The following is a 72,089-nucleotide window of genomic DNA, read 5'->3' as shown; positions in this document are numbered from 1 at the left end:
GTTACTACTGGTCCTAATTCACCAGACTGCTATGGATGGTGCGTCTTATGATACTGATGCACCAGACAGGCTTGAATGCGGAATCTGAGCCATAGGTTTCGGATGCTGGAGGAGGTTAAGGTTTTTAGAGCTGGTTAAAGTTTTTGAAACAGGTGCCCTCTGATGATTATATCTTAGTTATTGCTTGTCCTAACTTCACCAGACTTCAATGGATGGTGCGTCTTATGATACTGATGCACCTGACAGGCTTGAATGCTGAGTCTGAGCCATAGGTTTCAGATGCTGGATATGGTTAAGTTTTTTGAAACAGGTCACATGTTTAATAGATGATAGTACTATTTCAACTTGCATAGCTGACTAAACTGTAATATGAATGAATCACAGAGGAAGCTTCAGATGCAGAGCTTGATCTCCATTATCAAGGATGCTAAAAAATATATCTTAGTTATTACAGGTCCTAACTTCACCAAACTTGAATTGATGGTGTGGCTTATGATACAGATGCACCTGACAGGCATGGATGTTGAATCTGAGCCATAGGTTGCGGATGCTGGAGCAGGTTAAGTTTTAATTGCTAGTGCCCTCTGATGATGATATCTTAGTTATTACTGGTCTGAACTTCACCAAACTTGCATGGAGATGCGTCTTATGTATACTGATGCACCTGACAGGCTTGAATGCTGAATCTGAGCCAAGGGTTTCGGATGCTGGATGAGGTTTAGATTTTTTTGAACAGGTCACATGTTTTATAGATGATAGCTTGCATAGTTGATTTAACTATATTATAAATGAAACGCAGAGGTTGCTTCAGATGCAGAGCCTGATCTCCATTATCAAGGATGCTAAAGAAATCTCCTACCTCACTTAAACCTGCTTGATAGAAAGATGAGGTTGTTTTTAAATGATATAACATGATTCCTATGATAAAGTATTGTATGATATGAAACACTTTTGTTTAATATGATACAATATAATATCATATGTTATATTGTAAAAAGTTATATGATACGATATGATATTGTATCAATTTTTTTGATATTTTATGATATGATATTGTATCATGATATTGTTTTGTATAGTATTGTATATTATGATCCATTGGCAATATTATATTGTATCATACAGTATTGTATAATATGATATTGGTTTCTGTAATTTACAATTATATCACGCGAAACTGTATTATATGATATTGTAATATTATATATTATCGTATCATACGATATTGTATAATATGATATTGGTTTATATGATAAATTATTGTATCATATGATACAATATGTATGTATGATATTGTATTATATGATATTTTACTTTATCACATAATATTGTATCATTTGATATGATACAATGTTATATCAAATTATATTGTATCATATAATACAATATCATATTATGTATCAAATATTATACAATATCATACAATACAATATATCATACTATATTATACAATATAATATCATATGTTTCAATGTTATGATGTATTATGTAATATGATATTGTATCATATAATACAATATTGTATTAAATGTTGTATTATGTGATCAAATACAATAAGGTTTAACACAATACAATGTCATTTCATATTTACAATATCATCTTTGTTTATTGCAGTATTTTATTGTATTATATGATATATATTGTTAGTATGATAGGATGCAATATTTAATTTTATATTATTATATTGATTAATATATGAACATATGATTATCATACAATTTTTTAACAGATGATATCTGATTTTGTGTCAAAACAGAATCCATGAATATCCAAGATCATAAAGTATGATTTTCATATAATATGATAAAGGTGGTCTCATAGGGGTGATGCCTCGTCTCGGTGAGCTTTGTAATCTGTGATTACCTATGTTTATTTATACAGGGTCTACATGTAAACTACATTTTCCAGATAGTTTCCATATGACTCCATTAAGCTGACTTATCATACCTATTGTTGCTCAGGTGAGCGATGTGGCCCATGGGCCTCTTGTTTGGATGTTTTAAGGCAGGTCTTGCATAAATTATCTAGCACACTTTTTGCACAGTACAGTTTGTTTTGTGAACAGACGGTTCACTTTGTGAATTGTACGGTTCGCTTTGTGAACGGTAAGGTTTGTTTCTTGCACAAACGGTACATTTTAGAGGTGTAGTAGCACGTTTCAGGGTCTGTAGTACATTTAACTTTTGTTTTGAAAAATAAGGCAAGCCCCAGATAAAGGGCCTATCGGATGCTAAGTAAACCTTGTCCTTCCTCACTCAAACTTGCTTGATAGATGTGATTGCTGATTACGATATATTATATTTTATCATATCCTATTTTTAATTGTAATGAATAACGTGATATAGTATTTTATCAGATATGATATTGTATCATAAGATATGATATTGTAAAATATTATATGATAGTGTAACAATATGATTTTTGATTTATTTTGTATCAAATCATATAATATATATTGTATAATATGATATGATATTGTATAATATCATTGCTGTTTTTGAGGTCAATAAGATGATTTTGCTACCTGAGAAGTGCAATATTCACCGAGCCCAAAGGACGAGGTGAATATTGCACTTTGAGGGTAGCAAAATCATCATATTGACCAAAAAACAGCAATAATTGTTAACCGGGTTTTCCAACGGAAAAAAACGGTTATTAAAATGGTGAAAATGGCGGGCGGGCAGGTGGGTGGCTGCCAAAAGGGTACCCTCATTGTACGGATAACTCCCAGTGTTTTCCCCAGAAAATTTTTGAAGCATAGGGGGGGGTGTGTCAGAGTAAGTGCGCGGTGCGGCATCAAAGTGCCTAAACCGGCGCGAAATTACTCTGCGTAATAATAATATAACCATTTGATGAAACGTACTAAATGATATGTACTATAATTGATGCATTTTCATGAAATCTACATCAACAAGGATCATTTCAATTTAGGCCTATAATTATATTTTGATATCTGTAACTATATTTAATATACAATTTTTCTGGTTTTTTCTGGCAAAACTAATAACATTTTTTTTTCAAAATCAGTTTTTTAAGAGGTTGGTCCTCACAAGTTTTCACAAAAAAACAAGAAATATAGATTCACATTGCAGTTAAACATCAGCTTCTGCCCCACTCCTTCTTCTACATATTATATAGAGGAGATTTTTTAGGGGGGTGTTGAACAAGAAATAGGCAGAAGTCCATACAATTACAGCAAACTTGATTCAACTTATTCTGGGCAGATAATATTTCTTGTTTAAATTGGGGGTTTATATGAAAGTTTCTGTGATATCTTGACACCAGTCCCCTTCCCCGTTTACATGTATGTACACAGTCAATCATTTCATAGGCATATGATGTTTCTAGTCATGTGACTGCAAATAACTGTAGTTTTTGTTTTCTTTATTATGTACATTTTCTCAAGTTTTCAATATCCTTGCGGCAAATAAAGAGAATATCGAATCCAAGCTAACACCATCGAGTGAACATGTGCTCTTTTTAGATCTTGGAAAATCCACAACATTCGATAATGATGGAGATGACGAAAAATGCATATTATATTAAAACAAGAAGTAATCACGTCTCTATTTATGCATTAATCACCAATTTATAAAATCAGTTTTAATATATTTCAATCATAAGCTATTAGTCCTTTAACAGTAAACCACGTGTGCACCCTTACTGAGATCGATGTCCAAGTTAACTGCGCTCACTGCGGGTGCAAGTGGTTTTCTGAGGCACTGTGTGATGCATGGCGGGGGAAATTCACTGCATGGCGGTACCGCCGTACCGCCATGCAAAATCACTGACTCCTCCTACAGTTTTCAAGATAGGAAGTTGTTCTTTTGCAGATCAATTGTACATATATCAGAGGTGTGCATATTGCTAAGATTTTGATTTCTGTCAATTTATGAAAAAAATACCAGCTTTTGAACTTAATCATCTTTTGGCAAAATATTGCATATAGGGTACCCTTATAGTACGGATAACTCCTACAGTTTTCAAGATAGGAAATTGTTCTTTTGCAGATCAATTGTACATATATCAGAGGTATGCATATTGCTAGGATTTTGATTGCCGATAATTTATGAAAAAAATACCAGCTTTTGAACTTTAAATAGTCATTTTTTTGGCAAAATATTGCATATAGGGTACCCACATTGTACGGATAACTCCTCCTACAGTTTTCAAGATAGGAAGTTGTTCTTTTGCAGATTTATTGTACATATATCAGAGGTGTGCATATTGCTAGGATATTGATTTCTGATGATTTATGAAAAAAGTACCGGCTTTTTTTGTCAAAATATTGCATATAGGTTACTCCATTTCACTGGATTCGGGTTGACATGGATTATGGATACAGTTCACATAAAAGAAAACCCGGTTTGCTGTCACATTGACAGCTTTTCACTTGTTTTATTGTATGATTCCATGAGTAAATCAAACTACTCAAAACACTATTAAAGTCATTGTCCAACAAATCAGTCAAAACATGGTCATACTAAGAATTTCATGACACCTTCAGTTCCACTTCTGACACATCAAAATTAGTGCTGAAATTTTCGGGTAATTGGTCTCCTTCCTTTACCTCTTTCACACAAGTTTCAGCACGGAGCGTTTTTGATATTTTATCTGACATCCTGCGTTTAATCTCGGGCTCAGTCTGAACAGAGTAGGTTTTAAGACTGGACTCTGCTCGGTGCCCCGTGATGCACATAATGTGTCGACCTGCAAACAGACCTGTTGAGTCCAGGGTGTGTACCAGTGTTGAATGATTAGTGTACCTATGCGATAAGCCTGCTTTTTCAGGTATCCTTGACTTCATGTTTCCGAGAGTATTGTGTCCCAGAGGTATGTTATAGTACCAAATATGTGAATTTACATTAAATGTTCTTTGTGGCCTTTGAAAAAATCTATCACACTTTGGATTTAAATGCCTTTTGTACTTCATGAACTATTTCACTGTATCATCATCTATAAAATATCATGTAAATTTTGAGAACTTTTAGAAGACATTGAATATTTTATGTATAATGTATAAGGAGTACTACCATAATAAGTCATAAATATGGCCTAAATGTATATATAAATGACCAAATTCTGATACATAATTAACTTTTATTCATCTGTAGGTTCTTATATCTAGAAAAATGTTATTATAAATAGCTTACAAACCTGGCATTGCGTACATTCTTCCTTCAGCTGTCTTTTCAATAGTAGGGTAATGTGAAATTCTCCCTTCCTGTTTAGTTTTGATTCTTTGGTTGCAGCCTTAAAAGCGAGTTGAGATTTTTATACCCCAGTTCCGAAGGAGAAGGGGGTAAACTGTTTTACCCTTTTGTGTCTGACTGTCCGTCTGTCTGTCTGTAACAAACATTTCTGTCGCATTTATCTCAGCAACTGTTTATCGCATATGCTTGAAGTTCTAACAAACTTTTTGATTTAGGCATGCCATATCTTGGGATATATTTTTGTACCAATCGGACATCAACTTCCTGTTAAATGACAGATTTTTTGTTTTAGCCAAAATTTTTAAACAAATTTTCGTTAAAGATTTCTCCAACTATTTATAGCAGATGCTTGAAATTTTAAAACACTATTTGTTTAGGCATGCCATATTGTGGGATATATTTTTGTACCAATAAAATGTCAACTTCCTGTTAAATATGACTTTGTTTATTTCTAGCCAGAATTATTAAACCATTTTCGTTAAAGATTTCTCAGCAACTATTTATCGCAGATGCTTGACATTTTAACACACTATTTTTTTACGCATTTCATATCGTGGTATATATTTTATTACCAATCGGACGTCAACTTCCTGTTAAATAGGACTTTGTTATAGCCCCCGCAAACAAAGTTTGGGGGGGTATATTGGAATCACCTTGTCCGTCCGTCTGTCTGTGCAGAATTCATGTCCGGCCCATATCTTTCAGCTGATAGATGTGCATTATATTTTCCAGTGAAGTGGACATGCAAAACAATCATAAAGACACGTCTGTCCACCTCTATAAAGAGAATTTTTCATTCTATCAGTAGGTCGAAGTACAAAGATAGGCATTATACCCACATATCTGCACTGATCATATTTCGATTTATCTTGCGAAATTACAAGATAATGGATTAAAACATTTGCAACCTAGCTTTTGCGTAATTTTTCGTAGATAACCTGCGATCATGTTTTCATTTAAAGTTGCATTGCGATTTTGATTGATACCCTTCACGTTTATATAATTGATATTAATTTTGCTCTTGTGCATTTCTTTAAATTAGCTGTTATATTTTCTTGCACTTTCCCATAATTTGTTTCCTATAGATGGCACGTATATGAAGTACAACTCAATTATATAAAGGGCACTGTGATAAATGATAAAAGTAATAAAGGTACTAAAAGTAAATCAAACAACATGAAACTACAAAAAGTGTGTTTAAGCAGTCTCATCAAAGGCTTGAAGGAAACAAGTATGTGTTATTTCAAACCGAAAACAAATTCTTATTTCGATGAAATCTATATAATAATATAGCACTGAGCTCTAACTTCAACACTGTCATTCCTCTTAACCTTGTAATATCTATTTAATACAATGAATCTGTTTTGTTGAGAAATTCAAATGATTAAACATCATACATGGCAGACACAGCTGCCTAAATTATAACTTCGCATTGTTTTAACTGCCAATTTTGTTGCCTTTTGATTATAGTCGGCATCTTTATTGGTAAGAAGTATATCGAATTGTTCTTCATCAAGTGATGCAAATTGTGCCATTTTGTTTCGCCTGCAAATGATCCAACTGAATGCAGTGAGAAACATGAAATTTCATTGGATCATAGAATAACGATAACGAATCATATCAGTTTGGAAATCACCGATCTATTTTTAGTCCTATGTAGCAAAAATCAAATGTTATATTGACCTCCTCACGTGCAGGTGAACATAACATTCTGTTTTTTCTACATTGTTTGGTATGAGCCAATCAGAGAGCTAGGAATTAATCAATCATATAATAACATATAATACATCATAGCATATGATCTGTTGATTTGATATTGTATTATATTGGGATAAAAAAGTCATTAACTATGATTTTCATAATTCATGTTTTATGATCAAGTTGTTCTTAGAAAGATGATGCATATCTTGGTGAGCTTTGTAATCTATGATTACCTATGTTTTTTGTTTTTTTGTTTTTTTTTTTTTGGGGGGGGGGGGGGGTTCTATCAAAGTTTTAATTTAGATAAAAATCTTGAAAGTGAGACAGATATAACGAAGTATAACGAAGTAAATCCTTTGCTCCCTAGGACTCTGTAATAACTGAACCGAGTTTTACTGTTAACTTTAAAACTATTTAGTACAACAGTAACAGAGGTTGAAGAATGTTGAAGTAATGATGTCATGGTCTATGTATGATTGTATAACACCCTTGAAATGAAGTCTACTTGGTACTATAAGTTTACTTTTTACACAATTGTATATTGTAGATGCGATTACAATCATTCAAACCAGTCCAGTCCAGTCCATACAGTATTGATAAAGGTAAGGTGTAGATTTTTGCACTGTCATGATTTGAGATATATTGGTCAAAAACTATATATTGAGTAGAAAATATAGATTTCATTTAAAAATGATATTTTTGGTGATTCATGCTGGAATGAAGTTAGTTTGCATTGCAGAAAAAATACATAACCTGCATTCGAAAGTTATCTAAATATTTTCTGCGATGATTCTTTCTAGAGCCTGCATGAATCTCCAAAAGTAGCTTTATTAGGTCACCCAAAATGACTCCGGTGACCTATTGCAATTGGTTTTCGTCCGTCATTATGCGCTCAGATTTTACATTGTGTGTTAACTTTTAAATTTTAACTCCTTCAAATCTAGATGTCCAATATTTAAAAATGTGGAATGATGCATGTATCCCCAAAGAAACTTAAGGGGCAGGGCAATAGCCTATAGGGTATTAATGTATAAATGTTGTAATCCTCTCAAAGGATAAATCCTATAGCCTAGGGTACTCATGTGTAACTATTACTAATGTGTAACTATTATGATCCTCTTAGTGGACTTTATCTATAGCCCATGCAATGTCCTAATGTGTAATTGTTATAATCCTCTCAGAAGACACTAATAGTATTCAGGGCACTTAAAGGTGTAAAGGTTAGTACTAATGAGTAACTGTTCCAATTATCACAGAGGACTTTATCATTTGCTTACTTTACAAATGTGTAACTATTGTGATATTGTCAGGGGACTTTATCAACAGCGAAGGGTACTAATGTGAACTTATTGTGATCATCTCGGGAGTCTGACCCATATAAACCTCTTGGTAGACAATGTCAATAGCCAAGAATACTAATGTGTAACTGTTGTGAATCTCTCAGGGGAGAGTATCAATTATACCTAAGTTACTAAAATGTAAACATTGTGTGTTTTTTAATCAGAGTACACAATATGGCACAATTTTGTTTAAATAATTAAAATAATAACTTGTAGAAATATTTTTAATCGGGATTCAGAAGAATTTACTTCCCGCATTTCATAGAAATGAACAGAATATTTTCTTTCTATGTTTAATTTTAATTTTGTTCAAATTAATGATGAATAATCTATCATTGAAATTGTTTGCATCATCAAATACTGATTCCGACTACCTTGAAGTCATTAAATTTCTATTGGCTATTGACAAAAAAGAGACGCGTGACCATCCAATGAAAACGAATACACAGAGTTTGATTGACAGGTTCAGCCAGGTGCAGGTCTTACCCGATGTCAGAGGTTATGTGAACTGGTTGTACACAGCCAAATAGTCTCAGTAACTAGTCTTCTTTCAATACGCGTACTTTTCTTTTGTTTGTTAAAAATTAATTCAATTTTGTAAAAAGATAAGTATATATAATTTCTTATAGATTTTTTTCACGAGAATATCTCAAAGGAGTTCTGCCAATCAGTTTAAAGTAATGTTTAACACGAGCGCTATTTTGTAACAATTAAATTATCAGAGAGTTCCGAATGAAATCTGAGGAACGTTTCACACGGTTCTCGCACGCTTTGCCCGAAACGATTTACATGCTTTGCCCGAAATGCTGCACGCTTTGCCCGAAACGCTAAACGGTTTACACGAAACGCTTCACGATTCACACGAAACGCTGAACGGTTTACACGAAACGCTTAACGGTTTACACGAAAATGTTTCTCGCACGAAAGTCGAACGCTTTTTTGGTGTAGTAGTACGTTTCAGGGTCTGTACTGATGCACCAGACAGACTTGAATGCTGAATCTGAGCTATAGGTTTTGGATGCTGGAGGTGGTTTTAAGAGCTGGTTAAAGTTTTTGTTGCAGGTGCCCTCTGATGATAATATCTTAGTTACTCTTGGTCCTTACTTCACCAAACTTGCATGGATGGTGCGTCTTATGATACTGATGCACCTGACAGGCTTGAATGCTGAGTCTGAGGCATAGGTTGCGGATGCTGGAGGAGGTTAAGGTTTTTGGAGCTGGTTAATATTTTTTAAACAGGTGCCCTCTAATGATTATATCTTAGGTACTCCTGGTCCAAACTTTATCAAACTTGTGTGGATGGTGCGTCTTATTATACTGATGCACCTGAACGGCTTGAATACTGAATCTGAGCCATAGGTTTTGGATGCTGGAGGAGGTTAAGGTTTTAAGAGCTGGTTAAAGTTTTTGAAACAGGTGCCCTCTGATGATGATATCTTAGTTATTACGTGTCCTAACTTCACCAGACTTCCATGGATGGTGCGTTTTATGATACTGATGCATCTGACAGGCTTGAATGCTGAGTCTGAGGCAGACTAGGTTTCGGATGCTTGATGAGGTTCAGTTTTTTTTAACAGGTCACATGTTACATAGATAATAGTACTATTTCAAACTTGCATAGTTGATTAAACTGTAATATGAATGAATCGCAGAGGAAGCTTCAGACGCAGAGCTTGATCTCCATTATCAAGGATGCTAAAAAATATATCTTAGTTATTACAGGTCCTAACTTCACTAAACTCGCATGGGTGATGCGTCTTATGATACTGATGCACCTGACAGGCTTGAATGCTGAATCTGAGCCATAAGTTATGGATGCTGGATGAGGTTTAGTTTTTTGGAACAGGTCACATTTTAAAAATAATAGCTTGAATAGTTGATTTCACTATAATCTACCGTAATGTCTCGTGTATAACACGCACTTTTTTTCACCCCAAATTTACTCAAAAGTGGGGGGTGCGTGTTATACATAGGACCTAATTTCTACCCCGTTTTTTTCAGGACATATTCAGCTATCCCCAGCTACACTAAGACAACCCATATCATGTCATGTACTGTGATCTACTGTTTACAAAATGATCGGGTCGATTAAAACATCTTATTATCGATCGGGTCGATTAAAACATCTTATTAACGATCGGGTCGATTAAAACATCTTATTAACGAATATTTACAAATCCTTTAAAAAAACGTACATTAAAAAATAAATTTAGCAAACTTTGTTGTTTATTGTGTTCCTGTGTTATGTTCAAGATCACCATTTTGACAAAGCACCTGATGCGTGATCAATAGTTACGCAACAATTTCCAGTAGCATATTTTGTGTCTCATGCCCGACGATATAATGTAGTATAGTGATATTACATGAACTTTGGTAAGTAAGGTAAAAGAAGTTTTAAAATAAAATTGTGTTTCCCATTTTATGTTCGATTTCTTTTAAGTTTAGTTATTGAATAATGAATTCAACTTAAAACAGGGTATTATTTGAACTCGGAATAATTATTTAACTCGGAATTCAATAAAATTCTGATTTTAGCTTTAGTTGCTATAGTTATACAATAGTTTTGCAATAATGATGATGCATGGTGTAGAAGAGAGCATATGAGGGTTACATTTATTGACACACCTTATATAGTATTTTTAAAATTATCATTTCTAATTTTAAAGTCTACATGTGTATACATATACAACTATAATCATTTCAATAAAATGTGTATGTACGAGTCATGTACTTTTATATTTATTTTTTTAATTTATTTATTGGTTTTATTATTTATTTATTCATCATCTGTTGTGTTTTTCTTTATTTACAGATTGGGGGGGGGGGGGGGGGGGGGTTAGTTATTTTTGTGCTCTAATGTTTGTTGAGACATGCGCAGAAGGGTTAGTCCATGCCTGGCATGGACTAACCCTTCTGCGCATGCCTCAAATTTGCTCTTCGATCTCTTTTCTACCTGAAGTCGTAAACAATTTACTTCAGGCCAATAAAATCCAATATTGTATCCGAAAACCGACGCAGAATTAAACATACGACTACAATAGGTACGGTGATAGACTTCCTTTAGCGTAATCTACAACATGTACACAGCAGACATAACGTTATGCACGTAATCACCTATTGATAAAATTCCATAATCTCCCGAGTACCGTCACCTGTACTTGCACCCACGTTGTACAACAAACTATCTCCGGTGTCGATCGCGACCATTTTATCCACAGCAGAAAATAATCACGTTAAAATCTCTTCTTAACGCCATATACACACAGCCATTCTCCCCGACATGTAAGACGCAGACTACAGGAATGCTATCGTCACTTTTAACTGTCTGACGTCACGCTCACACATTTTCCCGAACTTTTTTTTCACCAGCGATTTTAGTCTATAACACAGTGCTGCTACATGCAGTGTCAACTATTGAATTTATATGCATTGTGCATTCAGTTTAGCGTTGTTGTCCCCCACCCACCCCCCGGTTTAAAAAAATTTCCTATTTGGGAATATTCCCTCTTCTTTTTATTGCATGAAAAGATATTTGGATGAGCACACCCCCCCCCCCCCCCCACCGCACACTTTCAGAAGCTATGGTACGTGCCTGCGTATGATAATGAAAAGAGTAATTATAGGCGCGTATTCTTGATATATAGCCGATCTTCATTCATTGATGTAAAATATTTACTATAGACATTTATATAAAAAAAACACCCGGCATATATAACGTTATAATATACTGCAGTAAAAATCAATATTCAACGTTACATTAATATTTTAACATTTGTATAAATGTTATTTATCTTATTTGTCAATACATGTCCATATTTTTTAAATTCAATTTCTATTTATTGCAGTAAAAACAATATTTTTCCTTGGTCATGTAATTTCAACCCCCTTTGGGTGTAGTAACCCGCATTTTCAGTCTGAAAATCCTTTACTATGGCTACTTCTCGAAAAATTTGTCCTCCTTTATTTATTCCTCTACCAGTGTTAATGATGCATTCATGACTTTTCTTCAAATTACGAAAGACTATTGAAAGGAAAGGACTAAAAGTTTTAAAATTTCAAGATCCGCCCATATAATTCCACTCCCTTTAAAGGCACCTATTTTCATGTGCAAGCATGACAAAATCACTCTCAAAATGACGTTACATTTACTATGACGTCATTCTAGAGTTGATCACTCTAGCTGAGAAGAATATTTTACATGATATCCCCGAAGCAAACTGAAAAGGGGGGGGGGGGGGGTTCTTAAAAAATGATGGTATAGGCCTACTTTAGTTATTTCCCGTTACTGGATCATGTGTATTATACCACTATTTCCATGCACGCCTTGTACATGTAGCATTGATGTATGCAATAATGTCTGCTTTCTGATTGCACCTTGCACTTCGCTTTGTTTTTATAATTTTGCCTGTAAAGCCTGTCCTTGTTGTAGATTAAATATACTCTCCTTCAGCCTATAGAAATGCATGTTTAATCACGTTTGCTTCTGTAGTATATGCACCCTCTGATCCTTAAACACCCTCTGTAGTATGCTAGCTAGCTTTGTAACATAACTGCATGGTGTACGCCTTTGTGCATATGCGTATGGGTCACTAACCAGCTAATCCAAGCACTATGGACACTGGGGGTTCTAGCTTGTGCTATTGAATCAAACATCACCTGTATTTAACACCGAAATAGAGTTCCTTTTACGGTTTTTAATTCCGTACTAAAATTCGTAGAAAAAAAAAGATAATTTTAACTTTCAATTTCTATTTGATAAGATCTATGACATTGTGTAAGTCACGGTATATAAAGCGTATACGGTCATAAGTTATGTTTTATCGTATTAGCTTATCGTAGGTCAAAATTAAATTCATTCTTAAGCTAGGTTAATCGATACACCAGTACATATTTGTTTGATCGACCAAAACAACAAAAAACAACAACCACAAAACATTTTGAAAAATTATTTTATAAAAAATGAGGATGATAAATTAATTTGATTTTTTTTTTGTATTTTTTAATGAAAACCGGAAACATCATTACGGCTGCAAACAGGATAAAAATTTGTTATAGAGCAATTTTAAAACGATTATGATCGAGATCAGTTTTTCGTTTTCATTACTTTGTTCAAGTGTGTTAAAATTGCAATTTTTCTTAAATTTTGCCTTTTGTTTTCAATTTTTTTGTAAAATATTTATGTTTGATAAGTGCTTTATGTGATTTTTGCTAATTATTTTGTTTGATACATAGTTTCAAAAGACATAAAGGAATAACCTTTGGTATGTGTTTATTAATATATTACACATCATGATCATACACATCAATTACTACCAAGTTTTAGCTCTAAAATACCCAATTCGGGAGAGACTGATACAATTAAGGCAAAACATTGTCCGATGACTTCAGAGAATCAATCGTCACAAGTCTGAAATCAACAGATCAAGTGGAGCCATTGTTGAAACGGGGTTTATTCCCAAAGTAAAATAATTCAAATTCCGATTTAATAAATCAAATTTATAACCATATATTTTTTCCTAATGTAAATGCATACGAATAGATATGCGCATTCATTGTTGATCTAGCTATACACTTACAGAAAAAAATCACATATCGACATTTTTAAAGATTTCTGAGGTAAGTAAATATTTATAAAAATCCCGTTTCTGATATTAAAACCGCAGAACATTATACATTAATATACAATGTAGTTTTTAATGTTAACTTCACTCAAATTTAAATATAATGAATGTATTTTAGTATAATTATGAGTAAAGTATAATTCTTCTTCAAGAACAACTTACAAGATATTATCAAAACGGATTTTGGTATGCTTTTTTACCGATAGCGTCACGATCCACTTTGTCAGTTACGTCACGCATAAACAATACACACCGCCGGTATTAAAACTTTATGATTGGTCAGCTCCTTTTCTTAGCCGGAGTTATAGATATATGCACGCTTACGCAATTCCAGAGCTTATGGATTTCACAGAACAGTTCATTTTTTCTCCAACATAGACTTTCCCCTTTTATTTAAATTATATGCAAAACTCACATACATGTTGACCCTGGTTTGCGACAATGGCGTTAAACAAAAAACAAAAATTAATTTGTATGTACCGGTACTCCGCGTTAACTTCATGTACATTGAATAAATGTATAATGTACATGTATTACCTACTTACTTACCAATCGAAATAATAGACATGAATTTTTCTATTTCTACACCTTTCCATCGGCAATCAACAGTCAATAAACCAAGTAAACGATGATATGAAAGAAGCTGATACGCAAGTGGAAAGTGCAAAGGGGGTATACCGCTACGTACATACATGTATGTGTACGTAGAACTAAGCCATCTTCGCTAGGCAAGTGTCAGACTCGTTTATTCTCTTTTTACATTCTGTGTATATAATCAATACTAAAATATCCTCATACATTTTACCGCAAATGTCATTTCTTCACTTGTCGCTGAAATTCTTTTAAACGCCATCATCAGTCCCAGATACAGTGGCGTGGTTTGTTTACATATAAAATGACAACTCTTGGTCCGCTTTCCGGGTTCGATAAGCCAAAGATTGTTTATTAGGAGAAAGTTTGGGGCAACTAAAGTGACAACTATGAACAGAACACCCTTGCGAATGTTATTGTCATTTAAATTTTAGACCAAGTGGTTTTATTTGACCCTTTCTGTTTCGCAGTAAAAATTGTGACTAGTGTTTGTAGTCTATTTTAGAGAATCTAGGTACTTGTAGTCAAATATAAATTCTAGAGGTTTATTGATTTTAAACTTTATCTTCATTAATTGGTGGATAAAATGTGTTCTAGAAATAAACAAGACAATACAAAAAATAGTTTTTTTCTGCTGTTGCGACAATTAACATGCGTAGTAGAGATCCCCTCTAAGAATTAATTTTCGATCCGCGCCTGACCTAGTAATAATATCAATAGTGAAACAGACTGTGCTATTTTATGCAGAATCTTCTTTGAAAATGGCTCGATACACTAAGTTTTTATGCAAAACATTCACCCATTAATTTTCTTAAAAATTGGTATTGCACACCACAAGCATCAAACATGGCTATGATTTTATTAAGCAACCTAATGTTTATATTATCAACCACTCTACACGTGGTTGAACACGAACGATAACTCTGTTCTGAATATCATCGTTTAATTCAAAAAAACCGCTAGATGGTGAAATAAGACGTACATCTTAAAAGATGTTGATGTTTTAACATAAATCAAAGTAGAATGTGAAATGAAAATCGACCAGTACTTACGTATTTTGAGAATAATATCCGAACACTTATACTTCCGCTCGAAATTGCACAGGAACTGAACAAATCTCGGTGAAGTCTCGTGAACATTCATTCGAGCACCTCTTGATTTATTACATACTTAGCAACGATAAAGAAAACATTCCGAACACATTCGCAGGGGTGCAGAAGGAAGTTCTAAATGGATTATATGCACTGATTGTGGTATGATATACCGGTATAATGTTACTTTGTTCAAAACTAGCGTATTTTTTTGTGCCGTAAATTGCAAGTTTTTCGTAAGTATCGTATGCCCTGTAGCTACATGTATATATATAGTCTAAGCCATTTTTTCTTCGTAGAGCTATGTATACTGTATGTATGTTTGCCACAAGTATACACTTTCGAAAAATACCCCAATTCCGACAGTCACGAGTAACACAGTGAATTTTTCATTCTCTGATAAGTTGTTCTATCCGTGCATAATTTAGTTTGCACCAGCAGCTAATCGGCGGTAAGGTGATAAAGAAGCGAGTATTGTTTATGCATGACGTAGCTTACAGAGTTGAACGTGACGCTATCGGAAAAAGCACACCAAATCCGTTTTGATAATAATATTGATTGGATATCTTTAGCTAGACGACCGGCAGTTTAAAGAAAATTCACCAACATTGCACAGCGATCTGAAGTTATAAAAATTTATATCGGAATAACCAATACTTTCATATTTTCGGTTCTTTATTACAGTTTCAATCCAATGTTTTCCCGCATCAATTTTTTGTCCCCGCCCATTTCAAATGCTTTGACTGGAACAGGTGAAACTGACGTAAGCTGTATATTTCCTAGCTGCAGATCTGTAGCTCTCTGGTTGAAAAAATTCGGATAGACAAACCTGGTTTGTCTATCCGAATTTTTTCAACCAGAGAGCTACAGATCTGCAGCTATATATTTCCGATCTTGTTAACTGTTAATGTTTCGCGGTCTTATGAAGATTTTTCACATTTACATTCACAATTAATGAAAATTTTATATGGGATGTAATTAAAATAAGCAACTGAGCAAATGAGCAAGAATTTTCACGTACCTGTGTGTTTGAACGGTTTAGTTCGCAAATTTTAAAATAACCATACCTATTCCCTCTTTTTTTGACTTGTCAAGATTTCTGATAAGTCTACCCCCCCCCCCCCCCCCCCCCCCATTACCCATTTCCAACTTGCTTCCGACGCCACTAAATGAAACTGAAAATAAGGAATTCTAATTGAAGTGAAGTGAAAAGTAAAGGTCACCAAATCATGTTTCATCAAAGTTACATGTACAGTATAATAGTAGTGTTATATGAAAACACGCTTAAAAAAGTTATGACTTCGCAACTACTGCTGCATGAAATAAAAAAGATGCGCAAATTTATGCGCATGCACTCAGACTGGTTTTTTTTTTTATCTCTCGCCGCCAATGAACACGCCTGTGAAAAAATAATAAAAGCACGTGACATTCGCTGTATTTTATGATTGGATCAAAAATATATAAAGTACCGCCTCGATTACGTCAGCAGCTTGCTAAATACAATAGCTAGACGATCTGCCAGCATCAAAGACTGGCCGCCTTCACAACACCACGCAGAGTTGCCAAGACGCTATTACCGTGCAAAACTCACTGTTCAATTATAACTTTATTTTGGACTTTACTTTTAAAATTTAACATCTGTTTTGTAATATTTTCTCAGTTTATTTCTTACAAAGTTACTTATTTACATGTAATTAGTGATTGACACTTTTCGGAGTCTGAGTGATTTCAAAGAGACAGAGTGTCATGTCTCAAGAACTGCTAATCTCTTAAAACAATATTGTGCAATTATCCATTTTTCATGTCTTGAACATCACAGACTCATTGACTTTATTTAATTATTCTATATCTGTGAACCTTTCACTCAGGTTTCGACGTTTTATTATTAGGTTTGTCATGTTATAAATTTCATATTTACTGCCACCAAGTGAATTCAAAATTTATACAACATGACAGGTTTAACGACGAAACCATTACTCTTCAAAACAATTAATACAAAACACATTTAACTTCTTAAGTCAGTCACATGGGATATTTAATTACATGTCAAAAGTTAAATGAAAGATGGAAAAACAGAGCGGCCAAATTACCGCCCCCGATAGAAAACACTCCAACATATAAAAAAAAAATAATATGCAAAAAAGCACAAAAAATTGGACAGAAATCAGTCATCTGGTTTAATTTTCTTCAAGATCTGCCGGACTCTGTCTTCCAGTTTTCTTTTAGTAGATGTTACAAGGGACTTGATGCTGTTGTGGTTTATCAAGTCCTGGTGAGTCCTTGATGTTAAGTTGATGTCAACTGATATATCTACAGACTCCATGGCCCGATGTTCTTTGGCGGCATCACAAAACTTTACGAACTCTGTAGGAACACATCGTCTATTGATGTTAAAATCTATTAAGGAAATATCAATTATTATATAAATTCATTATACACTATGATTGAACGCTCATTGAAAAAAATACGGATAAAATACATATACAAATAGAAAACATATATACACTCAACAAAACTTCTAAGTGTTCACCCTAATAGATAGAATAAAAATGAAATTACGAAATAAAATGATGTGATATTTTCAACAATTCGTAACTGATATGTCTGATTATCAATAGCACAGATAAAATAAATGTGCATGATGACACTAAAGTAATACTCATATAATACATACAATCTTACCCAGGTAATCATCTACCATGTGAACATATGGCTCGTAGGTCTCTTCCGCTTCTTCCCATGTGGAACATTGCGTTTTTTCCAAGAAGACTTCTTTCAGAATAGTCCTTTTTTTCTCAGTTTTGAGATTGTTCGTAATTTTTTTCAAGTCGGGCCGTACTTCAACTCGTCGAAGATACTGGCACCGAACTTCTTCTTCCATCCCCATCAAAGCTTTAAACAACTGAAATATTATTGGAAGATTAATGAATTTTATTACCACTATATAAATAGTGTCTGTTTTGGAGGATAACAGTTGAAATTGACACCCCGAGAAAACCATTGTCAACCAACGCCAAACTGACACCCCGAGAAAACCATTCAATGTCAACCTCCGCTTCGCATCGGTTGACAATGGTTTTCGGGGGGTGTCAATTTCAACTGTTATCTTCCAAAACAGGCACTATTCAATTTATTATATTGAATGTCTTATAATTTCAAAGAAAACTTAATAGCTTTTATATTGAAATGACCTGAATTCCGATGCGAACCGTACGCGCATTTAACAATTCGTTGTGTTACCCGTTGCCAAGCGCGTTGCAAACCCTGAGGGTAATAGAACGGATTATTAACTACGTCTTAACCAATCAGATATCAGTATCCAACATAAATGTATAATAAAATTAACTAATACTGAGGAATATTTTAAGAAAAAGGCTGTGTATGATATCAGGTCAAAATGTAATTCTTTCAGCAAAATCATAGCACGGGTACTTTTAAATTAGATGAAATTCATTGACCATGAAATTTCTCACAAAACTCTGCTTTTTGCCTTTACACTTTAAAACACATGAGACATGGTAATCTGCTGATTTTAAGAATAAAAAAGTTGAACATTTTTTGTTGTTTCCATTTTTAACTTACATGTTGGGGAACTTCAACGCTTTCCCAAAGGTTGAAAATACGCTCAGCCTCTGTATACGCCTCAGTGCCATAGGCAGCCACACTAAACACCACCCAAAGACTGTCTTTGGAACACTTCTGTAGAAACGATGCATCAAGAATAGAAAAAAAATTGAATATTAATAATTAATTCGTAAGAAGCACATTTTGATTGGCTGAGCCCACGGATAAAAAATTAATTTATTTTGTATAACCTGGTTAGCTATGTAGCAACCCCACATCCATGCGCGCGTTACAGTTTTTATGTAAATTCAAATCTTATGCAAAAATAATTATTTCTAACATTATTAATTTAATCTTTTATCTAATTACATGTACAAGGAATATTTCGGTTCGCGGATTATAAAGCGTGCACTGCCTCAAACCAGGTTATATCGGATAATCTGGGCAAAAAATCAAAACATTCCTTAATTACATACTAGTATGTAGATAAATCATAATTAATTGTGCTTTAATATATTTTTCAAAACGAAAACACGTGCATCAATATGTCTATATTCATCTGACTTTGCTAATATTCATTTGTTAGTCGGTGTTGTTAAATGATAATGTTCATGACCTCTTTAATATACCAATCAATTTGCTTATTATCGAATAACTTGTTTTGCCTATCAATTACCTTCTGCTGGATATGGGAAAGAACAACTGTCGCTGTGTCTTTCCATTTATCCCCCGTTTCATCTCTTATGTAAATTGATCGGGCCTGGCGCACCAAATCCTGCAAAAAAGTCTCTGTGTATATATATGCCAGATATGTGTTATTTATTACTTGTGAATATTGCACCAAGTAATATATTTACCTGGAAAAGAATACTTTTGGAAGAGGTGGCCCTATTATGTACGTTGCCCACAAGCTTTGCTTCTTCGGGGGTCAGACCAACGTATAATTCAATGTTGACATGCCTTTAAAAAAAATTCTGTTGTTGAAACTCTGTGTATGTATGCACATAACTAATTTCTTCTTTTTTCAGTTTCTTTTTTTACCTACCGATAATATGAAAAAATTTCATTGTCAGGCTCCTCAAGCAAAAGCTGCCTACATGCTGACGTTAGATGGTTACCACCTAACAGAAACATTTTTATGTTGACATCCTTAACAGTTTCTGCTTTAAATTCTGAAGGATCTGCAATCTAAAAAAATGACAGATGATTGAAAAAAGGGGGAAAAATTTAAAAAAAAAAAAAAACTAGAGCTGTAACTTATTAAAAATATTGTTAAACTCATGCATATAAAACAAATATTTACCACTGAGGGGTCAAGCAAGGCTGGCAACGTCGTGATAATGGACCCGGGAGCATTTCTAATACTGTTTTTGATCTCCGATGCCCATTTAGTGTCAACATCTCTGCATCTATTGAAAATAAACATTAAAATGGAGAGAGAGAGAGAGAGAGAGAGAGAGAGAGAGAGAGAGAGAGAGAGGAGGGAGGGAGGGGAGGGGGAGAGAGAGATGTGTACCTGAATTCTTGTGGAGCCATGCTTAACCTTTCTAAGCTTACGTTGAATTCCCCTACAAAAAGAATGTTTTCTTAAATTTTGTATCACAAATGATTTTTTTTTAGGCCTGAAGCTTAAATTCAATTGGCTTTTTTTGATAATCACATCTATATTTGAAAAACTTGAGATGAGATCATGCTATAAATTATATAGATTTGTTAAAGTAATATAACATAAACTTAGCTAAATAAAGATAAATATATATATACCGGTACATGTAGCTATATAGATTAACTTCACGCGCGAGCATTACCTCTGCTAAATTATTTACAGAATTCATTGTGATGATTTACATTTACCGATTAATTAAATGACTTACCAACTTTTTTATCTGCCACAATAACTTGCTCAGGCGACAGTGTTGTCTCTGAAGGCAAGGGGACGTTGTTTGGTACTGGTAGCTGGGGTTGTGATTTTCTTTTCTTGGCAGTGGGCCCGGGGCTTCGTTTAGGGCCAATGTTTGCAGTGCTGTTTTTTAGCACATTTAAAAATTCAGCATTGCTGCTAACGGAGTCCAGCTCCTGAAGCTCCTCGCAACATGACCGAAACCTGCTTCTAAGCAGGCGTCGGCCTGTTTTGGTTCCATGAAACCGAAGCTGTCAAATTATATAAATAAAAGATCATATCTTGCAACATCTGCCGAAAACATTAAAACATTAATATTCCCTCATGCAATGAGTTCTTTTTAAAAAATTTAATGTTTTATTTATACTATAAAGCATATTACAAAAATGCTCTTATATTTTCATAACGTTTTAAGGCACGTACATAAAAATGGAGGGGGGGGGGGGGGGGTTGATGACCCCTCCCCTTCCCACTTGATCACGCAGCAAACATTTGTCTAAAACCGACATTTATAATAATGATAAATTATGGCTCCCATGTACCCCTCTCCCAAATTTGGAAGGAACTGAAAATTTGACTTTAAAATAAGATTTGATGTCTTTATGATTACTCACCCAGAGCTCATCTGCTGTCCTCCCATGGTCAAGGAATTCGACGGCACCAAACTCCTCTCCAGTGTTGATATCTCTCGCCCTTCTTCCGTTTAGAAGTACATAAACCTCCGAATCTCTCAAATCCAGCCCCCACGACATTTTTTTTATCAGGACTGTCGTTTGGTATATGATGTAATCTTCATATTGTGACGTCATATTTCTATTCCTCCCTTTATGAACTTTGAACTTTTAATGTGCTAAGCACATACGCCTATGTATTTTATATTAAGGGACAAAGGCAAAGACAAAGTACCAAGGCTTAGGGGTGGGGTGTTAGTCACCAACTTCTTTTGGCAAGTGAGTTGCCTATTGTTAATCCTGGAAAAATAATCTAAGAACTGAGTAAATACTTTTAAATGTTTGAAATTTACTATGCATAGTGGTAAATACCCCCCCCCCCCCCCCCCCCCTTTTCAATATACTATTGTAACTATGTTCAGTTCTTTTTCTCATTTAGCTGTAAATTTTGGTGCTTTTTGGGTTGTATAATAATGTGACACCTGTCGATATAAATTAATGTGGATAAAAGAACATTATGATTAAAACATGACTTTCCAAATAATGAGTTTTTTAAAAATAAATACTAATTATATATAAACCAACTGTGTAAGTGCATAATTTAATTTGAAGCTGTATCTTATTCGTTTTAATTTTAAATGCCCTTTAAAGTATTTGTCACTGTGTATTGAAGGTGCTTTATAAATGTAGCCACTCATCTCATCCTTACATTTTGCACCCTTTCTTGCTTTGGTAGTATACATGTATATGCTTAACACCCTCCCCCCCCCCCCCCCCCCCCCCCTTCTGCTGTGTGCTAGCTAGCTTGTAATACAACTGCATGGTACAGTATGAAATAATCACAGCTATGGCAATGTATGTAATGTAACGCCAATAAACAGCAACTACTACTACTGAAAATACATGTAGGTCTCGGACACTCCCCCTCCCGGCAAGCAAATTTATATTGATCCTCGCAACCCCCCCCCCCCCCCCCCACCCCTTCTCCAAGAACAGCAAGTAAGCGCACGTAAATAATTCATCCATATTATTATATATATTCTCTCTCTCTCTCTCTCTCTCTCTGCGTGGGTGTTTGTGACGGCGGCTAGCCTTTGATGCTGGCAGATCGGCTGGCAACTTGTGGCGTGGTGTTGTGACGACGGCTAGCCTTTGATGCTGGCATATCGTCTGGGTACTTGCATTTTTATCAAGCTGCTGACGTAACCGAGGCGGTACTCTATATTTTTTTTTATCCAATCATAAAAATTCAATGAAGATCACATGCTATTTTGATAGGTGTATTCATAGCTGAGAGCCCGAGTACAGTACGAGTGCGCATGACACCGCACTTTTTTTTCTCATTTCAATGCATCTGTAGATGCCAGTTCATAACTGTATTTCATAGTGTGTTTTTAAACAAAGGTAGTACGAAACACCCGAAAAATTATGTATTTCAAATATATAGTGGGGGGAAGGGTTGACCGAACATCCGAAATCTTGCCAAAATCGGGGGTGGGGGTGTATATCTATAGCTTCAATCTTCAATATCACTCTTAATTTTCTTATATACTTCCAAAACAGTGGTTGGGGGGGGGGGGGGTGGGGGGGGTGGGGGCAACTTCGTGATACTTCTAATTTGTTATATGTAAATTTAAAAATTAATGTTTGCTGCGAGAAAAAAGTGGGGGGGGGGGGGGGGGGGGGGTGGGGGAGGGGGCGCTCCCTGGTGCTATGTGCCTGATACATGTAGATATGTCCAACTTTGCAGAAAAGGTGGGGGGGGGGGGGCTAAGAAGCTTCTTTCTTATTTTCTTCTAAAATATCATGGTTTTTTAATTTCTGTTTGCCATATTTTTGTGGGAAAAGCCGTTGAGAAGCCTTAATTAGAGCAAAATTGAATTATCGTTGTCCTTTACAAAATGATCTGCTGTATATTCCTTAGAAGAAAAAATCCTTCCTCTGACAAAATATAATGTTTTTTCAAGTCTTATTTATCATAAAGGTGTAAGGTATATGCAGACAAATGTTATGCAATTTGACGCCACATAACAAAATTACACCTTGTTCCTTTTATGCAACATTAATTTCGTGAAATCAGCTAACACTTTTTCACGGGTGCAATAAATATCGATATTTCTGATATACGGGCCCATTCGATCATTTATGTTGGTCATTTATTTTTAAATAGGTCAAGATAAAACATTTCACATGAAATGCATTTTTGATTAAGGTTATTTATACAATTTTTCAGTCCGCAATTAGCGTTTGTGCACTACATTAAGTGTTGATACATGTAACGTCAAATTGCTGATGCCATACACAGGGTAAAGATATAAACGATTTTCCGCTTTATGAATACGCTACATTTATGAAAAAAATTGTAATAAATAAATAATATAATCATTATTATATTGATTAAAGATATGAAATATTTGAAATATGTAAGGACAGAAATCAAACGGCATCCAAACATTCTGAAAAGGTAAATATGGCTGTTGTTACAAAGACCCATTTTCTATTAATTCTGGCGATCATTTCATTTTGAAATTAAATACCGTTCAAATCTTCTGCACTATTTTTACTTTTTATAACTTGGCCTAGATAGAAATTGAGTTTAAACTAAATTGTTAATGTGTCTTTATTCCCTGGCATATCATAGAGCATGTGGGTGACGGAGATAGGTTCATAAGTTATGATAGCACGTGTGATAAACGTCGTACTCAGAGGGCTTATTTGAAAAGTAATAAAAATATTTTTGTAAATAATTTTATAAATAATACTGTTTCAGGTCATATTAAGTGATTGCAAATAACATAAACCACAAAAAATAATTTACAGATAAAAGCGGGAGGTTTTCTGCTTATGGTGACGGAGTTTGGGTACTCGGGGATAGGGGAACTGATGTCACTAAATGCACTAGGGTAGATCAAAGGATCATGTACAGATCTACAATATGTTCACCTCAAAACATAAAAAATCTCAAAGATAATCATGTAGTTAATTTATTCAAAATTTACTTGAAATTATAATCAATCCATATTGGTGCATAGTCGTCGGAACCGGGTGAGGGGCTGGGGGTGGGTTTTTTGGTTGTTGAAATTTTATACATAGCCTAACTAGACCTTTTTTTGCTTGTCAAGATATTTGATAAGTCTACCCCCCCCCCCCCCTTCTTTCAATTTGCTTCCGACGCCACTGCGGTGTAATCATCAGAGGATATGTATATTTCCACTCGCGCCCTTTATTCACTTTAATTGTCAAACTTATTTTTAAAAGTTTTTCAGATATTATTAGCAAGTTGCTATGACAGAAAAAACAAAACAATGGAATGTATACTGGAACATAAAGATATAAAATAAATATAGAACAATTCTATGTACATATATATATGTACGTACATATGATATATACTGTATAAGTGTTTACTGTTTACAAATATCATTTACTTTTATAATAATGTATACATGCATAATCATAATAGGCAAATTCGCTAATCTTTCCTAAAATATAACGTAACTCCACCCGATCATCCGATCAGATTCGCTTTGTATACACATGTATTGTGAACTTTTAAAAGGCGGTAACGTTGGATGATTTCTGATATTATCACCATGTAAAATGTATATTTTACATGTTGATGTAAAATGTATATTTCACATGTTGATGTAAAATGTATATTTTACATGTTGCGAACATGACCCTCCTAAATTATTTACACGAATAAATCATTCAGTCAGAGAATATTTCTGTATCCCTAAGCTGACCATTGCCTTGGTTAATTACCATTTATTCACCAGCATCAATCCGCTAATATTGTTATGTGATTGCCATTAACTCTATATGTGGAGCTGAAACCATTGTTCTTCAATCCAGCCTTTTTATTTCCTAAAGCTACAATTGATTACTTTGATGTTCTTATTCTTTGTTACAGTTAAGGCGTTTGGTAAACATTAATTTACATTCTATCGCATCACAGTCAGAAGTAAATTTTACGAGAAGAATTAAGAAGAGTAAAACATGTACATGTTTATTTACCTTACAATCTCATAGTGGCAGCTCTGACATCGTAATTTTTATGTAACTAATTTTCTCCAACTTTAACAGAAATGCATTTATTTGCTTAAAACTGCTCAAGAGATACATAACTAAATAGCTTATTAAAAACAACAGGGGTCTGTAGGACATTTGTTATTTCAACTATAAACATTCCATCTTCACTCTCCTAAGAAATATGATGTGAATTTTTGCATGGAATCAAATATTTTTTTGCCATCACGAAGATAAAATTAAGTAAGTACTAAGTTGATATGTATAATTGTTATTTTATTTTTTCTCTCAAATATATGTACAGATCCAATGAAAATGTAAAGGTATTTGTAGTATTGTTCTGAGTTTATTCATGGAAATATGATATTGTGGAAACAAAAACTAAAGATCCCGTTAGCGTGAATGAATTGCGCACGCGCAAGATTATAAAATCCAAAAAATACAGTTGATTTCCGGGATTTCTTGAGGAATTTTCATTGATTAATAATTAGCGAAGCTTAATTGAGAAAAAATAAAAACAAATTGGTAATCTTCATGTACCAATGATGTTAAAAATATATAAAACAAAAGACAGTACTATCGGTATTAAAGACCAAAAATTCGAGTCTATTATTTTAATACAGTAGTATAGATATAGATATATACTTCCAACCGCCGTCTTTAATGCTTATGAGATAGAAAGGGGTCCAAAGAAATGTTCTATAGTTGAGAGAGAAATTAAAATTAGTTAATGATAGATAAACTAATCTGAATCTTTCTAAACAATAACATCATTACAATATGATTACAATTTTCTATTATTATATTTTCATGTTTAATACTGAAATCTGATTGGTTTAGACGCAGTTAATAATTCGTTCTATTACCCTCAGCGTTAGCAACACACTTGGCAACGGGTAACACAACGAATTGTTACTTGTGCGTAAATTATGTGCGTACGGTTCGCCGTAGAATTCACTTCATTTCTATAAAAAAAGCAGTAAAATTTTCTTTTAAATTAAGACATTCAGTATAATAAAATAAATAGTGCCTGTTTGGAAGGGTAACTGTTGAAATTGACACCCCTCGAAAAACACAAGGCCTAATTAGTTTTGGGTTGAAATCCTACTGGTGACTCCTTCTATAATTTTGTTGTTGTTGACTTTTTTGTTTTAAATGTTGACTTTTAGAATACCGGTTTATTTTAATTTGCCGTTATTGATTTCTACCGTATGAACAATATTTTCTGTTTTTATTACTAGTTTATTAACATATACAATATAACTAGTTTATTAAGATAGACAATATAACTGAATTAAAATGTGTTTGCATTTCTGTTTCTAGTATAAATAGTAATCGTTATACCTATCATTGCCATTTTTAGAAAGCTTGTGAGGTTTTTTAAAAGCCGGAATAGACAAATAAAATCTGAATTCTTCTTTATTCGAAGCAATTTATTACAGACCAAAACACGAAAGGAACTCTATTTCGGTGTTAAATACAGGTGATGTTTGATTCAATAGCACAAGCTAGAACCCCCAGTGTCCATAGTGCTTGGATTAGCTGGTTAGTGACCCATACGCATATGCACAAAGGCGCACACCATGCAGTTATGTTACAAAGCTAGCTAGCATACTACAGAGGGTGTTTAAGGATCAGAGGGTGCATATACTACAGAAGCAAACGTGATTAAACATGCATTTCTATAGGCTGAAGGAGAGTATATTTAATCTACAACAAGGACAGGCTTTACAGGCAAAATTATAAAAACAAAGCGAAGTGCAAGGTGCAATCAGAAAGCAGACATTATTGCATACATCAATGCTACATGTACAAGGCGTGCATGGAAATTGGTATAACACACATGATCCAGTAACGGGAAATAACTAAAGTAGGCCTATACCATCATTTTTTAAGAACCCCCCCCCCTTTTCAGTTTGCTTCGGGGATATCATGTAAAATATTCTTCTCAGCTAGAGTGATCAACTCTAGAATGACGTCATAGTAAATGTAACGTCATTTTGAGAGTGATTTTGTCATGCTTGCACATGAAAATAGGTGCCTTTAAAGGGAGTGGAATTATATGGGCGGATCTTGAAATTTTAAAACTTTTAGTCCTTTCCTTTCAATAGTCTTTCGTAATTTGAAGAAAAGTCATGAATGCATCATTAACACTGGTAGAGGAATAAATAAAGGAGGACAAATTTTTCGAGAAGTAGCCATAGTAAAGGATTTTCAGACTGAAAATGCGGGTTACTACACCCAAAGGGGGTTGAAATTACATGACCAAGGAAAAATATTGTTTTTACTGCAATAAATAGAAATTGAATTTAAAAAATATGGACATGTATTGACAAATAAGATAAATAACATTTATACAAATGTTAAAATATTAATGTAACGTCGAATATTGATTTTTACTGCAGTATATTATAACGTTATATATGCCGGGTGTTTTTTTTATATAAATGTCTATAGTAAATATTTTACATCAATGAATGAAGATCGGCTATATATCAAGAATACGCGCCTATAATTACTCTTTTCATTATCATACGCAGGCACGTACCATAGCTTCTGAAAGTGTGCGGTGGGGGGGGGGGGGGGGGTGTGCTCATCCAAATATCTTTTCATGCAATAAAAAGAAGAGGGAATATTCCCAAATAGGAAATTTTTTTAAACCGGGGGGTGGGTGGGGGACAACAACGCTAAACTGAATGCACAATGCATATAAATTCAATAGTTGACACTGCATGTAGCAGCACTGTGTTATAGACTAAAATCGCTGGTGAAAAAAAAGTTCGGGAAAATGTGTGAGCGTGACGTCAGACAGTTAAAAGTGACGATAGCATTCCTGTAGTCTGCGTCTTACATGTCGGGGAGAATGGCTGTGTGTATATGGCGTTAAGAAGAGATTTTAACGTGATTATTTTCTGCTGTGGATAAAATGGTCGCGATCGACACCGGAGATAGTTTGTTGTACAACGTGGGTGCAAGTACAGGTGACGGTACTCGGGAGATTATGGAATTTTATCAATAGGTGATTACGTGCATAACGTTATGTCTGCTGTGTACATGTTGTAGATTACGCTAAAGGAAGTCCATCACCGTACCTATTGTAGTCGTATGTTTAATTCTGCGTCGGTTTTCGGATACAATATTGGATTTTATTGGCCTGAAGTAAATTGTTTACGACTTCAGGTAGAAAAGAGATCGAAGAGCAAATTTGAGGCATGCGCAGAAGGGTTAGTCCATGCCAGGCATGGACTAACCCTTCTGCGCATGTCTCAACAAACATTAGAGCACAAAAATAACTAACCCCCCCCCCCCCCCCAATCTGTAAATAAAGAAAAACACAACAGATGATGAATAAATAAATAATAAAACCAATAAATAAATTAAAAAAATAAATATAAAAGTACATGACTCGTACATACACATTTTATTGAAATGATTATAGTTGTATATGTATACACATGTAGACTTTAAAATTAGAAATGATAATTTTAAAAATACTATATAAGGTGTGTCAATAAATGTAACCCTCATATGCTCTCTTCTACACCATGCATCATCATTATTGCAAAACTATTGTATAACTATAGCAACTAAAGCTAAAATCAGAATTTTATTGAATTCCGAGTTAAATAATTATTCCGAGTTCAAATAATACCCTGTTTTAAAACGTTTACCGGTAATTAAATAGACAGTGTCACTGATAGGGACTCATTATACGCTCCGCTTCACATAGAACACCGTTATACTTGATCATTGTTTATTTAGCAATAACAATAGCACAATAAGAACAGGTAAGACAAGGAATATCTTGATTGTATACATATAATACACGACACACTCAAACATTATGTAACTCGTAAACACTCAGCACTAGCTTTGATGTACATGTACGGTTAATACGCTATCAACAATTATTTCGTTTATTTCATTGTCGACCCATCGCCACGTCTTTTTCTGTGAATCCGTAGAATTCTTCTTTCTCACAGTCGCTGTCAAATAGATGTTCGTATTCTTCCTCTGTCCATGGGAAATCGCTGTCTGCGTAGATAGGATCGTCGTCTTCATCCTCGTCTTCTTCTTTCTCGTTGTCGCTCTTGTCATCCCAAAGCAGGTCGTCCTCAATCCCGTCCAGGGCATTGGAGATCCCACACTTCTTGAAGGCTTTAACTATGATCTTCTTAGGAAGCTCCAACCATGCGTCTAGAATCCACTGGCATATGGTAGGGAGATCTGGCTTCCTGCGAAGTCCCCCTTTGGTGTAGCTATGGTCCCCATTCAGCATCCACTCATTCCATTTTCTCCGTAGACTGTTCTTCATGGGCTTGTTGATGCTCACATCTAGTGGTTGCAGTATGCTGGTCATTCCTCCGGGGATGATCGCTGGTGTCGTCTTCTTCTTTAGTAATTTCTTTGTCTTCTCTGTCTTGTGACATCTGAAGGCGTCCAGTACAAGTAGGCTTGGCTCGCTGGGTCTTGTCCTCTTCCCCCATACAGTCTTGATCCAGTCGTGCGTCAGGTCTTCATCCATCCATCCTTTTTCGTGTACTTTAACTATCACTCCGTCAAGAAATTTCTCTTTCGGCAGAGTTTTCCTCTTGAAGATGACGTATGGCGGCAGCTTCCCTCCATCGGCTGTACACGCAAGCATGACTGTGAATCTGTTGTTTTCATTTCCTGTTGTCTTAATGTTGATAGTTCTCAGTCTCCTTTGGTGGCGACTGTAGTGGTGTAGGGAATGTCGAAGGTTAGTGGCGTTTGATCAGCATTCCCGATCTGATCAGGGGCGTAGTCGTTCCTTTTTCTTTGCTGTATAATGAACCGCTGGAAATCTGTGACTTTTTCCTCGTAGTCTTCAGGCAGGTGCTGGGCTATGTGCGTTCTTCTTCTCATTGACAGTTTGTGTCGCTGGAAAAATCTGTAACACCATCCCTGGAAGGCCTTGAAGTTCGCAATCTTCATCTGTTTGGCGATGATCTTTGCCTTGATCTTTACTTCTCCCATGGATACGTCAACCCCCTGCTGCCGCATGTCCTGGATCCAGGCGTTGAGCTGTTCTTCCATCTGTGGGTGGAAGGTCTCTCTGCCTCTCTCTGCCTCTCTCTGCCATCTTCTTCTTTGGGAGTTGTTGAAGCCGGTCTTTCTTCAGCCGCCACTGTCTGATGTTCGCCTCGTTGACATTGAATTATCTACCCGCAGCTCGGTTGCCTTTCGTCTCAGCATACTTGATGATCTTCAACTTCTCCTCCATCGTGTAGGAAACTCTTTCTTTACCCATCATTGAATTCTCAGATGATGTTTGATACCGATGTAAATCATACCCCCATATTTATGTAAAATTGTAAGAACGAAAAACAATACATATTTTGTAACTCCGCCCATTTAATTGTGATAAAAAGCGGCTTGTGTTTTTTTTAGATGAGACACTGACACTAATATCGCTTGGGCTAAGTTCCGATCACGAAATTGCAGTGATTGCGCTTGGGTTTCATTACGATAAAAACGGCTTGTGTTTTTTTAAGATGAGACACTGACACTTATATCGCTTGGGCAAAAATTGCGCTTGTGTTATAAAATTATTATTAAACATCGATAGTTCTGTGGGAAAATTACAAAAATTGCTCTTGGGTTATAAAATTATCATTAAACATCGATAGTTCTTGGGAAAATGGCGGCCGTCGATTTTCATTGTATTTGCTATGTTCCGATCACAAAATAACAGAAATTACGCTTGGATTTTAATATTATCATTTAACATCGATAATTTTGGAGGGAATGGCGGTCGCTGATTTTTGTCATTTTTTGGGTGCGTGTTATACATAGGACCTGCTGTTTTTTTACCAATTTTTGGTCAACTTTGGGGGTGCATATTATACACGAGTGCGTGTTATACACGAGACATTACGGTAATTGAATTGCAGAGGTTGCTTCAGATGCAGCGCCTGATCTCAATTATCAAGGATGCTAAAAAAAATCTCCAACCTTACTCAAACTAACTTGATAGTTGTGTTTGGTTAAATGATATAACATGATTCCTATGATATGGTTATTTATGATATGATACACTAATTGTTTAATATGATACAATATAATATGAAATGTTATATTGTGAAAAGTAATATGATACGATATGATAGTGTATCAATTTTTTGATGATATGATATTGTATCATGATATTGTTATGTATAGTATTGTATATTATGATACAATATTGTATGATATTGTATTATTTATTATTTTATTACTGTACATGATATTATTTCATATGATATTGCAATACATGATATAATTGTTATTATTGTATCATATTAATTATACAATATTGCATTATATATAATATCATATATTGTATATGATACAATAAATTATCTGTAATTTGTGATTACCTATGTTTTTTTTAGATTCAAAGTATTGATTCAGAACCCTTTTCTTTAGTTTTCTTTGTACAGCAAAACTCGTTTATAGCGAATTTCAGGGGACCACAGAAAAAACTTCCTGGAGTTTTTCTCTCCATTCGTCAACGATTTTAGGATCTACGACCGCACTCTCACCAGTAATAGCTCGGCACACGATCCCGTGTCGAGTTTTAAAGCGATCCAGCCATCCTGTATTCGCTTTAAAAGTGTGATCTCCTAATTTCTTAGCAAGGTCCTCTGATTTTTGAAGCAGTAACGGACCGCTTATAGGAATGTTCTCATGTCTTTTTTCTTTGAACCACTCTAATAAGGCGGAATCTACTGTCTCGTGCGGTACGGACCGATGGCGTTTCCGTGATGGACTCATTCCTGTTGATTCGTAATTTTGTACGATGTCATCTTTGTTTTTCAAGATTGTGCTCAGTGTGTTTGGTAAAATTTCAAACTTTGCAGCAACGTCTTTTTTAGGAAGGCCCCCCTTTTCAACCTCTTGTATAATCTCATACTTGGTCTCTAGCGTAATTGCTTTCCTTTTTCTAGACGGCGAGGACATGTTGAGAATGACGATAATCAAGTAAAAACTAACCATATATATCACGGTGAACATATCTCAAATTAGACTTAGTGTACCGAGAGGAACAATGAACACAACTCAAAACTCCTAAATTCCTTGCAAGTCCGTGAACACTTTACTATTTACATCACTACACAAGATATATTTTAAATTCTTACGTACATTTTTTAATAAATTTTGTTGAAAAAATATATTCAATATAGGAATATTCCCGTATCTTAAATGAATTTTGTAGTGAAAAAAATTCGTTATAGGAAGGATAAAAAACGTTCAAATTTCATCAGCGGGGATCTTAAAACTACTTTATTGTTATAACCGTAAATTCGTTATAGCCGTGTTCGTTATACGCAACAATTTTATAAAGGATTATATAAGGACTCTGCCGGGACTTGAAAAAAAATTTGTTATAGCCGTAAATTCGCTATATCCGTGTTCGTTATAAACGAGTTTTGCTGTATTCAGTTCAAGGCCAATTTGAATGGCATATTAATGGCTAAATATTTATGATTTCTCTTGCATATGGTCTTGTTGAGATGACAGTAGTGCAATTTCATCTGCAAAATCGAGGTCCTCTAAAATTGACATTATGAACCAAGTAATGCCTCATCTCTTGTTTTCTACAATACCCAGTTGATGGCAATCAGAAACAAAATGGCAGAGATAATCCATCTATATCTGACTCCAGACTTGACTGAGAACCAGTCTCCTTGTTAGTTAGAATGACTGCACATACAAAATGTGTATGTACTTGATGAAGGATACAATTTTCTCTGGCACTTCATAAGCTCTTACTATTTTCAAAGTGTGTTTCTGTGAATACTGTCAAAGGCTATCTTGAAATCTATGAAATTTAGGTATAGTGGAGTAGTGTTTTTTTTGGCACGGACAAACAAATTTGTTTATATGAGCACTGGACTGGACGTGGTATTTTTTTTATTTTTGCAAGGCGTATATAATGTGGGGATCGGCGATTTAAGACTTTTTAATTGATTAAATCTTAGTCACACTTATGCTTTCCTTTAATGGTCATTAACATCTATCAAAACAAGCATTTAATTCAAGTAGAGTGTAACTTCAAGTGACATGTGAGAGTTCTTAGACATGATGTTACAGACTAATTATTATGTCAACTAGCCCGGACAAGAAAGGTAGAAGATAACAAAACAATAAAAGAAAAAAGAAATTTATGACATAATGAAAATGGAAACTGATTTTTTAATGTTTTATATGAAAAATAATTCCTGATTCTGAATGAAGAAAAAAAACATATGTCAACTGTTTTCTCCAGGCTGGTTAAATTTAAACGGGGCTGACAATAATCTAGCTGTTCAATACCAACAAAGTTATTTTTTACAAGATAAACAATAGAATAGGATTCACGCATGATCAGATAGGATTAATGCACGATAGAACAGTATACGTGCACGATACATTAGGAGTGATACACCATTGGAAAGGATAAACAATGTTCATGATAAACCTTATTTATAATCGTGTTAAAGGTCTTACGCAAGGAAATAGCCAATCAAACTGAACTTAGTCAATTGTAGTTCCATATATATGGAGACAATTTCTTTTCTTACTTCCTTTTTTGGCACCTTATTTTAGGCCTATAGTATTGATTTTGGACTCGGTGGCGAGGAGAATTATTGGAATTGTCACACTAATTTCAATGGAATTTTTTTTTTAGATGCGCATGATGCAACTTCCTGGATGGTGCTGAGCCTGTTTGTCAACATGTTGAACCCACGTGTACTTAGGGGTAGGTATGTTTACTATCAATTATCTCTCTTGAAACCGCATAAGGCGTTATTTTTCTGATCTAAAATTTTTCTTGAAGCATTTAACTAAAATTTCTCGTTCATGAATTATATGCTGAGAGTATAGTTAATAAATTACCGTAACTGAATTAAAGCTATATAGTAACATATAGTGAAATTAATTCCTTGTGTGAGACCTGAAGAGAAACATGAACTTTTATTTAAATTGCATTTTTTCGAATTTCAGGAGTTGTCTCCCTTGTTAAAGATCAACAATGGCGGATAAACAATGCGGGATGCTGTCTTGTCACCAACGGTGAAATTTGACACCTGTATACCCGTATTTCAATCAATTGTCTCAGTCCTCGTTGTTGTGTACATCAGACAGGTAAGAAAATCAAGATAATTGTTTGCAATCATTTTAATCAGATAAACAATGAAAAATATAACATATTTACATGAACTGAGAACCCCATAAAAGGACATTTCACATTTTACACACTCTCATCATTCACACATTACCATACATTCAGTGCACATTATTTAAACACAGCAATCATTAAATGTAATACAAAATTCATATGATAGGTATAATATAACAAACATTTCAAACATGCTAACTACACCCCCCCACCCACCTATGATAACCCCCCCCCCTCCCCCCCCCCACTTAGCTACTTCCTGTTTAACTTTGGATCTGTTAGTGACTTACTAATGGAAAGGATCCATGCCAGGCCTCTCTTTTCCTCCCCATGCTGGTTCCAGTCCAGTGAACTGTCACAGTCTGGGAATTTCTGTGAGTGCTCTTTAAATGCATGGTTCCATAGTTTAGCAGTTTTTTCTTGATGGAGCACTTTGAAAAGTCTGGAATTGGGGTTCGGTGACTCTGCATCAGTGTAGGAGTCTACCAGCTGCCCTTCACTTGGCCCGGGTCGCAAAATCTTCATTTGACTGCCTCTACGCTCAGCATCGCTTATTGTGAATATTCCATCCTTCTGCTGCTGTACGACATCCTGAAACTCTTCTTCACTCAGCCTTTTTATAGGACATAGACACTGTACTGGGCTGGTGCCCCCCCCCCCCCCCCCACACTTAGCTACTTCCTGTTTAACTTTGGATCTGTTAGTGACTTACTATAAGTGTCTTTAGACTTTTTATCATAGAGCTGATATCTTTTAGATCTATAAAATTTTCTTTGGAATTTATATTTTAATAGTTTTTGTTTCATTTTAAAGTAATTTTGCCTATTTTGCTGTTGTTTTAGATGATGGACCACTCTACTTCCTTTTACAACAGGTGCCCCTACAGATTCACAAAGTTCCAATGTTGAATTTCCATGACCCTGATTGAGTGAGTGCACAACTTTATGTATTCTACTTTCAAAATGTCTACTTCTTGTAATACATTTGGATTTGATTTTAAATATGCCCTATTAACAGATTCAGATTTTTGTGTACAAGTGTGATATTTAATTCTATCAAGATTATTAGGTCCCAAAGTCAGATTTACACAGTCTTTTAAGAAGCACATGTCTTCTGTCATGCTTAATTCAAAGTCACGAGGCAACACTGAAGAGTTCCACTTGTTGTTTTTCAGTCCGCGACAGGAGAAGGAATGAAGTTGGCAGGACTTTCCGCACTGTCCTTGGTAGCAGCTGATGATGGAACGGACAGCAGTTTACATGGCCCGTTTCATCAAAGGTAAGTCACTGGAGTAGTGTTTGTAGCAGTTTTCGTACTCGGTCCTGCATCTAAGCTTCAGGTCCAGGGGAAATCTCCTCTGCATGGATTCTCCCATAGCTTTTGTTCTTCCAGGAAACATGTGACTGCTGAATGGAGCCTTAGCAGTCTGTTTTCTCTGAGATTCAAAGAAGTGGCACAGGTCTTTGAGGTTTTCAATCATATGCCCTTGCTTTTCAGATGCATTGGAAGCAGCAGCACTATCTCCATCACTGGTGAAATGGGAAATGATGAGTGGACAGTCATCACTTTGCAGCTCACTGATGCATTTCGCAGCCCATCTCTTTTTGTCTTTAATGGTGGTCTCTGGAGGAATGGTTGCAGTGCAGCCTTCATGTCCGGGGCAGGTAAATTCCTTTCCCTTGGCTCTAAGATGGGTGCCTTTCTTGCACAGTTTATTGCCACAAAACACTGCCACAACATTGTTCTTCTTGGTAAGATTTTCACTTAATGTGTATGTAACTTGTGTGGCAGCTTGGAATGGTGTTTTCCCTATCGCACTGAAGGTGGCATTGTTATACCGGGCATCTCCTTCCGCTCTTATAGGTGTATTGGCAGGTCCACATTTCTCGTTAAGCTCTTGAATGTCCTGCCTTATTTTCTTCATGCTGTTTTTGCTCACATCAGTGATGATTTTGCCTACTTTGTTGCAGGTCTGATGAATGTTGGTGGCTGATGCTGGTTCGATGTTTGCGCAAAGAAGCATACCACGCATGCCCTCTGTTGTAAGGCTGGTACCCAAGTGGCCGACAGCCATGGCAACATTAAACTGTGCGGCTCTCCGTCCCCTTCCTGAACGACTGACTTCCTCGTACAGCTTTTCACGGTGACTGGTGTAATGGCACTTCTTACATCGAATGGAAAGGATCCATGCCAGGCCTCTCTTTTCCTCCCCATGCTGGTTCCAGTCCAGTGAACTGTCACAGTCTGGGAATTTCTGTGAGTGCTCTTTAAATGCATGGTTCCATAGTTTAGCAGTTTTTTCTTGATGGAGCACTTTGAAAAGTCTGGAATTGGGGTTCGGTGACTCTGCATCCATGTAGGAGTCTACCAGCTGCCCTTCACTTGGCCCGGGTCGCAAAATCTTCATTTGACTGCCTCTACGCTCAGCACCGCTTATAGTGAATATTCCATCCTTCTGCTGCTGTACGACGTCCTGAAACTCTTCTTCACTCAGCCTTTTTATAGGATATAGACACTGTACTGGGCTGGTGCCCCCCCCCCCACTTAGCTACTTCCTGTTTAACTTTGGATCTGTTAGTGACTTACTATAAGTGTCTTTAGACTTTTTATCATAGAGCTGATATCTTTTAGATCTATAAAATTTTCTTTGGAATTTATATTTTAATAGTTTTTGTTTCATTTTAAAGTAATTTTGCCTATTTTGCTGTTGTTTTAGATGATGGACCACTCTACTTCCTTTTACAACAGGTGCCCCTACAGATTCACAAAGTTCCAATGTTGAATTTCCATGACCCTGATTGAGTGAGTGCACAACTTTATGTATTCTACTTTCAAAATTTCTACTTCTTGTAATACATTTTGGATTTGATTTTAAATATGCCCTATTAACAGATTCAGATTTTTGTGTACAAGTGTGATATTTAATTCTATCAAGATTATTAGGTTCCAAAGTCAGATTTACACAGTCTTTTAAGAAGCACATGTCTTCTGTCATGCTTAATTCAAAGTCACGAGGCAACACTGAAGAGTTCCACTTGTTGTTTTTCAGTCCGCGACAGGAGAAGGAATGAAGTTGGCAGGACTTTCCGCACTGTCCTTGGTAGCAGCTGATGATGGAACGGACAGCAGTTTACATGGCCCGTTTCATCAAAGGTAAGTCACTGGAGTAGTGTTTGTAGCAGTTTTCGTACTCGGTCCTGCATCTAAGCTTCAGGTCCAGGGGAAATCTCCTCTGCATGGATTCTCCCATAGCTTTTGTTCTTCCAGGAAACATGTGACTGCTGAATGGAGCCTTAGCAGTCTGTTTTCTCTGAGATTCAAAGAAGTGGCACAGGTCTTTGAGGTTTTCAATCATATGCCCTTGCTTTTCAGATGCATTGGAAGCAGCAGCACTATCTCCATCACTGGTGAAATGGGAAATGATGAGTGGACAGTCATCACTTTGCAGCTCACTGATGCATTTCGCAGCCCATCTCTTTTTGTCTTTAATGGTGGTCTCTGGAGGAATGGTTGCAGTGCAGCCTTCATGTCCGGGGCAGGTAAATTCCTTTCCCTTGGCTCTAAGATGGGTGCCTTTCTTGCACAGTTTATTGCCACAAAACACTGCCACAACATTGTTCTTCTTGGTAAGATTTTCACTTAATGTGTATGTAACTTGTGTGGCAGCTTGGAATGGTGTTTTCCCTATCGCACTGAAGGTGGCATTGTTATACCGGGCATCTCCTTCCGCTCTTATAGGTGTATTGGCAGGTCCACATTTCTCGTTAAGCTCTTGAATGTCCTGCCTTATTTTCTTCATGCTGTTTTTGCTCACATCAGTGATGATTTTGCCTACTTTGTTGCAGGTCTGATGAATGTTGGTGGCTGATGCTGGTTCGATGTTTGCGCAAAGAAGCATACCACGCATGCCCTCTGTTGTAAGGCTGGTACCCAAGTGGCCGACAGCCATGGCAACATTAAACTGTGCGGCTCTCCGTCCCCTTCCTGAACGACTGACTTCCTCGTACAGCTTTTCACGGTGACTGGTGTAATGGCACTTCTTACATCGAATGGAAAGGATCCATGCCAGGCCTCTCTTTTCCTCCCCATGCTGGTTCCAGTCCAGTGAACTGTCACAGTCTGGGAATTTCTGTGAGTGCTCTTTAAATGCATGGTTCCATAGTTTAGCAGTTTTTTCTTGATGGAGCACTTTGAAAAGTCTGGAATTGGGGTTCGGTGACTCTGCATCCATGTAGGAGTCTACCAGCTGCCCTTCACTTGGCCCGGGTCGCAAAATCTTCATTTGACTGCCTCTACGCTCAGCACCGCTTATTGTGAATATTCCATCCTTCTGCTGCTGTACGACGTCCTGAAACTCTTCTTCACTCAGCCTTTTTATAGGATATAGACACTGTACTGGGCTGGTGCCCCCCCCCACTTAGCTACTTCCTGTTTAACTTTGGATCTGTTAGTGACTTACTATAAGTGTCTTAAGACTTTTTATCATAGAGCTGATATCTTTTAAATCTACAGTACAGCTCACGAGTATCCCGACACCCACCGTGTAAAAAACACGGTGGAAAACGGTCTGTGTCGCACCGTGTACACGGTGTGACACCGTGTATGTGTATTGGAAAATTCAAGAAAAAGCACCGTGTCGCACCGTGGCCGCCTGTGTAACCTCGTGGCCACTGTGTTACTCCGTGGATATCGTTACCTGAGACTTTGATAGAAATAGCGTATGTTTAGAAATAAATAAATCATGGCTAAACAAGGTTTGAAACATATAGATCCTTTTCATATTTAAAAAAAAAATATCGACTTACGTTGCATGGACCTAGAAAATTGTCGGGGCTGTCAACGTGAAGTTAATGTTTTGTGATCTGAAAACTCGACGTAAATGGGTGCCTTTTAATTCATTTGTACTTAAATAAATTGAAATAAATTCACCGAATATATTTAATAATCAGTTGATATATAATCAAAATTCAAATCAATTTAATCGTGTTTTTTTTCTAAACACACGTGATGTTGTAACTGACGATCCGATAAAAATGTCGGGAGCTTAAACGTCTTCTTTTCTGTTATCTGAAAACTTTCTGATTTATTAATTAGTTTACAGTTTTAATATAAACCAATTAAAAATGAAAACATTTCAGATCATGTTTTTTTAAAAACACGTTGATGCGCTGTAGTAAATAACAACCCCATATTACCGGTGACTCGAATAATTTGGACTTCAGCTATTTATGTAGCAATAAATAAACAAAAATTCACTTTTATATTATAGCTTATAGTTAATTACCTGTACAAACTCTTGTTAAATTATATTCAAGCATTGTACAGGTACTAAAAATATACCCGCATTTCATAAAATAACTTTCAACTTTATTTCCGTATAGCGGGTAATGGCCTCGTGATTTCACAAGAAAATTCACTCGTGCGATACACCTGTACGGAAGCTGATCAGATACACAACATTGTCTTTCATCTTGGGTTCTATACACAACAGGTGTTATTGTCTGTCTTGTTAGGTGTTATTGTAATTTACAACTAACTGTGTGTATATTTGGACGTCTGAACAGGTGTACTCGAGATGCCGTTATTCACACCTTTCCACGGACACCTGTTTGGTAACTCATCACAACCCGTCGTGTGTATGGTCTGAATATATCTTTCTTCTACTTTGTTAGTTCCATGATTTTTTCTAATCTCTAACAAACAAAAAAATTGTCTGTAGATACATGTATGTACACAAACAACTACACGTAAGACTATCGGCGCGTGGATCCGGAGAACAATTCAGCAACTCTATAAATGCGGGAATTTCACAAAGTATTAACTTGCGATAAGAAATTATTTACCGGGTGCACATACATGTATGTACGAAAAAACTTGATTGATTAAAAAGATGAATGAGATAATACCGGTAACTTTTTGCAAGCATTTAAAACAGTTAACACAACTTTATTTACTTTATAACCAATCTAATATGTGTGATGTGAAATAGCGTCGAAATTTTAACGAAAAATCTTATTACATCGTGTACTTTACAAACTTTTAGTCATTGTGTTAAAATCGTTATTAAAATGATGGATCTAAAATAAATGAATTAAATTTATACAAATAGAACTCTTATAATTCAAAAATGATTGCACAAAAGTACACACTGAGAGAGAGAGAGAGAGAGAGAGAGAGAGAGAGAGAGAGAGAGAGAGAGAGAGAGAGAGAGAGAGAGAGAGAGATTCTACAACGCTATATTCCAACTCCATACATGCAGTATAAGAAGGAAGAAACTAAACATTTCAAACACTAAATACTTCATTGCTAAACATTTTTCTATTTTGCGGACTTAAAAAAAACAATAGAACGACATTCTTTCCTTATCATGGAAGGAGCACATTGTCTATCTCGCTGGCTGATTTGATTGACAGGGATAGCACGTGGACTCTGCCTGCATAGATTCTATCGCAATTTTAGGAAAAAGGGTTCAATATAATGGAAACTATAAATCTAACTTATTAAACTGAATTACAAGGAAAATGTACTTAAAATTAAACTCATACCGTTCCCCCCGTCTCTCTCTCTCTCTCTCTCTCTCTCTCTCTCTCTCTCTCTCTCTCTCTCTCTCTCTCTCTCTCTCTCTCTTATATGACGATCATTAAACAATCAAACAGTAATTTTTGCAATACTGAGTAGTTTCTTGGAACACAAATAATTTCCAAACCCAAGTTGCTTATAAAGATGAAATAAAATTTTTTATCAAGTACCAATCCACAGACTCTACGCGCTATGAATATGTCCTGTGCGGTACTACATGGACAAGTACATCACACATGTCTAAAAGAAAGAAAATTTGAAAATATATGAAATATAAAGCCGTATAATTATATATTTAGAAAAAGTACAGTTGTTTTCAACAACCCGTTATATTTGTTATCGTTGAATAGAGTATAAGTGAGAGAAGATCACAGTTATGATTCTATGCACTATTGAAACTGCCAATCTACAGTAACTACGATTACTACTACGTTTAAAAACGGACTGAAACAGAACCTTATGGAACCGTGTATTTGAATTTTAAAAAGGAAAAGAAAGTGTTAGTGTTTTAATTGATCAAGCCTTTATGTGGGCGATATCGATTTTTTTTTGTTCTTAATATCAACAAAAATAAACCGTAACAATTGCATACGTCTGAAAATTGCGTGCCTAAAAATTTTATTTATTTATTTCAATTTTTTTTTATTGTCTTTTTCTTTAATTCTCTTACGTGCATCAATAAATATTTTATTCTTTATAAGTTTATTCCTAAATCCTCCTTTTTTCACAGGTAAATACCGCGTGTTACACCGTGTTATTGTCCTTGTTGCATCGCGGTGCACCGTGTCGCACCGTGTTTTTTCTCGGTTCGTGGCCGTAACAGAGAACAATAGATCAAAGGTACCGACACTTCCACGCTCAGCGTGGACTTTCAAACACGGTGGTCGGTGTTTTTGTCGGGATACTCGTGAGCTGTACTGTATAAAGTTTTCTTTGGAATTTATATTTTAATAGTTTTTGTTTCATTTTAAAGTAATTTTGCCTATTTTGCTGTTGTTTTAGATGATGGACCACTCTACTTCCTTTTACAACAGGTGCCCCTACAGATTCACAAAGTTCCAATGTTGAATTTCCATGACCCTGATTGAGTGAGTGCACAACTTTATGTATTCTACTTTCAAAATTTCTACTTCTTGTAATACATTTTGGATTTGATTTTAAATATGCCCTATTAACAGATTCAGATTTTTGTGTACAAGTGTGATATTTAATTCTATCAAGATTATTAGGTTCCAAAGTCAGATTTACACAGTCTTTTAAGAAGCACATGTCTTCTGTCATGCTTAATTCAAAGTCACGAGGCAACACTGAAGAGTTCCACTTGTTGTTTTTCAGTCCGCGACAGGAGAAGGAATGAAGTTGGCAGGACTTTCCGCACTGTCCTTGGTAGCAGCTGATGATGGAACGGACAGCAGTTTACATGGCCCGTTTCATCAAAGGTAAGTCACTGGAGTAGTGTTTGTAGCAGTTTTCGTACTCGGTCCTGCATCTAAGCTTCAGGTCCAGGGGAAATCTCCTCTGCATGGATTCTCCCATAGCTTTTGTTCTTCCAGGAAACATGTGACTGCTGAATGGAGCCTTAGCAGTCTGTTTTCTCTGAGATTCAAAGAAGTGGCACAGGTCTTTGAGGTTTTCAATCATATGCCCTTGCTTTTCAGATGCATTGGAAGCAGCAGCACTATCTCCATCACTGGTGAAATGGGAAATGATGAGTGGACAGTCATCACTTTGCAGCTCACTGATGCATTTCGCAGCCCATCTCTTTTTGTCTTTAATGGTGGTCTCTGGAGGAATGGTTGCAGTGCAGCCTTCATGTCCGGGGCAGGTAAATTCCTTTCCCTTGGCTCTAAGATGGGTGCCTTTCTTGCACAGTTTATTGCCACAAAACACTGCCACAACATTGTTCTTCTTGGTAAGATTTTCACTTAATGTGTATGTAACTTGTGTGGCAGCTTGGAATGGTGTTTTCCCTATCGCACTGAAGGTGGCATTGTTATACCGGGCATCTCCTTCCGCTCTTATAGGTGTATTGGCAAGTCCACATTTCTCGTTAAGCTCTTGAATGTCCTGCCTTATTTTCTTCATGCTGTTTTTGCTCACATCAGTGATGATTTTGCCTACTTTGTTGCAGGTCTGATGAATGTTGGTGGCTGATGCTGGTTCGATGTTTGCGCAAAGAAGCATACCACGCATGCCCTCTGTTGTAAGGCTGGTACCCAAGTGGCCGACAGCCATGGCAACATTAAACTGTGCGGCTCTCCGTCCCCTTCCTGAACGCGTCCCCTTCCTGAACGACTGACTTCCTCGTACAGCTTTTCACGGTGACTGGTGTAATAATGGCACTTCTTACATCGAATGGAAAGGATCCATGCCAGGCCTCTCTTTTCCTCCCCATGCTGGTTCCAGTCCAGTGAACTGTCACAGTCTGGGAATTTCTGTGAGTGCTCTTTAAATGCATGGTTCCATAGTTTAGCAGTTTTTTCTTGATGGAGCACTTTGAAAAGTCTGGAATTGGGGTTCGGTGACTCTGCATCCGTGTAGGAGTCTACCAGCTGCCCTTCACTTGGCCCGGGTCGCAAAATCTTCATTTGACTGCCTCTACGCTCAGCATCGCTTATTGTGAATACTCCATCCTTCTGCTGCTGTACGACGTCCTGAAACTCTTCTTTACTCAGCCTTCTTATAGGACATAGACACTGTACTGTGCTGGTTGTCCCTGTACTTTTCTGGCCCTTGTTGTGAGGAATGTTTTCTTTTTTGTACTGATGTTGATGCAGCCACTTTGGTCCTTTCTTTGGTATGATTTATATTGAACTGTACACTTGTAGACTTTTTCTTATAAAATGATGTTGTGATTTTTAAGTATTGTAAAATTTCATCATTTTAGAGCCGCAATGTCGTCTAAGAGGAACCCCATCTTTAATGACTGCATGATTGAAAAGCCTCATCACCCCCCATTGCTTAAGAACCTCTTATCTTTATCACTAGCCATTAATCAGTGACCACCGTTATCAAAGCTCCAAGGTACATTATTTAAGACTCTTCTGGCACCATTTTTTTTAGTCTCTGTCTTAATTTGTCTTAGAATTAAAATTAACAACTTTTTGCTAATTAATTCCAATATTTAAGTCATTTTCCTTTTTTTTAGCTAATTAATGTCTATTAATTAGAGATTTATTTCTTTTAAAGCACATACACATAAACTCTAACATTTCAGGTTTCATTTCATTCCAAGCTCTTTTCTCAATATCTCACAAATTAAATTTTATTGAGTTTTGAAAAGATGAACTGTAGATGAATTTTAACAGAAATTTACTTCAGAATTCAGCAATCTGTTAAGAAGAGTTATCTCCTACTTTTTAAGCCCTTAGGGTCAAAAGTAGATTTTCATACACTAGCATATAGGAGATAGATACCTACTAGACATTTTCTGCAAATTTCATTAAATTTCATTAACTTTAAGTTGTCTTAAAGGTCTTACGCAAGAAAATAGCCAAATAAACTGAACTTAGTCAATTGTAGTTCCATATATATGAAGACAATTTCTTTTCTTTCTTCCTTTTTTGGCACCTTATTTAGGGCCTATAGTATTGATTTTGGACTCAGTGGCGAGGAGAATTATTGGAATTGTCACACCAATTTCAATGGAATTTTTTTTTTAGATGCGCATGATGCAACTTCCTGGATGGTGCTGAGCCTGTTTGTCAACATGTGGAACCCACGTGTACTTAGGGGTAGGTATGTTTACTATCAATTATCTCTCTTAGAAACCGCATAAGGCGTTATTTTTCTGATCTAAAATTTTTCCTGAAGCATTTAACTAAAATTTCTCGTTCATGAATTATATGCTGAGAGTATAGTTAATTAATTTACTGAATTAAAGCTATATAGTAACATATAGTGAAATTAATTCCTTGTGTGAGACATTAATGATCTTCACGTTTAACCTGATAATGGCAGAATTTGAGGAAGAACACGTACAAATCAAGATATACTTGACAGATGTTGGGTTGTAAAATCATCGCTGCATCATTTATAGAATGTATAAAAATGACCAGCTAAATTTTTTTAACAAAAATTATGTACTTAAATGATCTATAGATTCTCTGTTTTGTTAATATTGTTTTCATTACTGAACACCCTAGCCGATCGCTGTGAACATTTCAACCAGAGATCAAATCACATGGAAAATAGTTGGTTCAATTGAAATACAACTCTGTTTTAAGTAAATATAAAAGCTAACGTAAATTAATTTCTCTCTATAAAAAAAATGATGCATTAAAACACAATTTATATTACATACAAGTTAAATAAATAAATACGCAGATACAAATTCGCGTACAATTTGTTAACATTGTTTTCATTACCTCACACCTTAGTCGATTGCCAAGTAAATTTCAGCCTGCAGATCAAATCACACGGAAAAAAGCAGACTCAATTAAAATACAACCCTTGTTTTAAGTAAATATAAATTATATCATAAATTCTTTTGTTTCTGTAAAAATGCATAAAAAAAAATTATATTACAAGACTATTGGTTGCTTATGTCAAGTCAACCTTTAAGAGTTTTGCCTTAAGGTAAGGTTTGCGGTTACAGGGAGACAACTCACACATTTTCATTGTGACGTAACACCAACTACCCTTTATTTCAGTTATGACGTCAAAAATTATATGACGTCATAATTGATTTCAGTTTTTTTTATTTCGCGGGTTTTTTTAGTTTCAATGAAAAAATAAGAGGACACAAGCATTTTATCAATTTCCACATCATATGGTTTTGAATAGTGTTTTAGAAACATCAGATTACACATATTCTAAGATACGTTTTTCCTGAAATCGGTGGACTTGGAAAGGTTTCAAATAAGATGTTTTCGTTTACATAATAGTAGTCCAAAATTAAGACTTTTGTTGCATTTTATTCTATTTTTAGATAGTTCATCAGAAATTAATAAAAGTGAATCATGATATTAATAGTGATATTATTTTTGAACATTTTAAGCATAAATAACCCACATAATAGTCGCATATAAAATGTACATATTTTCACGAAATTGTTTACATTTCATCAAAATGAAAATTGGAAATCATGAACTTTGACCTTTTGTAGTTATAAACCAGGACGGGCAAAATTCATTTGAATATCATGAGAAAAAAGACTTTAGTATAGTGAACCAAATGGTATGTAACTTTGGTACAACCTCTAAAAAATGCAAGCCGCAAACCTTACCTTAATCCTATCTATGCCTGCTGCTTTTCCTGATGTCAAGGATTTGATGGTTACTGTTATTTTTTTCTTTTGTTGGAGGATCAGTATTGAGGTCAGTCAAATAAAGTGGCTCACTCAGGCTTAGATCTAAAAGTCTTGCACAAGGAAATAGCCAATCAAACTGAACTTAGTCAATTGTAGTTCCATATATTTATAAATAGAGGCAATTTCTTTTCTTTCTGCCTTTTTTGGCACCTTATTTTAGGCCTACAATATTTAATTTGGACTCATTTGCTAGGAAAATTATTACTTAATGGAATTGTCACACTGAATTAGGCCAAAGAAAAAAAATATGTGTGTTTCTGGTTTCCCGACGACCCTATTTTTTATGCGCCGACCCTAACACTTTTAATTCCAAATCCAAATTACCAACCGTAATTGGTTTAAACAATAGAGTCTTTACAAATCAGAGTTCAAAAAAAGCTTGTAACAATTCAATAGAAATTCAATAGAAAACACCACTTATCAAAGATTTCTAAGTGCAGATTGACAGTATGGATGAAAGTTATCCTTGGTTATTTTAGCTAAATTATCAATGCAATAAATAGTTTCATAGGGCAGTGATGTGTTAAAAATTAATATAAAGATGTACAAGAAGAAAGCAGAGGCAAAGTTTTTTTTATATTTCTGGGTGTGGAGACTGCAGACATCGTAAGTCTTTAAATAGGCCCAACAATCATTCACATTATAAATATTTTAAAGTGCTGCAGTTCCATTGCAAATGAAATTTTTAAAATTAGTCTTAAACCATTAATTATGTATTCATTTTTTGGGGGGAATTAGGCCAAAAAATAAAATGGGCAGATTTCTACCAAATTTGTCACAAAGCACCACTAGGTGAAGGGGATTTAAGTTTGTTCAAATGAAGGGCCACGCCCTCTTTAAAGGGGAGATAATTGAGAATTATTGAAAATTTGTTGGTATTTTTCAAAAATCTTCTTCTCAAAAACTATTCGGCCTGAAAAGCTTAAACTTGTGTGGAGGCATCCTTGAGTAGTGTAGATTCAAGTTTGTTCAAGTCATGGTCCCCGGAGGTAGGGAGGGGCCACAAGAGGGAGATCAAGTTTTACATAGGAATATATAGAGAAAATCTTTAAAAATCTTCTTCTCAAAAACTATCAGGCCTGAAAAGCTCAAATTGAAATGGAAGCATCCTCAGGTAGTGTAGGTTTGTTCAAATCATGGTCTCCAGGGGTAGGGTGGGGCCACAATGGGGGATCAAGTTTTACATAGGAATATATAGAGAAAATCTTTAAAAATCTTCTTCTCAAAAACTATTAGGCCAGAAAAGCTCAAATTACTCTCTCTCTCAGCTTTGTTCTTCGATAGTGTTCTTGGTGATTTTGGTTAACCATTTCCTGGCTCTCTTTCTGTATTTACAAGTTTTTTCAGCAGTTTGTTGGCAGGCCTGTTTGATATTCTTCCATTGATTTTCTAATGAGCTATCTTCTTCTTGCTCGAGGTTTTCTAGTACTCTAAATTTGTTTCTCAGTTCAATACAGAATTTTTTTTAAACATATATCAGGCTTGTTTAGACAGTTGGTATTGATGACCTCTCTCTTTGACTTGTTGTTTTCCTTCGGGTAAAGTCTTTCACCACTCTTGCTCCTATAGGCCTTTCTCTGGTATTCCACCCTCTACTTTTCCAGTATATATTTGGAACTCATGGCAATAGCTGTTTTGATACCGAATTTTGTGGGTTTGGCAGGTAGGTATTGCCTGAATATCATGGCCTTGAGCTCTTCGTAGGGGATTTTGAGACACATCATTGCAGCGAAAGTGCTTACTGATGTGTTCAAATCTGGATCTAGTCATAATTTCAGAGATGGATGGATTTCAAAATGGCCACATATATCCATGCTATGGAATAATTTGGAATTTTGATCACGGAAATGTACATATAAATTCCCAAGAATGCCTTCATTTCCTCAAGTTTTACATCTTTCCACTGATGGTTGGGATAGGTTTCTATGACTCTTGCGGCATATGCATTGGTTTCTCTCACCAAAATTTCAAACAATTTTTAAGGCATCGATCTATTGCTCTGCAGCCTTCTAGCGATCGTCTGGATTGGCAATCATCCAAAAATTAATGCTCTGCACCGCCTTTAATATGCGCACAAGAAATAAGTTCCTTTAAGTATTAAACGTATTACAAGATTTTTATTCCATTTATTCCACTAAATTGTGTACAAAAACCCATCTTTGCCTCCCTGGTTATTAACAACTCATTGCATAAGTATTTGCTGAAACTAAAAAATGGCGGGTGAATACAATAAGGTAACATTTACTAAAAAGTCATTAAGTTTATCGCTTACATTTTAATTGGAGACCGTGCCCGATAGAAATAAAATTTGATATGTAAATTTACTTTTTATCTGGAACGGTCTCCAAAATAAATGTAAGCGATAAACTTATCCAGTGATTTTGTTGCAATAAGAAAACACGATAATGCAGTTGGTTTGGTCGAGCATTTTAGATAGCACATGTTGTGGATTTGTTTGTAAACAATCATACCATAGGTAATCTTGTTTCAAACGGGAATTGATATAAATAAAAGTATGTTTTATCATTATAATTAGGGACACACTGTTAATTATTCAAATTATGAACCTGTGAAAATTGTTTAAAGACTGTTTAAAGCAGAAAGAAAATATTTTTTTGAACTTTTGAAAGGACTATGGTCAAATATCTGCCCCCGATTTCAACCAATTTTTAAATAGTATCGTATAAAAATAAAATCTTCAGAAATCATTGTAAAGAGGATGCCTGTAACTTTAATAATGATTTTAGTCATCATTGCTCACTCCCTGTTTATCTATGACGTCCCCTAAATGACCTTATTCCCGCAAATTTGCAAACAAATGAAGATATTCTCATTTTTGCTCTATATTTTGCATTCGGAAGTATAGAGCGCAGGTCTGCTCAAGTGCGATTTTAACATATGTTTTTCTTCAGATAGTTATACATATTATACTAAAAAATGGTACTTGAGCAAGCCTGCACTCGATGTTTCCCAGTCGAATAACCATCGGAAAACACCCATATTTTGCTACAAAACATCAATTTATCAAAATAATGCAATATTCATGACGTCATTTCTACATTATGACGTCACTGTGGCGATAACCTTTTACACCTCTATTTCCAATAAGATTTTAACTACCTTTCACCTTATTTAAAAGCTCTTTCTAAAACTTTGATTTTGGGGGGCAAAAATTGCATAAAACCGCACTTAGTCCTTTCTTTGATATTTGTATCCATGATGAGTTATTGTATTATAAACGCATCACTACCTATTTTATAAGGAAATATTATACTGATTTTTGTTTTTAAAGCAGCACAAAACATAATTCATTTACTTTTTTATTCTAGTACTATTTGATATACGACTATTAGTAGAGAACTGGAGAAATTCAAATTATTGATATCATATATATTCTATATAAAAGAAAATGTCAGCTCGACGCCTTTGTGGCCGTTCCGGCCTTTGATTTCAGTAAAGAATTTAACAAAGAAATTAGGTTTGATTTTCCACGGTCCGAGCTCAAAAGTTGCACCTACTGCCTCCGTAAATAACGATTTGTTTGGTTTTAAACCAGGTTTTCCAACAGAAAACTCCAGTTATTGAAATGCATTGTGAAAATGGCAGGCTGGTGGGAGGGCAGCCGGTTAAAGGGTATCCTCATTGTATGGATAACTCCTCCTACAGTTTTCGAGATAAGAAGTTGTTCTTTTGCAGATCAATTGTACAATCATTAAAGGTGTGCATATTGCTAGGATTTTGATTTCTGATAATTTATGAAAAAAATACCAGCTTTTGAACTTTGTCATTTTTGGCCAAAATATTGATTTTGGGTTCTCCATTTCTCTGGATATGCTAGGTAATGTTTATCAATTTAGGGTTGACATGGATTATGGATACAGTTCACATAAAAGCAAAACTGGTTTGCTGACAGCTTTTCACTTGTCTCAAGTAAGGCTGCCATGCTAGATCTTCGTCTGATTTTGAGCTCAAATTTACGAGTGAAAGATCTTGTGTAGATACAGGAGAAACAGATGTATCACTTTCAATTTGGGGAACATCAAAAGTATCGTTAGTATTCTCCAATCCCCAAGAAAACTCTGAATTATTCTTGCTGTCTTTGTCCAACATCTTTACTATGTGTTGTTTTCTCAAAATATCTATCACACTTCTAAGCTTGGATTTAGGGGATTTCCAATGCTATATATGGGAAATAATGCTATAAATAGGTTGAGTTAACATTTCTCTCTGTCCCTCTCATTAGTTTTTCTGATTAGGTGACAAATTCATTTCTGACCAATCACGGCTTACTTAACAAAGATAAATTGTACGCAGTTTAAGAGTTAATATTCAAGGGTATCAATTTTTGTGGATAAAGTAAAAATCACAGTTTCAAGGATATGCAAATTCGTGGCCAATGACCCTATTAATACAAAATGTTATTAGAAATTGCACTTCAAGTAACACTCATTCATGGAAGAACATAATAACGAAATCCCCTGAAAATTGGTATTCAACAAATATTGATGAAACCACAGTACCTTTTTTTTTTCAATCTTAACTTTTGGGTTAAATAGGGTTGTCTGTGCAAAGTTCAACAAGGTAATTAAACATCTATAAATAAACAAATCACAACACCCTTTAAAACAATTCAAAATGAAATGAAAATCAATTATCAATTTATATTCCATAAATGCCTTTACATACAGTAAATTGATCCTAATAAATGAATTACTTTTGATGTTTATAAACCAGCAGTACTAGGATGTCATCTATCTGCTACCTTCTTTTTATTACTTGTGCACTGTCTCCAAAGCAGTTAAAAATGAAGCTATCGAACCAAGTGTATTTCATTTACTTTCAACTGAGGTGAATCTAGTACATCCTGTGAATCTACTGGGTATGGTGAATAGTTGAAGTAGTAGAAGAGACTTGTGAGCAATTCCTGATATTCCGTCATTGCAGGGATGTTCTCTGCTGCTGGTACAAAGAGCTATCCTACATAATTTACAGCTGGTGAAATTGACACTTTCAGCATTTCTAGGTCTTTAACTCCATTACTTTAAAAAAGTTTAAAGGAGATCTGAATTTTGTCAAAGCTGAACCTTCTTTCACCATCCAATACATTGTTTTTAATGCAATTGTAACTGCACTGTGTTTTCCAGATAGTTGGGCGATCATAATTTGATTTTTAGTTTTACGGATCCGCCGACTCTAAAAATTTGCATTTAAAAAAAAAAAAAAATCGAAAATTTTCATGCTCAGTTCAAGCTGCTCGAGTCAAACCCGTGTTTTATAATAATAAATCACTGAGATATTTAAATCTGGATGTAAAAACGCTTGCAGAATGATGGAGGAAGGTCAAAGTGTTGCAGAACATCGTTGGATTGGTTTCGTTGTATTGAAAGGGGGCGAATTGGGCGAAATAGTTAACTTCGCCGGAATTTCCTCCAAAAGAGAAGTTGGAAGTCGTCCTGTATTATGAGTTCACAATCGTCTAAATTAACCCAAAAGGCAATAAAATGATACTTTACATATTCTAAAGACATTTTCACAGCCTCAGTTAACCCCTGTTGTGATTAGGATAATTACTGAGACTGTCTTATCTTTAGGGGTAGGCCTAATATACGGATGATGCAACCACATACTGTGCAACCGATGTTTATTTCTTTTAGTGTTGATGCTACCATTAGGTGGTAACTTGTAATTAATTAATAACTCTGCCCAATTAATGCTTAAATAATCATAAAACCCTAGGGTTGTTTACAGTTATCTTTAAAAAAAAAAGACCCTCTACATAACGGTTGTAATTGGGTCAAAAGGTTGTACTAATACCCCCAAAATACACAGAAAATTGTTATTTGTCATTTAGCTAACACAATTGCAACACATTTCATCTATTTAAAGTATGAATGCCTCAAATAGATTAAATTAATAAAAAAAATTCATAATTATTAAAAGGTTTTTTTTTATCGACTTGCTTCTAATCTAATTTAAATTATTAAAGGTTGAATCTGTGTATATCATCATTAGTGTTATGCCATTGTCAAGTAATGGAAGTCTCCCTGATTACTCAAACTTCTCTCTATTTACCTGTTAGAGAGAATTGAAGTCTCCCAAAAATTTTGCTCTAGGTTGGTCCCTGCATTGAAATTACACTTACAAACCAATTCATCTAATGCAAAACAAGAGACCCTCAGACCTAGTGTCTGCATGCAATGCACACAGTTGGAGTCCTCACAATCGGAGGTGGTAGTGATATATGGCAGCAAGAGTTGCCTCAAAGTACCCGGGCCAGCAGCTGACATGCCTTTTTTTTTTTTTTTTTTTTTTTTTTCGTCCTCCGACTTGACTTTTCTTGGAAAAAAATCCGTAAAACTAAAAATCAAATTATGATCGCCTTGTTTGTCTTGTGATTTTTTCAAGTTTTCTGGTAGACTAGGAACAATCATAGCTGTTTGATGGTCTTATGATTAAATGTGATCTTTTAAGGAACTTGTCTTGGTACATGTCATAGTATTGGTGTTCTCATTATAGCATAGCCAACGATATAGACTGAGCCATATGCCATTTGAAATTTGTGTGTCATACGTGTGATTGTCTCAGACTCTTGATGTATTTTTAGCTCACCTCTGATCTCTGGTCTGTCTATCCGTAATTTTTTTACATTTTTGACTTCTTCTCCTGAACCACTAGGCCAATTTCAACCAAATTTGGCACAAAGCATCATTGGGTTATAGGGAGTTTGTTACATTAAAGGGCCAAGCCATATTTTAAGGGGAAATAATGAGGATTTATCGAAAATTTGGTGATTTTTAAAAAAATCTTCTTCTCAAAAACCAATTGGCCAGAAAAGTTGAAACTTGTGTGGAAACATCCTTAGATAGTGTAGATTAAAATTTTTCAAAATCATGGTCCTCGGGGGTGAGGTCAGGCCTTAATAATGGGGGGGGGGGGGGGGTTCGAATTTTCAGATTGGTGTATATAGAGTTTATCTTAAAAAATCTTCTTCTGAAAAGCTGAAACTTGTGTGGAAGCATCCTCAGATAGTGTAGATTTAAGTTTGATAAAATGATGATCACCATGGGTAAGGTGGGGCCGCAATTGGGGGTGGGGGGAGGAACAAAGTTTTATATCTGAGTATATAGAGGTAATCTTCATAAATCTTCATCTCATACACCATTTGACAAGAAAAGATGAAACATGTGGAAGCATCCTTGGATAGTGCAGATTCAAGTTTTTTCAAATCATGGTCCCCAGGGGTAAGGTGGGGCCACAATCTTTTAAAATCTTCTACTCAAAAACCATTAGGTCAGAAAAGCTGAAACTTGTGTGGAAGCATCCTAAAAAATTGCAGATCTAAGTTTGTTCAAATCATGGTCCATGGGGATAAGGTGGGGCCACAATGGGGGTCAAATGTTTACATAGGAATATAAAGAGAAACTTTATTTTATATCTTCTACTTAGAACACAACTCGCCAGAAAAGCTGTATATTGTGTGAGGTACATGTATCATCAGGTAGGGTAGATTCAAGTTTGATCAAATTATTATCCCCGGGGGAAGGGTATGGGCACAACGGGGAGGGGTTAAATCTTTACAAAGGAATATATTGAGAAAAATCTTTTTTAAAAAAAAAACCATTTTCTTTGAAAAGGTGCAACATTAGTGAGAGCAACCTTAGATAGTGTAGATTCAAATTTGTCAAATTATATTTTTCAGTAGTAGGGTGGAGTCACATGGGGGGTCAAATTATACAAAAGTAAACATTTTAAATTCACCAAAACTCAAATGTTATAATTTATGGTTTTAATGATGTGCAATCACTTCAACATATTGTTGATTCTTTAAAATTGTTAAGAATTTGGCCCCTGGACAATTTTTGGGCTTCACAAGTTTGATGTACGTTTATATCCCATTTGATTTAGATCTTCTTGAGAATCGTAAAGCTCAATATGTGGAATGACAATACTTTGACAAAAAGGGATCAATGATAAACAGAATATCCAGGGGAAAAAATTGATTTATTTTTAATACAGGATCTGTTAGACTACATTGTCCATATTTATTTTGTATATAACTCAATGAAGCTGATTTTATAATGTCTAATGTTGCTCAGGTGAGCAATGTGACCCATGGGCCTCTTATTCCAGCATCCTCTTCACTGTCACACTTGGTAATAGACACGCTTTTTAATTTTGAAATGAAAAAATTTAAAAATGTCTAATGTTGCTCAGGTGAGCAATGTGACTCATGGGCCTCTTATTCCAGCATCCTCTTCACTGTCACACTTGGTAATAGACACGCTTTTTAATTTTGAAATGAAAAAATTTAAAAGCATCTGCTGGCTACTGCCAGCTTTGATCACTATCTTTTTCTTTGAGGACATTATTCTAAGTTATCGTTTGGTATATCATATTAGTATTTGATTTAAATAAGCGCTCAAAAGATTAATAATAAATGCGCAACTTTCATCGACTGGCGAATCTGTAGATGCGGAATGTAACAAAAATATTACATTGTACATAGTCCTAGCATAGCTGGCTATTAGAAGATGAATTTGATCAGCCATTATTTCTAATCAGTATCTAAATTATAGGCCTTTTTGGCTGCTTTTTTATATTTTTTCTGCCATTTTCAATTTTTATCAGCAAATGGCAGACGGCCAACGGCAATCTGAAACCCTGCCCCCTTCCCCTTCAAGTCAAGAAGACTAGCCAGCAGCGACAGTAGGTCTATAGGTCGATCCATGTCTCTAGACACTTTTCACTACCCAGTGGTACCACTACCAACAATTGCAGGTAAGTATTATATAGATTATTATCTTTTAAAGTGGCTCTATACACCCACAGTTTATTCCAATTTTCAATAGAAGATCACAAAACATATACTTATCAAATATTAAAATGATGATAGGGATGCTATAGGTATTTTAAAAGAATTTTCAAATGTTTTTTCGTGTTTTTGTAAAATAATTTTTAAAAAGTTAGCTATTAACAAATTGAGAGAAATGTTTTTGTCATATGATGGATATTTCCTTCGGACACCTAAAAATTAATATAAAACTTCTTAACATTCAACAATTTTATTATTGCAATTTTTTTAGTATTTCCCTAAAATTTTCTTACTCTGTTGACAAATCATCTGAAAAAGCTGCTTGATAAGAGAATGTATTTTAATAACTGTGACATAAAAAATTTGAATAAAAATCATTGAGAATAAACCCAAAAAATATTTTAAATTTTATTTGGTATGAAAGTTCCTCAGGTAAGAGTAATCGTTCCTAAGTCCCAAGGCCCAAACATCTTGGGGACTTTTCATTTCTGAGTTAAAGAAAATTTCCTAAAGTCAAATAAATAAAGGGGAAAATTAACTAATAGGATTCATGTATCCCAACCAGAGAGAAATTCAAAGCCCTCCTCTCATCCCCTTATAATGGTTAGGAACATCTGTTAATATTAATGTGAATTAAAAGTATATTAGTATAATTAAAATACTTTCACCGGTTTAGAATTTTCTTTTAGAGAATTCAACCAAAAAATACGTTTAAAAATGTTCTTGTCCTGAACGGGATTCGAGCTCATGACCAGATTTGATTTGTAGATGATTTCAGATTTGTAGTGAACCCACTAACCCACTGAGCTACGCTGTAATATACCGAAAATTGGAAAGAAACTATTTTAAAAATTATACTTGATTTTATTGTTTTTTACGATAAATAATGCGACAAAACGTGAAGGCGTCTCATTACTTGTAAGTAATGATTTTTCCAATTAACAAATTAAATCAAAGACTATTCATTTAACATTTTTTTTTAAAAGAGCGGTCCCCATACAATTTGCCTCAGTTTAAATCAGCTAGTGCCGGAACTGCATGCTTCCAGATTTACTTTTTTGCGTAAGTGGTGTATAGAGCCACCTTAAACGGGTTTTATCAGAAGAAAATCTTCTGTTCCTCTCAGTAGACTGTATCATTAGCCTAGGGAACTAATGTTAACTTTTTGTTATCATCTAAAGGAACTGTGTCTCCAGCTCTAGGTACTTATATGTTGTAACTGTTATGATATTCTCAGGCGACTGTATCAGTAGTGTGTGAATTTAAACCTTTGATCATCTCAGGCCAAGGAAGACTGGTGAAAGTTGACGTTTGCGGTTTACATGTGTAGTGTAGTACCAAAAACTATGTAACTGTTATGATGCTATAGATGGACTGATAGTGTATAAATAGCTGAGGGTATTTATGTGATATTCTCTGTTGACTGTATAATTAGCATATGATACTATGGCTACCTGTTTTGACCCTCTCATCAGAGGACTATCATTTGATCAGGGTATTATGTGATGCAACTGCTGTGATTTTCTTAGTGGATTGTACCAATAGCATAGGATACCAAAGTTAAACTGTTGTGATCCTTTTAGTAAAATGTATAATTAGCCTAGGGAACTAATGGAACTTCTTGTTTGCATGTTCCAATCTTAAAAGGGTGATTTGTGTTTTAGAAATTGACATTGTGTAACTTTCGGAGTCTAGTGTTTTGTTGTGTAATTTGTGCAAAAAATCTTGACTCTTAAAGCTTTTTATACAAATGTCAAATTGCAGCAAACACATTTATCTTGAACAATCATCATTTCCCATGCTGTTTTAGTTTTTTTTTATACACCCTGGAAATGAAGTTTGATGGGTTATATAGGAATCACCTTGTCCATCCGTCCATTTGTCTGTGAAAAATTTGTGTCTGGTCCATATTTTTTTCTGGGGGGGGGGGGGGGGGGGAGAAAAATTGGAAGTTCTTACTTCACACAAAGATTGCTGAAGACCAAAGAGTGTATCATGACCTTCACTCAGGGTCATTTTGGCAAGGTCAAAGTCACTGGCAGGAAAAGTCCAAAATTTGTGTCCTGTATGTATCTTTCTTATGGAGAAAAATTTGAAGTTCTTACTTGACACAAAAATTACTTATAACCTTAGGGTGACCTTGACGCAAGGTCATTAGGGCAAGGTCAGAGATAGGAAAAGTACAACATTTGTGGTTTTTTTTATGGAGAAACATTAGAAGTTATTACTTCACACAAATATTGCTTATTGTGTAATGACATTGACCTAAGGCATTTAGGCAAGTTAAAGATCATGTTTTTAAAAATGCATAATTCCAGCTGTCTGTGTTTTGTTTTGTAATAATGGAAATGATAAGAAGCTAAAATTTGACACAAAGCTTGCATATGTTTTGCCTCATAAAATTAAATTTTAGTTTCTCACTCCTGCCCACTTCTCTGAAAATGCTTTTTTTTTTTGGAGAAAAAATATGGCTCGGTATTCCAAAATTTCAAAAGATTTAATGGCTGCTTGACATGTGGATTAACGTTTGATTGCAGTCATATTTATTTTCAAGAGGATGCAGATGTCTTCATGCATTAACAATTAAGTTGACATAAAAGTGAATTTAAAGAAAAAAAATTAATTTGTGTACTCATATTATTAGCATTAACAATTTTTAAAAATAAAGCAGTTGTTATATATAGAATATGGACGGTGAAATAGAGAGAATCCATTATTTTCTATAATAGAAAAAAACTTTGAGTTATGAATTTTCTTAGCGGAGGGTATCATTTGTGAGCTTGCTCACATTACCTGAAGTTGTTTTTGTCTAGAGCTCAAATCAAAGAATCTCACCATTCTTCATTTGTTAGAGTTTTGAATCTCTGTGTCTGTCATTGTCGTAAATTTTTCTCATTTTCATTTTCTCCAGAACCACGGGGTCGATTTCAACCAAACTTGGTACAAAGTATCACTTGGGGAAAGGGATTCAAGTTTGTTAAATTTTTACATAGGAAAATATAGAAATATTTTATTTAAATTGTCTGGAAAAGCATTCAACTAGAAAAGCTCAAACTTGTGTGTAAATACAGGTTGTTCATATTAAATTTAAGTTTAATCAAGCCATGATTACCTGAAGAAAAGTGTAGCCAGAAACGCAGGATTTTTTTTCAAAGGAATAGAGACGAATTTTCTCACAATTACTAAAGCAACAAAAGGGTATCTACGATAAAGAATATGTCAATAAAATTGGCACATTTTTAGCTCACCGAGACGAAGTCAGGGGGAGCTTATGCTATACCCTCGGCGTCGGCGTCCGGACCTGGTTAAAGTTTTTGTTGCAGGTCCTGTATCTAAGCTATTACTTGTCCTATCTTCACCAAACTTGCATGGATGATGCATCTGGACCTACTTATGGACTTGAAAGACTTGGATGCTGAATCTGAGTCCTAAATTTCAGATGCTGAATCTGAGCTATAGGTTTCGGATGCTGGAGGAGGTTAAGGTTTTTAGAGCTGGTTAAAGTTTTTATTGCAGGTGCCCTTTGATGGCAATATCTAAGTTACTGCTGGTCAGTACTTCACCAGACAGGCTTGGGTGCTGAATCTGAACTATAGGCTACAGATGCTGAAGGAGGTTAAGGTTTTTAGAGCTGGTTAAAGTTTTTGTTGCAGGTGCCCTCTGATGATTATATCTTAGTTACTTCTTGTCCTAACTTCACCAGACTTCCATGGATGGTGTGTCTTATGATACTGATGCACCAGACAGGCTTGAATGCTGAAACTGAGTCATAGGTTTGGGATGCTGGAGGAGGTTAAGGTTTTTAGAGCTGGTTAAAGTTTTTGAAACAGGTGCCCTCTGATGATTATATCTTAGTTATTACTTGTCCTAACTTCAGCAGACTTCCATGGATGGTGCGTCTTATGATACTGATGCACCAGACAGGCTTGAATGCTGAGTCTGAGCCATAGGTTTCAGATGCTGGATATGGTTAAGTTTTTTGGAACAGGTCACATGTTTAATAGATAATAGTACTATTTCAAACTTGCATAGTTGATTAAACTGTAATATGAATGAATCACAGAGGAAGCTTTAGATGCATAGCTTGATCTCCATTATCAAGGATGCTAAAAAATATATCTTAGTTATTACAGGTCCTAACTTCACCAAACTTGAATGAATGGTGTGTCTTATGATACAGATGCACCTGACAGGCATGGATGTTGAATCTGAGCCAAAGGTTGCGGATGCTGGAGCAGGTTAAAGTTTTAATTGCTAGTGCCCTCTGATGATGATATCTTAGTTATTACTGGTCTGAACTTCACCAAACTTGCATGGAGATGCGTCTTGTGTATACTGATGCACCTGACAGGCTTGAATGCTGAATCTGAGCCATAGGTTTCGGATGCTGGATGAGGTTTAGTTTTTTAGGTACAGGTAACCTGTTTTATAGATGATAGCTTGCATAGTTGATTTAACTATAATATAAATGAAACGCAGAGGTTGCTTCAGATGCAGAGCCTGATCTCCATTATCAAGGATGCTAAAGAAATCTCCTACCTCACTTAAACCTGCTCGATAGATAGATGTGTTTGTTGAGAAATGATATAACATGATTCCTATGATATAGTATTGAATGGTATGAAACAATATTGTTTAATATGATACAATATAATATCATATGTAATATTATAAAAAGTTATATGATACGATATGATATTGTATCAATTTTTTTGATACTTTATGTTATGATATTGTTTCATGATATCGTTATGTAAAGTTTTGTATATTATGATACAACATTGTATAATATTATATTGTATTATTAATTTATTATTTTATCACATGATACTATTACATAAGATATTGCAAAATATAATATTGTATCCTTTGATACAATTTTGTATATTGTATCATACGATATTGTATAATATGATAAAAGTTTCTGTAATATAGAATTATATCACATGAAATTGTATAATATGATACTGTAATATTATTAAAAAAATCGTATCATACGATATTGTATGATATGATATTGGTTTATAATATGATATATTTTTACATCACATGAAATTGTATTGTATGATATTGTAAAATATATTATTGTATCATATGATACAATATGTATAATATAATATTGTATTATATAATATTTTACTTTTATTATCACATAATATTGTATCATTTGATATGATACAATGTTGTATTAAATTATATTGTATCATATAATACAATATCATATTATGTATCAAAAATGATACAGTACCATACAATATCATACTATATTATACAATATAATATCATATGTTTCAATGTTATGATGTATTATGTAATATGATATTGTAGTATAATACTATATTGTTTTATATATTATGGTATTGTATTATGTGATCAAATACAATAACGTATAACACAATACAATTATGTCATATCATACGTTACAATATCATATCTCATCATTGTTTATTATAGTATTTTATTATATTATATGATATATGTTGAAAATATGATAGGATGCAATATTTAATTTTATATTATTGTATTGATTAACATATGAACATATGATTATCATACAATTTTTTAAAAGATGATATACAATATTGTGTCAAAACAGAATCCATGAATATCCAAGATCATAAAGTATGATTTTCATTTAATATGATAAAGGTGGTCTCATAAAGGTGAAGTCTCATAAGGGTGATGTCTCGTCTCGGTGAGCTTTGTAATCTGTGATTACCTATGTTTAACTTTCTGTGCAAGATCTATTTTAGTTCTTAGTTGTCAAGAGATATTGGTTTTGATACTGCTTGATTTAGGCACTTACTCACTGTAATGCTGATTTGATCAGAGTTCTTAGTATTGTTGCTCAAGTGAGTGATGTGGCCCTTAGCCTCTTGTTAAAAATTTGGTGTAATATTTCATTATTTTTTTTGTGCAAAGGAATAATAAATGTTTAAATGTATTATTTATTTAATCATTTTTTGCCTAATTTATCCCTATTTTCTACATTTTAGTTCTGATTATTTTCTTTATATAGTATATTACAGTGGTAACAACGTTATTGTTGACAAGCCAATCGTGTTAAATAGTTCGTGTAACGTGGGTGATCGTTCGTGTAACGTGCGGGATCGTGCGTGTATCAGGAAAATTGGTTTGCGTTTTTTAGCGTGCGTGTTCGTGCATGATCGTGCGGTTTTTTCGTTTTGTAATCTTTTTTACGGAATGCCAGGATTTATTCTGAAAACAACGACAAGTAGTTTTTGTAAAACAATGTGAATTGAAACCTTTTTAATAGGACATTGATACTCTCTTTTTTTATAGAAGAACATTCATTCTCTCTTTCGTCGTTAAAAACATTAAGTAAGTATTTCCATAGCTCATTCAATCCTTTGTTCGGTCGAGTTATTTTTGCATAATTTTATAATCAGCTTATATCAAGCATTTATTGTGTCTTGATACATAAATTTAATCATATTAGGAAGAGCGACACGTTGAATGAAAGCGGTCAAACTTACCCATGCCCCGATTTAAACTAAACGATTATTCCCAAGTTGCACTTTTCTTTCAAATTAGAATACGATACGCATTCCTATCTGGTACATTGTATGATTATTTGTTTGAAATAAAATTTATTTAGACGCTTTAAAATTTAGAATATATAGAAATAAATCAATTATGTACAGTAAATTATGAAAATACTGGATGTGAAAAATCGAAATTCTATGGAACAAGGTAACAATTTTACCTGTATCCCGCATAAATAAATCGTACGCAAGGGAATTGGATTATATAAAAAGTCAACTCGTATCACTTTGTAAATAATTTTGAGTAGTTTATGCATTATCTTCATTTCTTTTACACTTAATTTTTTTTAACTTATGATTGAAGTTAATATTTGTTATGTAGACAAAAAAATAAATTTGTATGTGAATCCTATATATTTGTGTATGAATGTGTAAAATTGTTTACTCGTTTAATATAAAACAGTGCATGACTAAAGTACATGCCGCTGTTCAATAAAAGACAAACATAAAGCAATGCAAATTAAAGCAATACGTTTCCTTAATTCTAAATTTAAAAATTAATTTTGATTTTGCGTGTTTAATGGTGTAGAATCGTGCGGTTGCGTGTTTTATCGTTTTTGTTCGTGTATCGTGAAAATTCAGTAAGTTGGTGATCGTCCGTGTATCGTGCGTGATAGTTCGTGTATCGTGCGTGATCGTTCGTGTATCAGAATCGTGCGTGTCCTTTGTCAACAATAACGCTGCTACCACTGTACTATGATTTATTATGTTTCTCATAATGAAACATTTTAACATGTTTAATAAATAGCAAGTTTCATTAATACTTTTGCATGTGACTGTTCACAAGATTCAGATTGTTCTGGTTTTTGGTTAAAGAGGTATAGCACACTTAATATAAGATTTGGCCTCAAATATAGCCTTTTGCATACATCAAACATTTTCAATATTATACAATATTTAGTTTAAATATGCTCAAAGAAACACAAATTACACAATCACTATGCTCTAAGAGTCTTAATTATCTTACACGACATCATTAAAATATTCCTGTTTTGTTGGGGATGTAGAGGAAAGTAGTTAGTATACGATAAAAAATTGGATATTTGAATATTTGAATCACTCTAAACCAAAGACATCTGATTAAAATTACATGTATGTTTTACAGGTATTATAGTACACGTTTAGATTGAATTAGTTTTGGTTTACTGTGGTCTTCGTACTGAAAATTAGACAAATATTTCAATTAGTGTCTTTTCTATTCCAATCATGTATATAGCCATATATATTGAAAATGCATCTGCTGAAAATGTTAGATGCGTGGCCTAGTGGTAACGCGGAGGTCTTTTTAATTTTATTGAATCCAGCGAAAAAAATATGGAGCACAGACCCACTCTATAAAAGAAAATGCCTTAAAGTTCTAAAAAATGACAGTATTTGCAGGTTTTGATACGTAAACGCCTGTTTAAGTCAACATATTCCAAGTATTGAACATACCTACAAGTTAGAAATCAATGATTCGTTAAATATATACTGTTTTTAATGATTTAAAAAATAACCCATCAGATTTATTGACCCTTTAATTTTTTAGTAGCCTGTCCCACCGTGTATGGGCATTTTACACGCCTTATCCACCCATCTTCGTGTATGTAGGCCCTAGCATGTATTTGCGTTACCTAATAGGGTGTGTCTTACATGAGATTGAACATTGCAAATTTTCTTTGCAAACATGAAGGGAAATATACTCTTAATGTAAATATTAATGTGTAAATGTTGTGAATGTTGTGATCCTCTCTGTTGACAATGTTAATAGCCAAGAGAACTAACATGTAACTTTTTTTATCCTCTAAGTGGATTGTAGAAATAGCTTCACATATTGTTTATGTGTCACTGTTATGATCCTCTAAGTGGATTGTACCAATAATGTAAGATATTAAGTGAATTAATAGTTTAGGGTACTAATGTAAAGTTCTTGTTATCCTCTCAATAGCTTAGGATATTAATATGTTAATTATTGTTAAACTCTGAGGGAACAGTTTAAAAAGCCAAGGAAACTTACAATGTGTATAAAATGTGGTGATTCTTCAGTTATTGCAGCAAAAGCAAAGGATACTATTGTGTAACTTTTGTCAACCTCCATGTGGACTTTATTAAAAGCTAAGGTTCTAATGTAGTGATGTGATCTTTTCAGTAGACAGCATTTTAAAAAGACCTTGGAACACTTATTATACCCCCGCAAACAAAGTTTAGGGGGGTATATTGGTTTCACCCTGTCCGTCTGTCTGTAGACGCAACTTTGTCCCCCCTATAGAATTTTTTACTACTGCATGGAACAGTCTGAAAATTTGTACATATGTTGATCACCATCTGAAGATGTGCACCTGCAATTTTTTTAAGATCAGACAAGATTTAATAATTTTATGTCTTTATGTCTTAACTAAATTGATTTTTTATAAGTACTCTATCAACTGACAATGCAACATTTTTGTTTGTCATTGATAAATTCTTAGGAGCTAATAAGCACATCAAAGACAAGTGTGGCTGAATTCATTTGTCCCAAGGGGGCCATTATCTGAGCCATGGTTTAGATAAGGCATATGTTTAGGGAAATTTCTGATATGAAGTTCCATTGTACCACAGGAGAAAGTGTCAAGACTTTTATTAGAAAGATATTCAAAATTTTATCAACAGAAGAGCATTGCTTGGCTACCGGTATTTCCATTTACTGCAAAGGGAGGGGTTATTGTCATTTTGTTCATTTTTCGTTAAGACAATTAAATTAAAAAAAATATCACCAGACACATAAATTTGTAAATGTATTACTGTTATATGTATTTAAAGTGAAATTCTGACAATTTTGATTTTAATTTTTCTTTGTTAACTTTTTTTTTTACAGTTTTAGAATTTTTTTTATTTTTATGTGTTCCAAACCTTTATTATTCAATTCAATTATTTGTCCCGATTTGAAATTAGCCTTGCAGGGGTATAAGTCCCATTAGGACAGTTCTAGTGTGTAACTGTTGTGATTCTCCTAGTAGTATTGTCACCCAAGTGTACTAATGTAGTGACTGTAGTGATCCTCTTTTTGGGCTTTGCATATTTAAATATCCGGTAGCTTAGATTACTTATGTATAACTGATGTGATCCTCACAGTAAACTGTATATAGCCTTGGGTACTTATGTACTGGTATATCTGTTGTAATCCTCTCAGTAGATTGTATCAAGATCATAAGGTACTAATGTTAAACTGTTGTGATCTCATCAGTAGATTTTATCAATTGTCTAGATTACTAAGGTGTAACTGTTTTGATTCTCTCAGTGGACTCTATCAGCAGCCTAGGGTACTAATGTTTAACTGTTCTAGTCCTGTCATTATGTATCAATATGCATGTATTATGTGTATGTCCTATCAATGAACCCTTTTGATAGCTGACGTTTTCTTGAATAGAGTCTATAGATAGCCTTTGGTAAGAGCATATAATAAATATGTATAACTGTTGTGATCCTCCCAGTAATTTTTGTATCAATACCCTAAGGTGCTTGTGTGTGCTGTGATCCCCTCAGTGGACTCTGAATCTTTAAGACGACTAATGTATTACTATTGTGATCCTCTCCTTAGACTCTATCAATCCCTTAGGGTACTAATGAATTCATGTACTGATCCCCTAAGTGGAATCTCTCAACAGTTTAGAGTAATTCTGAGCCCCTACTCCAATATCAATGAAAATCAGAAGGGAGGGGGGGGGGGGGTTCGATATATCGTGGCCATAATATTTTGAGCCCCCTCTTCAAAGGGAATTGGAAATAGGAGAAGGTTACAATATATCACAACCATTATATTTCAAACCCCCTCTCCAATAGAAATGAAAATTAGAGGGTGGTTTAATATATCGTGACCATTATATATTGAAACCCCTCTCTTACAGCAATGAAAATCAAAGGCGGATTCAATATATCGCGGCCATACTATTTTGAATCCGCTCTACTGAAGGAATTTGAATTAGGATGGAGATTCAATATTTCGCAGCCATAGTATTTTAAACACCTCCCCACTGGCAATTTAAAATGGGTGGAAGAGGGGTGTCAATATATCACAGTCATAACCTTTTGAACCCCCTATCCAAAAGGAAATGTGAACCAGAGGCGTGTTCAGTATACTGAGGCATGTATTGAACCAGGGGTTTAGTTTCTAGAATGGGAGTTCAATATTTCGAAAACTTGGATTCAATATTTCTCGGTATCAAAATATTATATGACACTGGCTCTCGTGCTTTTTCCCCTATTAATGTATAGAATTTGTGAAGGAAAAAATTTCTGTATCTGTTTTCAGCTAGATAATAACAATTGTTACAAAAGCGACACACTTTTAGTGAACACCCATATTTTAAATAACTTTCATTCCAGAGTAGACTTAAATCTGAAAAGTCTCACATAGCAACCAGGCAGGACGGTTGTTCATAGAAGTAACCAGAAAAATATATCCTCTATGGTCTACTGTGTCTGAAATTGTATGCTCAGCATTTTCATTGCTAGACAGCCACAACAAATAAAGCAGCCTGTACGACAGTAAAATAACATAAAGCATTGTTTAAAACGTGTCCCATCAGTTTTATCCTGCTGTCAGCTAACATGTTCTTTCAATTATATTCATATTCTTTGGTGCAATAATGAATTTCCACAAATAGACTAAATCAGTAACGAAAATTTTTACAAACACAGAAGTTATAACAGTTCGAGCTATAATTTCTCTGCCCTCAGGTTCTAACTATTATTTTTTCATATTATTATCTCCAAAATTGTTTGATAGATATCAGTGTTTGTCAGAGGAATATGTAGTCCAAAACATTGCAAAACATCTTTTTAGAGCTGGTTATCAAGTCAGCAGTCACATCATCAAATATTTAAAATATGAGCTTTTATTCAGCATACAGCATACTTCCGTTGAAATATATTTGCTTTTGATTTCACTTATTTTGTGAGCAGTCGGTTTTTTTATGGGCAGTTTAGGATTTTACCGATCAAGCTCGGAAACATCAAGGACCCCTTCCATGGGTTTCGAAATTTATAGGATTATCTACTAGTTCTATACCACTACCACTGTGAAAATATGATGATGTACTCATCAAGTTTTTAAGATTTGATTCACTACCTTTAGAACATTTTTTATTTTCTTGTTATTTCTATTCAAGAAAATCTAAGGGAAGTCCTGGGTCTGGTATTTTCAGGATCATCTACTTGTTGTACACTGTGAAAATAAATAGTGCTATAGAATTAAACAAAGAAATGGTAACTCTTGTTCTGGTGAGTGGTGTGGCCCATAGGTCTTTTGTTAGGGTCATCTACCAGTGGCTTAGTACTACCACTTTGAATATTTGTTGTGCGGTCATCTCTATTTTTTTAAATTCAGACTCATACTCATAAAACAAAATTCATTATAATTGGATTTTATACAAAAAGATCGGAAACATCGAGGTCCTCTTCCTTAGGGCCTGAAATATTTAGGGTCATCTACTAGTGGTATACCACTACCATTGTGAAAATATTGTGATACATGTACATGTATGGTCATATCTAGTATTTTAGACTAGAGCCTCTACATTTAGACCACTATTCAATTTTATGAGATTTTACAGATCAAGCTCGGAAACATCGAGGACCACTTTAATGGGAACTGAGGTTTTCAGAATCACCCACAAGCTGTATACCACTAACACTGTTAATATATGATGTTGTGTTCATCTAGTTTTCGAGATAAGTTTCCCTACTTATAGCACATTTTCATTTTCTCGTTATTTTACACATAAAAATATTATAACAAATTAAAAATATCCCGGGGGCTATCCAGGGGTCTGATATTTTCAGGGGCATCTATTATTTGTATACCACTACTTCTGTGACTATATGATGATGTAGTTATATCTAGTATTAAAATTATTTTATACTTTTAGAACAATATTTTATTTACAGGATTGTACACAATGGGCTTGGGGACATACGTTGCCTTATCTCATATTTTGAACTGTACAAGTGCTCGATAAATATTAGTGTATTCGATAAGAATTCGAAGTCCAAAGCAATGCAAAGCATTTTTAAGAGTTAATTATCAAGTCAACAGTCACATCTTTGTATGTTTTTAATTTCACGTTTGTTTAACATACTTCCGTTGAAACATATATGCTTATAATTAACTTGATCTGTGAGTGACTTAAAAAGGGCACTTGAATCTGTCTTAAACTAGATCGAAAATATCATAGGGATGCGTCTACCTATTAGATAACAGTCTTATTTGAAAGTAAAACTCTCTATGAAATGCGTGTAATGAAACAATGACAATAACAAACTGTCAACCATCTCAAAAATCCATAACACGACATATAAATTCAAAGCAGAGCAACACGGACTTAAAAAAAGATAGAGGTAGAATCAGGTGCCATGAAGGAGTGAGCATCCTCTGCTGACCAGTCACACCCGACGTGTACTTTTTGTCGTAATCGGGGGAAAAACGGAAATTTCCGTAGACAATTAGGTGATGAATGTCTAACAATTCGTATTAAAAACTTCAGTCAGCAAGCGACCCAGTGTAAGATTGTATCTGCTGACAAAGCCGTTGTATCGACCATAGAACTTACGAAAAGATGACTTCAAACGAGACTGTTGATAGTCCTACTTTATCAACTTGTTCGTCAGTAGCTTCCCTCACCTTAGAAACTGTTCATACGAAGAACATGCCCTTGCGTATCGAATTAACTGAGAGGCAAAACACCATATGCAGGTGATGAGGTTATATTGCTACATAAGTAAGGAAAGTTGACCATAGAAAAATTGAAGTCATCCCGTTTATCATAAAGTTTTGTTGATAGGTTACCACCAATGTCCATTTCCAGTAAAATATCCTAATATGAAACAGATGACGCAGACTCAGTGGTATCTTTTATTTCAAGTTCACTGGGATATATCGAGTCGACGTAAGTATGGAAATAACAATTGTTAATTGATAATACGTCGTCAATTTACCTGAATGTTGAGTTGAAGACCACAACGAGTTCTTTATTTTTTCACGTGCAAGTTTTCGAATAAATTCTGCTTCATATGAATACAAAAATAGGTCTGCTAACAATAGGGCACAATTGGTATCCATGTAAATTCCAGCAGACTTTTGGAAGACTTGATTTCAAAAAACTACACAAATGTTGTCTATCAGAAACTTGAGCATCTTTTTAATGTCAACTTCAGAGTACATGTACTTGTGTGTGCAATCAGAATGGTTTTTAACAAAATAAGTTTTTAGATTTCCAATGACAAGGTACAATGTAAGAATTTTACGAATTCCACTTTTATTGAAGAAACAATTGTCGATGATATAAAAAAGAATTTAATTTGTCATGGGGAATGGTTGTATAAAGCCTTGAAAAATATGGATGCTATTGATTTTGGTAAGATTTTGTGACCTCAAAGTTTCTAATAATTCTTTAGAGTTTTTTACTTTTCACATTTGATTCACACCATCTCTAGAGTATATTGTTGTACAGTACTTAAATGAGTGTTTCTGCCCTTGCGCTTGTAATGCTTGTGAATGCTATGGAACCTGTAAAGGGAACAGATTAAAAATTATTCTGTTCTGGTTTCAGCTAAAAACAACATTTGTTACCAAAGCGCCGCGCTTCGAATTTACACCCTTATTTCAAATACAAATGTAGCTTATATTTTAGTAGAGGCTTAAACTAACAATTGTCATGTATTGCATCAAATCTGGGCTATTGTTCATAGAACCAACATAAAGTATATCATTAAGGTACTACTGTGTGGGAATTTTGTTTGCCTGTGGCATTGTCATAGCGATGTTGCCTCAACAAGTTAAACAGCCTGCAAGTCCGGGATTCTACATATAATTGACGTCTGCAAAACAGTGAAAAAAACACACCTTACAATATGTTAAAATTTTAACCTACTGTCAGCTGTCATGTTCTTTCTTAAAATTATTAATAAATTATGAAAACGATTTATAGAAATTAGTGTCGCCTTGACAGTTAGGAAGTTAAAGACTTTTGAAATCATATTTGAAGAGCTGGTTATCAAGTCAACGGTCACAAATATTTAAAATTTGAGGTTGTATTCAACATACAACATACTTCCGTAGAAATTTATCTGTTCTTTTGATTGACTTGAGTTGTGAGTGACATAAAAAGGGCAAATGAATTTAACTTTACTAAGATTGAAATATATGTAAGGATGCGCTTAGCCATTGGATAACAGTTTTATTTGAAGGTAAGACACTCGATGAAATGCTTCTTATAAGTGTTCCTCCTCGTGCATGTTTTCCCCGTTAAAGCATAGAATCTGTAAAGGGAACACATTAAATGTTCTGATCTGGTTTCAGCTAGATAACAACAATTGTTACGAAAGCACTGCGCTTCCAGTGTACACCGTTATTTCGAATTACTTATATTTTAGTGTAGGATTAATTTTATATTTGTTTTGTATTGCATCAAATCTGACCTCAACGAGAAAACAGCCTGCAAGACCGGGATTGTACATACTACAGACGCCTGCAAGACGGTGAATAAACACACTTTACAACATGATATGAAATATTGTAAAAAACATATTGCATTAATTTTATCCTACTGTCAGCTGACGTGGTTGTTAAACTATGTTCATAATTCGTGGTTTAATTGTATAATATCCACATATAGACTCAACCAGTATCAAAAACATCTTAGAGACTCGGAAGCTTCAACAGTTTGAGTTATGATGACTTTCCGCTCATGCAGGATCAATTTTTTTATTTTTTTAGTTGGAATTATAAAAATGATTGATAAAAATTAGTGCCTCCTTTACGTTTGGAAAGTTAAAAGGCTTTTGAAAAAAAGTCAACGGTCACATCATCAAATATTTTAAATTTGAGGTTGTATTCAACATACAACATACATCCGTTGAATATTAATGTGTTCACATCATTTACGTGATTTGTAAGTGACTTAAAAAGGACACATGAGTTTGACTTTATTAAGATTGGAAACTATTGTAAGGATGCGCTTTGCCATTGGATAACAGTATTAGTTAAAGGTTGAGACACTTAATGAAATGCGTCTAAAAAGTGTTTTCGCTTTTGAGCATGATTTGGCCTTTAATGCATGGAATCTGTAAACGGAACAAATTAAAAGTTCTGATCTGGTTTCAGCTAGATAACAACAATTGTTACAAAAACGCTGAACCTCGATTGTACACCGTTATTCCGAATTCCTTATATTTTTGTGTAGGATTAAACTAATAATTGTCTTGTATTGCATCAAATGTGGGCTATTGTTTATGAAACCAACATAAAGTTTTAATACCATAAGAGCGCTACTGTGTTGGAAATTTGTTTGCATGGGCATTTTAGAGCGATTTGGTCTCAACGAGAAAAACAGCCTGCAAGTCCGGGATTGTACATACTACAGACGCCTGCAAGCTTTTAAGACGATGAATAAACACACTTTACAACATGATATGAAATATTGTGAAAAACACGTTGCATTAATGTTATCCTACTGTCAGCTGCCTTGTTTGTTAAAGTATGTTCATAAGTCGTCGTTCAATCGTATAATATCCACAAATAGACTCAACCAGTATCAAAAACATCTCTGATCTGGTTTCAACTAGATAACAACAATTGTTACAAAAACGCTGAACCTCGATTGTACACCGTAATTCCTAATTACTTATATTTTTGTGTAGGATTAAACTAATAATTGTCCTGTATTGCATCAAATGTGGGCTATTGTTTATGGAACCAATATAAAGTATACCATAGGAGCGCTACTTTTTTTGAAATGTATTTGCATGTCGCATTTTATAGCGATTTGGCATCAACGAGAAAAACAGCCTGCAAGTCCGGGATTGTACATACTACAGACGCCTGCAAGACGGTGAATAAACACACTTTACAACATGATATAGAATATTGTTAAAAACATGTTGCATTAATTTTATCCTACTGTCAGCTGACGTGTTTGTT

The 72,089-nt window shown here is 34.8% G+C and overlaps 4 protein-coding genes and 1 long non-coding RNA gene across 5 annotated transcripts; 4 read left to right on the top strand and 1 right to left on the bottom strand.

The window, feature by feature from the left end:
* Positions 1-17,480: 17,480 nt before the first annotated feature.
* Positions 17,481-21,773, bottom strand: LOC128162125 (uncharacterized). Its single transcript, XM_052825323.1, has 10 exons — positions 21,636-21,773; positions 20,996-21,272; positions 20,638-20,689; positions 20,425-20,530; positions 20,167-20,309; positions 19,979-20,081; positions 19,798-19,896; positions 19,140-19,256; positions 18,240-18,459; positions 17,481-17,954 (listed from the first exon to the last, which is right to left on the bottom strand). Exons 1-10 carry the CDS (start codon positions 21,771-21,773, stop codon positions 17,722-17,724), a joined length of 1,488 nt encoding a protein of 495 aa, XP_052681283.1. The 3' UTR covers positions 17,481-17,721.
* A 13,419-nt stretch (positions 21,774-35,192) lies between these two features.
* LOC128162640 (uncharacterized) lies at positions 35,193-36,788 on the top strand. The gene is made up of 4 exons (XM_052825884.1): positions 35,193-35,261; positions 36,062-36,165; positions 36,385-36,551; positions 36,679-36,788. The coding sequence occupies exons 1-4, from the start codon at positions 35,193-35,195 to the stop codon at positions 36,786-36,788; spliced, it is 450 nt and encodes a 149-aa protein (XP_052681844.1).
* A 195-nt stretch (positions 36,789-36,983) lies between these two features.
* On the top strand, positions 36,984-38,663 carry LOC128162632 (uncharacterized). Its single transcript, XM_052825871.1, has 4 exons — positions 36,984-37,143; positions 37,937-38,040; positions 38,260-38,426; positions 38,554-38,663. The coding sequence occupies exons 1-4, from the start codon at positions 37,075-37,077 to the stop codon at positions 38,661-38,663; spliced, it is 450 nt and encodes a 149-aa protein (XP_052681831.1). The 5' UTR covers positions 36,984-37,074.
* Positions 38,664-38,949: 286 nt separating this feature from the next.
* Positions 38,950-43,620, top strand: LOC128164159 (uncharacterized). The gene is made up of 4 exons (XM_052827898.1): positions 38,950-39,018; positions 42,802-42,905; positions 43,125-43,291; positions 43,598-43,620. Exons 1-4 carry the CDS (start codon positions 38,950-38,952, stop codon positions 43,618-43,620), a joined length of 363 nt encoding a protein of 120 aa, XP_052683858.1.
* A 782-nt stretch (positions 43,621-44,402) lies between these two features.
* Positions 44,403-57,364, top strand: LOC128163774 (uncharacterized). Its single transcript, XR_008240862.1, has 4 exons — positions 44,403-44,490; positions 45,129-45,200; positions 55,406-55,555; positions 56,827-57,364. It is a non-coding gene; the product is annotated as an uncharacterized LOC128163774 (long non-coding RNA).
* Positions 57,365-72,089: the final 14,725 nt, after the last annotated feature.

The sequence above is a fragment of the Crassostrea angulata genome, chromosome 9 (assembly GCF_025612915.1).
Source record: "Crassostrea angulata isolate pt1a10 chromosome 9, ASM2561291v2, whole genome shotgun sequence".
NCBI lineage: Eukaryota > Metazoa > Mollusca > Bivalvia > Ostreida > Ostreidae > Magallana > Magallana angulata.
This window is presented reverse-complemented; position numbering and strand designations above follow the sequence as displayed.

Excerpts from the sequence above, each read along its gene's own strand:
- LOC128162125 (XM_052825323.1), bottom strand. The coding sequence starts at position 21,773 with ATGTCGTGGGGGCTGGATTTGAGAGATTCGGAGGTTTATGTACTTCTA. Across the intron at positions 19,897-19,978 it reads CCAAAAGTATTCTTTTCCAG|GATTTGGTGCGCCAGGCCCG; the intron begins GTAAATATATTA and ends ACTTTTTTGCAG. Across the intron at positions 19,257-19,797 it reads TTTCCCATATCCAGCAGAAG|AAGTGTTCCAAAGACAGTCT; the intron begins GTAATTGATAGG and ends TCGTTTCTACAG.
- LOC128162640 (XM_052825884.1), top strand. The coding sequence starts at position 35,193 with ATGCCAGGCCTCTCTTTTCCTCCCCATGCTGGTTCCAGTCCAGTGAAC. Across the intron at positions 35,262-36,061 it reads GTCACAGTCTGGGAATTTCT|TCCGCGACAGGAGAAGGAAT; the intron begins GTGAGTGCTCTT and ends GTTGTTTTTCAG. Across the intron at positions 36,166-36,384 it reads CATGGCCCGTTTCATCAAAG|ATGCATTGGAAGCAGCAGCA; the intron begins GTAAGTCACTGG and ends CTTGCTTTTCAG.
- LOC128162632 (XM_052825871.1), top strand. The coding sequence starts at position 37,075 with ATGCCAGGCCTCTCTTTTCCTCCCCATGCTGGTTCCAGTCCAGTGAAC. Across the intron at positions 37,144-37,936 it reads GTCACAGTCTGGGAATTTCT|TCCGCGACAGGAGAAGGAAT; the intron begins GTGAGTGCTCTT and ends GTTGTTTTTCAG. Across the intron at positions 38,041-38,259 it reads CATGGCCCGTTTCATCAAAG|ATGCATTGGAAGCAGCAGCA; the intron begins GTAAGTCACTGG and ends CTTGCTTTTCAG.
- LOC128164159 (XM_052827898.1), top strand. The coding sequence starts at position 38,950 with ATGCCAGGCCTCTCTTTTCCTCCCCATGCTGGTTCCAGTCCAGTGAAC. Across the intron at positions 39,019-42,801 it reads GTCACAGTCTGGGAATTTCT|TCCGCGACAGGAGAAGGAAT; the intron begins GTGAGTGCTCTT and ends GTTGTTTTTCAG. Across the intron at positions 43,292-43,597 it reads AGCCTTCATGTCCGGGGCAG|GTCTGATGAATGTTGGTGGC; the intron begins GTAAATTCCTTT and ends ACTTTGTTGCAG.